This window comes from Henckelia pumila, chromosome 1 (assembly GCF_033568475.1).
Source record: "Henckelia pumila isolate YLH828 chromosome 1, ASM3356847v2, whole genome shotgun sequence".
NCBI lineage: Eukaryota > Viridiplantae > Streptophyta > Magnoliopsida > Lamiales > Gesneriaceae > Henckelia > Henckelia pumila.
Window position 1 is genome coordinate 161112802 of NC_133120.1, and position 72089 is coordinate 161184890.

The following is a 72089-nucleotide window of genomic DNA, read 5'->3' on the forward strand; positions in this document are numbered from 1 at the left end:
TTGATTTAAACTAATCAACCCTCTATATAAACTGATAGCATCAAGGAACTGAATTAAAAAAATTACATTGTCAAAATAAAGTGGCCGAAGTAAACTGTTCAAAAATCTACTGGATAGTTAACTGCTCGAATGCACGACTGCATAGTTACATCATTTTACCATTCTTGACTCGGCTGCTAAACTACTTCTACATTTATCTTCTCTCATTTTGCCTCAATATCACTTAGAATGCCACTGCCAGTAAACTGAAGTTCATACTCAGAGAATAATCAGGTTGTCGGCTAGTTTACCTCAGCGAATAAGGATATCCGTACACTGACATTTCTGCAAGAGACCGCCGCATATTCAGAGTGTACTTTTTGCAGAGAATGTTGACATGACAAATTCAAAAAGTGCAACAGAAAGATTTCAGTGTATATTTAAATTTATAACCGTTGGCACCCAAGTCTATAAATAGGAATCTTGATCAGTTGAGGAAGGCTCTCCTGAACATTTTGAATACTCGCGCATTATCTGTTATTAGAAGCAAGCTTTCAAAATTTTTCGAGCTAAACTAATCAAGAAACTCGAAGCACGTTCTTATTCGATCATCTAAGGATCAATTTGTGGACTTATAATTGAGTTGTAATACTCTTAAATCTCATTCAGTCTAGGACTGATTTTGTATTGTAACTAGGAGTTCTATGATAGGCAATTGTGTATAAGTCCTAGTCTTGGAGTGGAGTTTTGCAAGTTGATTGTAAAATTCAAAATCTTCTAGTGTTATCCTTCCAAGGAGGAAGAAGAGGTGACGTAGGAGTTTTGAAATATCCGAACATCCAGAAACAATTGTTGTGTCATACTTACAGTTTACCTCTTTCACTTCAGTTTTGCACTTACTTTCACACTTACTGTTCAGAATCTGTTCGTTGACATATTTTCGCACATTAATTCACTTGTTTGTCAACTTACATCGACATCATATAGTAAGAATTTATTCACTAAACCGACTGAGTTCAAATTGCTTTAGTTGAGAAATTTTTGAGGTGCATTAAAACACCCCCCCCCCCCCCTCCCCCTCTACACTCAATCGATCCTATCAGTTGGCATAGTATCGAAAAATGATTACGTGTCATCAAAAAATACTAACACGATGACAGACATTGTTGGCATGTCCGATTTCACATCAATACTCTGAAATAAATTGAACGACTAAAATTTTATGCAATTGTGATCAGTTGTATTGTGTATGTAAAGTTCAAATCAATTATCAACCCCTATTATCAATATAAAAAAATAAAAATCGTGTTTGGCAGCTCAGTAATAAATCCCAACAGGGTAATTTGAGCTCGCAAGCAGTAGAAAACTAGAATCGAGAAGAAGTAGATCCAAATTATCTCAACATTGATATTAGAAATAGAAAAAATTGTTTTTTTTTCCTTCTATATATTTGTCTCTTTTGTAATTTTAGTCATCTATGTTGTTAAATTTAAATTTCAATTTGCTATCTTTGTTTTTTTTTTTTTGACAATCTTAGTTAATTTCCGACTTGAAGCTAACATAAAACTAGTACTGTGATGATGTGTATAATATCACATCAGCACTCTTAATGAAAAATGACTAAAATTGTGAAAAAGTAAAACATACGGGATTAAAATAAAAATTGGAGAAATTGTTTATTTTTTTGGTCCTGTATGTTTGTCATTTTGCGATTTGGGTCCTCTATATTTTCATATTTCAGTTTTAGTCTGTTATCTTTACTTTTTGACAATTTTATTCTTTTTTACAATGTGACGCTGATGTGGAGCTGACGCGTATAGTGGCACATAAGCATTTTCGAAGAAAAATGATCGAAATTGCCAAAAATCGGAACATGCAGGACTAAAACGAAAATATGAAAACATAGAGGACCAAAATCATAAAATAACAAACATGCATGACCAAATTAAAGTTTTCCCTAAAAATTTTAATATAGAGGACCAAAATGATCATTTTCCTTTAAAATATACAAACTTTTTAGGCGGGATTCTTTTATTTGGGAAAAAAGAGTTTTGTCACGATCAAGTCTCGAACCCAAATTTCTTTTCCAATTTTATTTTAATGTCAGGTGAATTATAAGTTCACGTCGCTTTAAATTTTGTTTTTAAAGATTAGAACACACTTTTTTTAATATAAAGAAACAAATAATTTATGGGACCTTAAGAGCATCATACTTCCTAACACGTTAGGTTGGTAAGTTCATCATCACCGCTCCGAGTATCTTTAAATGTGATCATAATCGAATTGGTGTTAAACGATTATTATTTTTCTTTATTTAATATTATATTATGCTATGTAGAATTTAGGCATTCACTGATTCACAACGAAATTTAGAAATCTGTCGACCATACCGTTTTACACATTTTTCATATTAAATTAAATTATAGGGCTAATTGCATTAATATCCCATGTGAAAAGTCTAAAAGTCATAAAACCCCCTAAGAAATATTAATTGGCTAATTCATCCCTCGGTTTTCTAAAATATAGCGCATTTCACCCCTATGTTATACAAACTCGGGCACATTTATACCGTTTCATAGGGGTTTTATGCTAATTTTTTTAAAACATAGAGTCTAACATGCTATTAATTTTACACATGGTGTTTTATGTTTTTTAGACTTTTCATATGGGGTATTGATGCAATTAGCCCTTAAATTATATGATACTCACACCAATGTGCAAGAACCATTATTCCTTGTCAATAGCATATAGTTGATTTGTTTGATTCGTAGATAAGATGATGAATGATTCGTACTAAAGATGATGAATCAAAATATTTGAATGATTTAATATTTTATGATAAGCCAAACGTACATAGAAAAAAAAAAACTAAAACGACATATAAATCAATATTTTATCCTGCGTATCTGACGATGTATATAAAAAAACAATATTTCACATCCCATCATGCTGATGTGCTTGTGACATCACCATGATTAATGGGTCCGCTGGCTCAAAAAAGTGGTGACAAGGAATATAGATCATCAATCGACATGTGGCCAATAAATTGGAAAAAGAAATGATGATTTTTTTTAATTAACCATATTAAAATATGAGTTAATAATGCATGTAGATATTATTGTGTTCAGAAAGGAAGGGGGTTGAGATTTGAAGTCGGTAGGGAGAAAGCTTCAATTTAGGGTAAAAATCATGTCAAAAAATTATAAAAATAAATAATTAATAGGGGGAAAGAAAGAAAAAAAAAACCAATATTTTGCATAATTCTTCAACATGCAATAATTTCAATTCTTATAAAGGACTACTAATGAAATGTTCTATGTATTATCTCCTACAGGTTTAAAATTGTTTTAGAATATTCTTAATGAAGAACCTTTTTTTATACGCAGATGAAAATGAAGTTCCAATGTATTCTGAAAAATGATCATTTCCAATTCAAACACTTGCACTGGAAGGACACACGAAAGCCAAATATCCAATCATTTTCTACTACGAAGGTTTATTCATGAAATCTTCCATGTTTTATTTTCTACAAATCAGACACTTTTTTTAGTCACATGAAGTATCCAAGCCAATGAAGATAATGTTCACTATACCGGAAGAAGACAAGATAAGGTGATGCATGCATCTATAATCCATATGTGTCATTGATGCTTTCACATGCACGGAACATATAATCATACCAAATATATATTTCCCTCTTTAATTAACTCAATTTCCAATTCGCACAAACAAAACAATTCATGAAGGTATCGTGTATGGGATAGGTACGATAAGTTAAATAATACATAGATATATATATATATAATGTAATAAAAAATAAATAAATAATGATAGTGAATATAGTATTTGATTTGATTGATAAATTATAGTTTATTTGATTTGATTGATTAAATTTTATATAAAAATGATAAATTTTCATTTTGTTCTTTTTAAAAATAAATAAAAAATGAATAATATTATTTATAAGGGGTAATATAGTAATTTAAAATCAATGATTTGAATGATGTAAAATAATTAATGAATAGATACATAAGATTAATAAGATGAGTTATACACAGATTAATAATATAGGCTACCAAACGAAGCTCATTGTTTATCTCATCATAATAATCAAACAGTAATCAAACATGTAGAAAATAGAATACTGTTTTCTTTTTTGGGTGATGCTACATGTACATGGATAGTTACACATTGGGTTACACGTTATACTTAAAATTACAAAAGTATCCTTAATGTATTTTGGAAAGATATTTTTCAAATAAAATGAAGGGGTAATTTTGTAATATCATGTGCAGTGTGTAACCCAATGTGTACATGTAGCATTTCCCTTGTGTAACCCAATGTGTACATGTAGCATTTCCCTTATTTTTTTTTAGCAATTAGAGTGTGATGTGTAGGTCTACATCTCATACTTCAATACCAAAAGTTTAACATGCATGTTATTAGAGCTTTCAAACGAAGCTAGTCGCGACGTTGGAAAACATGATCAAATTGATAAAATTGATTGTGCTGTTGAAACAAAATTCTCGAATTGATGAAATCGATAGATAAGATTTAGAGTACTCTTATAAACTTCAACCAATCGTGTCAAACGTTGTAATTGTATTTAAATATTATTATTTAATTTTAAAAAAATTGCATTTTTATTATTAATTTATTTCTGCTTATTTACAATTTTAATTTTCAATTTATACCAAATGCCCGTCTTAATTCATTGTTTTTGTTGTTATTAGTATTAATAATGTTGTTGTTGTTTTGCAATTTTAGTTTTTTTTATCAAGTGTGTTGATGTGGCAAAACACAAATCAGTTTGGGCTACTGTTCGGTTAAAAAGATTTGAATTCACTATTAGCATTAGCTAATTATAGCTTTTGGTAAATCGACAAGCTACGGTCCTACAGAAATGATGGACTAAGACTGAGATTTAAAAAGATAAATCATCAAAGTCAAAAAAAAATAATAATAAACAAAAACAAAAATATAGGACTAAAAACACATTTTTTTTCCAAAATAATTATAATCGTATATAATATGGGCTAATTTCATTAATATCCACTGTGAAAAGTCTAAAAGTCATAAAATCCCATAAGAAATATTAATTGGCTAATTCATCCCTCAGTTTTCTAAAATATAGCGCATTTCACCCCTATGTTATACAAACTCGGGCACATTTATACCCTTTCATAGGGGTTTTTATGTTAATTTTTTTCAAACATAAGGTCTAACATGCTATTAATTTTACACAAGGTGTTTTATATCTTTTAGACTTTTTATAGGGGGTGTTGATGCAATTAGCCCTATAATTATATATCAAAATATAAGTAGAACTTTTGTCAAAAAAATAAAACTAGAACTGAAAATAAGTTCGGTTGCTAAGTTATTTTTTAATATTATTTTTTGTTTATTTTCAACATCGACGACAAAAATCTTAAGATTGTTTTAGCTAGTACATTGACTTTTAATTTTTTGATTATTTTGGTTCAATTATTGACGTGAAAGCTTGAATATTCAACATTTTTCAAAGTTCCAAGATCATTTTCTGATGTCACGTTAACATTTTTTAAAATCAAGTCATTATTTTTCGATGTCATTTAGCAATTATATCAAAATAGCCAAAAATTAAAAGTCGGTATATCAAAATAAAATTTTAAAAACTTAATATATTAAAACCAAAATTAAACAAGTTATTGAATAAAAAATATTTTTCCTTACTTTTATTATATAATTATACTTATAACATGTAAAATTATATATAGTTTTTGAAAATATGATGTTTTATTATTTTGGAGATGTTGGGAGGATTGATGTTGGTATGGTGATGGTGATGATTGAGTGGGCTTGGCTTAGCACGCCATTTATCTTTTGAGAGCAACAAGAAAATTTGAATGATGAATCCCACCGCACGCCCCTCCTCACTTCCCAACCAAGATTGCACTTGTTAATTTTATTTCTCTATAATGCCAATAATAATAATAATATATATAAATAAATAAATAATCCCCCTAAATTTTCGGATTTTGTCACCCACCGATCAAGATAGAAATGTTTTTAGGAAATAATACAATTATATGAAAAGGGTATCTTGGTCATATCACAATCTAATTTCTTGTACCATTATTAATTAAAACTAATCAAATATACATGTATGTATATAAGTATATTATATGGATTCTCTCTAGCTTGTCCTTGTAATTCAAATGCGCGCTTATACATACATTATTGGAAGCGTAAATAATTTATTTATGATATGATCGTATGTTGTTTCTTTTGAGTTTGGTATGGGATTTCGAGCTGATCCTTCCAAACACTTCAATCATCATATTTTGTATTCTTTTCCTTTAATTGTGACACTTATAATATATCATGTTGTGACACAAGATGGTTTTATTACCTTCATTGATCGTGCCCACTCCATCCACATGCCACCATCAATATTTCTCCTGTCCACATGTCGAATTTTGATTCGTATTCAGACATTAGCTGAGTCTCGAACTCGAAAATTCTCCAATTTGAGATACAATTATCTCTCCATTTTAGGAAAAAATTACATGCTCAATCTGATTTAATTACAAGGATCAACAATCTTCAATATAGAGATTTTTTGTTTGTAGCATTAATGCCGTTATGATGACTTATATATCGTACTTGTAAGAAACAAAATATATACTATATATATATACTAATTAAATCCCTTAACTTTATTACAACTTTTCTTGGATATTATTTACGAAACCCCATGAAGATTTTAGTGCATGTTTGCTTCTTTCCAGCAATTAACTCACACATTCCCATACAATTTTACAGTATATGCTTTTATACCAAACTCAACCCATGCCACTGTTCATACTATATAATAATATTAAAATATTATAATTAAATTTTGAATTTTTTTTTTGTTTCATCCTTCACCCCATATATTACCCCCTCCACCTTCTGTTTGATCTTCATCCGGAGCTTCACTCTTCCCCTCTCTCTGTATACATATATTGTAAGAAAAATATCAAAAAAGAAAGAAATTTTAAGGTAAGAAAAATGAGTGATATCTCTTTATCTGATGGATTGAGCATGAATGCTAATGGGAATGGGAATGGGAATGGGAATGCGATGAGGAAGAGTTGCTGGTATGAAGAGGAGATTGAAGAGAACTTGAGGTGGTGCTTCGCGCTCAAGAGGTAAATTTTTACGAAAAAATGTTAACATGTAATTAATCGTGTGTGTAATCGAACGTGTACATGTAACATGTGACTCGATTTTTATGTAATTTTCAGGATGGAAACAGATTTTTATTTTAATTCGGTGAAAAATTTATTTTTTCCAGAAATATATGCAAAATTTTGATGGTAGATAATATTAAATTTTAATATAATCAATATTCTATGCGTTGCAAATTTTTATTAGTTTTTTTTTTTTTGTCTATATAAATTGGTGTGTGAATTTTTATATTTTTAAAAGTGAGGAAGCATCATGAGTACAACTAGTGTTTCTATTATTTTGTCCATGAAAAGTTGGGACAAGTAGTGAAGATCAAACTGTGGAGGCAAAGATTATTTATTAATTAATTTTTTGTCTAATTGTTGATTTAAGTCCACTTATTTTATTAATATTTTGTTATTTTTTTGAACTTTTTTGTTGGGATGCAGTATCTTGCATACAGGAGCCTCACAGTACCAGGATATTCAACTCTTGGATACCAAACCCTTTGGAAAGGTGCATGAATAAGAATTTTCAAATTTCACAGAAAATCTAAAAAATTAATTAATTGCTTATAAATTTTAATTTTATTAAAAAAAAATTAAAAATAAATTATATTTAATGGTTTTAAATTTCGCTGCATGCAGGCTCTGGTTCTTGATGGAAAGCTTCAAAGTGCAGAGATAGATGAGTTCATCTACCATGAATCTCTTGTCCATCCCCCACTGTTGCATCACACAAAGTATATATATTAATCTCTCAAAATTTCATATTATAATCCACTTAATTTTGTTTCTTTTTCATCAAAATAATTCAATATTTTGACAATTTTATTAATGTTTTATAGTCCAAAAACCATATTTATCATGGGTGGAGGTGAAGGTTCTACTGCAAGAGAAATCCTCAGGCACAAAACTGTGGAAAAGGTCATCATGTGTGACATCGACCAGGTGACATATTTCTAAATTTTATTTTGTATAAAAAAAATTTAATCTTCCCTTTTTATATTTCTTGAAATTTAATCAGATATTATATAATTTTTTTGTTTTTTTTTTGGCAGGAAGTGGTGGATTTTTGCAAGTCATATTTAGTTGTTAACAAAGAAGCTTTTTATGATCCTAGACTCGAACTCATCATCAATGATGCCAGGTTCATATATAATAATAATCAAAAATTCAAAATTAATGTTTTCCATAAATATATAATATTTATAGTTAATTAAAAAAAAATTAATTCCTAATTTGTAAAATGAAGGGCTGAGCTTGAGAGAAGAGAGGAGGTGTATGATGTGATAATCGGAGACTTGGCCGATCCGATCGAAGGCGGTCCATGTTACCAACTCTACACCAAATCCTTCTACGAATCCGTGATCAAGCCAAGGCTTGGTAAAGGTGGCATCTTTGTCACACAGGTGCGTCCGTCCGAGCGTTTCGATCGAATATTAATTCGACTAATATATACATAGTAATTAGATAGCTTATTATTATGATGTTTAAAAAGTACGAACTTGAATGATATTTAATTTCAGGCTGGACCAGCAGGGATTTTCAGCCACACAGAAGTGTTTTCTTGCATCTTCAACACTTTGAGCCGAGTTTTCAAGTGCAAGTGAAAATGCATGCATATATGCAGGGATTTAATTCATTATTAATTTGTTTGTTTTTTTTTTAATAAATTAACCGATTTATTTATTTTCAGATGTTGTACCTTACTCAGCTCATATTCCTTCCTATGCTGATACTTGGGGATGGGTCATGGTACCATCAACTTTGGCTCTTGATTTATTTTATCTATATATATATAATTGCCTTTATATATGCATGCATGACTACTTTTTTTGTGAAAAATCATAATTAATTAAATTACCAAACATATACAGGCATCTGAGCATCCATTCACCCTAACTGCTGATGAACTAGACCTTAGAATCAAGCAGAGAATTCAAGGGGAGTATCGATATCTCGACGGCAAAACGTTCATTTCTTCCTCCACCTTGAGCAAAGCTGTTCGGAAATCGTTAGTACCTATTATTTTTTTTTTTTTTTTTCTCTCTCTCGTAGACTTGTCTTGGCTTGTGTTTGGATTGAAGGATTTTGAAATACTTCGTGTCGTTCGAAATAATCGAAACCATTTTTATTTGGCTCAATTGAACCATGTCATGACATGTATTTGATTTTATCTACGGCAGGCTAGACAATGAGACTCATGTCTACACGGAAGGAAGTGCTAGGTTTATTTATGGGCATGGGAAACAAAATTGAAGCTCACTAACACGAGGTCGGAGGAGGAGAAGAAGAAGAAGACGACGACGAATGAGTGAATGGTTGTTTGATCACTCTAATTTTCTTGTTGCTTTATGTACTTTACTTTAAAGAGATGATATCGCCTAATATGAATGGAAGCTTTGTTCGTTGTCACGTTATTTTGCCATTATTCTATTTTTGTTGTGAATTTCCAAGTCTTTCAAATTCAAAAAAATTTTGGAAAATTTTCGTAAATTAATTCAAAGATGAATCTCACATTTGAGATTTTATACTGTGTTCACGAATTTCAATCTTACCCTGGCTATTCTAATCTTTAGATATAATTGATCCTCGCGAGGTAAATTATTAATTATAAAAAAGGTGTACAATGTATCCGAGCATCAAGAACAAATTCCAAATCATGTCCTTTTATTTTTCTTATACATGATGGAGTATTTTGTTTTCAAATTTGTTTTAAGATTTAATATAACTTATTTTGGAGGGGGGGATTTGTTATTAGTAGGTCGAGATGTCGTCTATAATTTAAAATTTTGATGTCATTATAAATAAAAAAAATTAATACTCGATGAAATTTGTGCATAGAACAAATATCTAGAGTGCTTTCATTGGAAACGAAAATATCTCAATCATTATTGGGCCTTCAAACTCCAAAGCCTCATGTTTCTGGGCTTTGATAACCACCCATGCATATCTTTTCTGCAAGTAAAACCAGGCTTTTATATGAAATTGAAATCTTTTTAAATATATGGTATAATTTTAAATATAAATTATTTTATAAAAAATACAAAATATTATATTCTACCAATGAAAAATACCCCCCTCAAATTTTACTTTGATGTATTAGTTGTGGGGGCTAGTGTGATAGCTAGCCACCCGATCCCTTTTTTTTCATTTAAAAATTTTTATGTAGAAAATAATTAATATTATTTTGTTATTCGCAAATCTCATCTTCTAAATTAATACCTAATTTTTTTCATATTTTAAATCTCTAATCTATTATTATTTCTTGCATTAATCAGCTATCTAACCCAATAACAGTTTTTTAAATTTTTAATTCTAAAATATATAAATTGTTATCACTATTTTGTATACTACTGGTAATAATTTTATCCTTGAAAATTTTATGTTACTCTTGTTTCCCAATAGTTATTTTCATCTAACTCTAAAAAAAATAGTTATTTTCATCCCATTTGTTTGTATACACTTTACTACAATAAAATATTGTTTTGATTTTTTAATATAAATTTATACAATTTTCTTGATTGATAATTTTTTAAAATTTTACATATGTTATGAATTATAATTCAATAAATATTTTACCGTATTAAAATAAATGCTCAGTTTTCTTTTATTATTTTAATATTGTATTTTTCATTTGGCTTTTGTTGTTCTTATTCAAGAAATGGTATTTGAAGATATTTTTGTTCTTCGGAAATACGGAAAAGTACGTACTAGAATTTTTTGGGTATAATTGTATGCTTGAATGGAATAGAGTTGTAATGAAAATCAATTTTGAAATGGAATAAGAATATAAATGGAATGATATATCTATTTCATTTAAATTATTGGTAACAGAAAAAAAAAATTGGAATAGAATAAAATTATTTTTAATTATCAAATAATGTTTTCATTAAAATCCAAAATAGTAGTTATTCAAAAATATTTATTATAGTTTAAAAAACTATTTAATATAATTATTATTTAAAAACAATAAAAAAATATAACTATTTATAGTCTTTTAATCATTAAAATTATCTTTATAGTAAAACTAATATAACTATTAATTTTAATTTAGTAATTATTATTATTAGTATTTTATTTATTAAAATAAGTGTCTTTTAATAAATATTATGGTAGTTTTTATTTAACAATTATTTTATTATATTATATATTTTTATAATATACGTGATTATTAAGTGATTGTTTTATTTATTTAGATATTAACTAATATTATCATCATTATTCAATTATTATTAAGTAATTTTTTGAACTAATATTTATTTTTCTTAACTTTTCATTACACTAAATGAAGACTGAATTTTTTTAATTAATTTTATTATAAATATATTTTAATATATTGTAAATTTTACATTCTTATTTACTATGATTCGATGTAAAACAAAAAAAAAAACAAAAGAAAAAATTTGTTGGAATTTTTTTTAAAAAATATTCATGATAAATGTTAGTGTCTTAGTTTATGTTTCACATTGATTGATTAAATAACATGTGAGTCCTTAATATAGACAAGAACAAATATCTCCTTTAGAGGTGAGTTAAGTCCAAGTTAATTTCTAACATAGTATCAGAGCCCGGATTCCACCGTTATGTGTTAGACGACCCATAGTTGGTCTCACTCATCCCATAATTGGCCACCCATTAATATATGTTTGGTTCTTTTTTCGTGTCCCACATCAGTTGGCTAATAACCTGAGAGTCTTTTACATAGACGACAAACCTCTCCTCTTGAGCTAGTTTTTTAGGTGAGTTAAGTGCAAATCAATTTCTAACATTAATAAATTCTGGAAAAACAGGAAATAATAATAATAATAATAATAATAATCATCATCATCATCATCGTCATCCCTCATACGAAGGTCTAGCTATGTCCCTGCTGGCTCAGGGGCAGACCTATATGGGGGGCTGGGCTGGGCTGGGTTGGGTTGGCCTCCAGCCCAGTCTAACCCCGGCCTACCTAATACTTATATAAGTCATATATTTTATATTTTTAGTTTAATATTAGTGGGCTTTATTTTTTTTTTTTTTTTACTTTTTTCCAATTGCTATCCATATAGACGATGTTTTTATATTTTATGTCTCAATTTAATATTAGTGGATTTTGATTTTTTTTTTTAAGCCAATATTCTTTAGTTTTCAAATTATCCATTTAAGTTAAATTTTTGTTGGGTTTTATATTTTTAATTTGGACTTGTCTATGTTTATTAAAAAGTATGGATAAACTTCTATAATTTTATAATATTAAAATCTATAATTAAATGATTATATCACTCATTATATAATCATGTACTAGGATTTCATATGCATATATAATTATTTTTTTAAAAAAAAATGATTATTTAATTATTCGAAATAAAAATAGATATTATCAATTAAATTAATTTTCTTATGAATAAATTAGTTGATGTTTTTTTCTCTAAATTTTACTATTTCAACAATGGATATGTTATTATTTTCATTAATATGATTTTATATTAAGATGGAATTTATTTTAAAAAGTATTATGTTATGAAAATTATATATAAACAATATTAAAAAAATTATATTCAATTTTTCATTAATGAAGATTTTGACATAAAATTTAGCTCCCAGTAATGAAATCCTGGTTCCACCCTTGTGCTGGCCGTATGGTATTAGTTTTTCTTATCTGACTATAAAGTGTTCGTTATATCAATAACAAAATCAACCTTGTTATTATACTGAAACTTATACGGTGAAATCGAGATTAGGTTTTTATTTATTTTTTTATACGAAGTAATCTAAATACCTACTATATTTAGTGTTTGCCACTTTAATATGATATACTACAAAGTAATCCAAAACATGAAAATGCATTCTATATGCAACCGTGAAATCGAAACCGAAACTGTTTTTCAAAATTCAAAACCGTTCTTCGGTTGCGGTTCCAAAACTTCAATCAGATCCGTGGACTTATGGCTCGGTCGGTCGTATTTTATTATGAATAGGTTTATTGTGAGACGGTCAAATATTTTTATTCGTAATACATGTCAATTATGTCCATACAATAAAATGTAATATTTTATAAAATAAAAAAATAATACATTTTTATGAGTGACCCAAATTTTTATGAATAGCTCGAATATGAGATCAATCTTACAATTTGAGTCACGAAACTGTCTCACATGATTTTATGTTTTCTCTTTACACAATCACTCCTACAAATCCGAGAAACTCAAAAAATAAACTCATCAGGATGTCATAAAATAATGTTTAAAGATTATTCCACGAAATAGGATGGAAACTACTAGGAGACAATAGAGCTGGTAGCCCTAAAGTCAATCTACTTGTTTTCCACGCTTTAAACATGTAAATTACTAATTTGTTAGGTAGCAAAATGTAAAGTAAAGTGGCGCACGTTTTTTATATGTTTCTGTTTTTTTTTTTTTTGCAATGATATTATGTTGCAATGATCAAGGCCGCAAATAAATAAATAAATACAAATTTTGATTTCAATAAATATATATTTATTTGTCGACAACGTGTAACTCATCTGCCACCAAAGTTTCAGTGTGAGATGAGATATCAAATTTGAGATCTAATTATAATAAAAATAATCTCCTCCAACTCAAAAAATAAAATATATATAAAAAAAATGTACGAGTCTCAGAGACTCGGAGTCTGTAGTTAAATTCATGGGATAATGAAGTTATAATTTAAGTTTAAAAATGGTAAATCTCGATTAAGTATTCGTTTTCGAGTTAATATCTACATTAATTCGCACTGTTTGTTTATGTTTTCGAATGAAAACAAATTATTTTAAATAAAAAAATCATGCATGTTATATATAATATATAGATATATATATATATATCTTATTATTATTATCATCTTACTATATTATTATAGTAGAGAGTCTTTAATTAACTAAATTTAAATTAATTGGTGAAGTTTGAAATGAAATTACGATTACATCTAATACAAAACCAAAATTATTAGACAAATTATCATTTATATGATCTCTTTTTTCAACATTTAAATTTTATCTTATTCACTAAAATGACATTTCGTTATTTTTTATTGTATTTTTAAATTTTTAGATTATATAGTTATCACTTTTAAATATCTAATTCATCATGTGACTTCTAAAAATAACATGAAAATCAATCGGCATAGAAAATTTTATGTATATGCACGCATCGCGTGCAAAAGATACTAGTTATTATTATTATTATTATTATTATTATTATTATTATTATTATTATTATTATTATAGTAGTAGTAGTAGAGAGTCTTTAATTACCAACTTTCAATTAATTGGTAAAGTTTGAGATGAAACTACGATTATATCCTAACTTAATTCTCAACAAAAACAAAATAATCATACAAATTAGTTATTTTATATGATCATCTCTTTTAAAAGCCATTAAATTTTATCTTATTTACCAAAATGACAATCGCTATCTTTGTTTTGTATTTTAAAATTTTTAGATTAAATAGTTATCACTCTTAAAACTTTTGAATGTCTAATTCATCATATGAGTTCTAAAAATAACATGAAAATTAATTAATATAAAAAAATTATGTATATATAAGCATTGCGTGCATGTTAAAGAAATATCTTAATTAAAACTAATTTGGTGAAGCCAAAGATGAAATATCTTAAACACCCTTCAAAAAGCCAAAATAAAAATTAAAATCTTTATCTATATTTTAAACTTCATTTGTCCATGATTTTCTCTATTTTTGTGCTTTCATTTTATTTTCGAATTTAAATTGATTTGAAATAAAAATATAATATATGTGTACAATAACTAATATTCATATTTAATCATACACGCAACGCGTGCATGTGCAAGCATGACTAGTAAATAATAAATAAATAAATAAACAAACAATAAATTTAAAAAAAAATCAAAAACTCTTATGAGACGGTCGCACGGGTCAATTTTGTGATATGAGTCTCTATTTGGGTCATCCATGAAAAAATATTATTTTTTATGTCAAAAGTATTACTTGTTATTGTAAATATGGGTAGGATCGTCTCACGGATAAATATCAGTGAGACCGTCTTACAAAATACCTACTCAAAATAAAGTAGGTTTCTTGTGACATTATATATATATATATATATATATATATATATATATATATATGTGTGTGTGTGTGTGTGTGTGTATGTATATGAGTTTACTTTTAATATATTGAAAGTAAACTCATGAAAAATAATAATTTTATAATTTTATTTGGATCGTGTCGACCTGTCTTTTCAAACTAGATCACATTATCTTGTAAAGTATAAAACTTGGCCACGACTTTTTGTCATGCTCCGTATTTTTTATAACACCGAGTTCTTGATAATGAGCAGCTAATTACTATATGTAGAAACTAAGGATAAAATAATATTTTTATGTATCTTAAAAAATGAAAACACGAGATATTTATATACACTATAAAAGCCTAAAAAAGATAGAGATTATAATCAATAAAATATTACAAGATAAAAAAAATCATAATATACAAAATATTCACAATAGTCGATGAGGATTTAGCCCAATGGCTAAGGTTGAGGTCATGAGACCAATTGGTTTCAGATTCGATCTTCACTAGTTGTAGGTAGTTTTTTAAATTTATTTAGGTATATTCAAAAAATTTCTTTGTAATATTTATGCTCGAGATAAGCATGTCTCGATTTCATGCTCAAGTCTCGTATGTAATGCGGGTGGTTAATTCATATATTTTTAATCTAGATCAAGATTGTACTTGTACTCTCAAAAAAAATATTTACAATATATTCCTATAGGCCCCCTCAAGATGGTGATCTCATATAGACACCAGTCTTGGAACATAGGAGACGAAGATGAGAACCAGTTAGCGGCTTGGTTGAGGCATCAGCCGGCTGGTCAGAGGACGAGACATGAGGAACACGAACTTTTTTGCTCTGAACCAGCTTACGTACAAAATGATAATCCAGAGAAATGTGCTTCATGCAAGAACGAAACATAGGATTCGTACATAAATAGGTAGCACCGATGTTGTTATAGTAGATAGAGACCGGAGAAGGTGCACAATAAACACCTAGTTCAGCAAGGAGAGATCCGACCCATTGCACCTTCGCAACGATAGAGGCGACGACACGATATTTAGATTCAGTAGAAGAGAGAGCAACAGAGCCCTGATTTTTAGAGCTCTATGAGACTGGATTGGGACCCAAAATCATAATATAAGCACTAGTGGATGTGCGATTATCCACATCACTGGCTCAGTCTGTATCACAATAGACATTTAAGGAAAGAGAACTATGGCATTGTAGAATATGACCATAGGAAAGCATACCATTTAGGTAGCGCAAAAGACATTTGACAAAATCTATTGAATAGATGAGGGAGAGTGCATTAAGTGTGACAGTTTGTTAATATAAAATGTAATATCTGGGCGAGTAAAACAAAATATACTACAGACTACCAATCGTTTGACGATACAAAGTGGCATCCATAGGGGGTGGAGCCATCGGACAGGTGTGGCACGGGGGACGTGGCCAGCGGCTGGGGGTGGGCCTTTTGTAGTCGAGTTTGGGGTACCCGACCCGATCCGATTGGGTTTTTTTGTGGAATGTTGAAAAAAATGTTTTATAAAACAAGAAAAAAAAAGTTCCAATTTTCAGGTACCCGCTGTAAGGCAAAACTACCTTACAATTTTTGGTACCTGATATTTCAGATCGGATTCGGGTAGCTAAATTTACCACCCAACATATCAGGTACCCGACCCGACACTACCCGAACCCAATACTACCCAACCCAACGCCCATTGTAACAAACGACGATTGTGCCGGATTGGAGTCACTCATTTTAACATTGATGAAGATGTCAAGCAGATACTTTTTCTGACAGAGACGGAGGCTGCATAGGAATCCACTTCAACACCAAGAAAGTAAGACAAGGAGTCCAGATCCTTGACAGAGAACAGACGTCTTAATTGATCAACGAAGTCTTGTATGGCACCTTAATTCTTTCCTGTGAGAATCAAATTATCAACATAAATAAGAAGATACATAGTAACACCGCGAGAACAAAAAATAAAAAGGTATGTGTCAGCACGAGAGGCAATGAAGCCAATACTGGCTAAAAATTGTCGAAGGGTTGTGTACCAAGCGCGGGGAGCTTGCTTAAGATCAGAAATTGCTTTACTCAGTTTACAGAAATAGGATTGAACATTAGGATCAACAAATCCAGGTGAAGGCGCCATATACACACAGTCATTTAGCTGAACCTACAGAAAAATATTTGTTTACATTCATCTGACGAAGAGGCCACCCACTCATAGAAAACCGCAAGGGAAAAAATGTGTACTATAGTAGGTTTCACCACAGGACTGAAAGTGTCAGAGTAGTCAAGTCTGGACGCTGATGAAATCCCTTCGCAACAACGTGAACTTTATAGCGGTCACGTAGTAACCCGTATTCATAATTAATGATTAAGTGATAATTAATCAAGTGATCATGTTTAAATTAAATAAAACATGATTAAGGGATTTTCAAAAGGGTCTAAGAAGTTTAAAAATGGATCCAAAACACTTGAAAATGGTCGGAAGAGTCCAAGATCTCGGAGAGATCGGAAGGTCCGAACTAAAGGGATCGGACGGTCCGAAGGGATAGAGTTCGGAGGCCCTGATCCAGTTCGGATGAGCAGGGTTTGGACGATCTGATCTCCATCGAATAAGATAAGATAAGGAATGAAATTTGATTGGCTAGGTGTGAGAGTTCGGACGCTCCGAAATAAGGGTTCGGACGATCCGAACTGGGTCAAGCCAGGTGTCCGAGTTGGTGATGTCACTGAAGACATAATATTGGGATCGGACGATCCAAAGTACATCTTTGGATGGTCCGAAGTGTTGGCAGTGACACATGTCATACATGCAGAGTTTGGACAATCCAAAGGTGGGATCGGACCGTCCGAACTCGCTCTATAAATAGGGGTGTCGAGGCTAAGATTTGAGTGCAACGATTTCCTCTCTTCTCTCCATTCTAGTAGTCTTTTAGGGACTTATAGGCATCCTATCGAAATTCGGAAGTGGCAAGGCACTACGGGGATAGTAGTGGAGTTGTGCTTAAGTTTTGGGACTATCGCCATCAGCACTATAACGACAGACGCAGGTATAACTTTGGACTCCTAAAATTATTAGGGAGTATGATATAGCTTAGTTAAGGCTTTTAGAGCTTAAATAGTGATGTATGGGTATTTTGCTTTGTATACTCGTAGAGTTGGATGATAGGCTTAGAACCTAGACGGAACTTCTAGGACTGCCTTATTAAGGTACGTAAATACTGACTGAGTTTTTCAGTGGGTATGCATGCTTATATGCTGCATTTATGTGTCATTATTGCATGAATTAATTATGCGGCATTTGTATATCATGTTGTGTTTGTACATCATTTGAAATGAGCCAGTAGGGTCGCTCAGTCCTGTTTGGACGTTTGATGTCGAGGGACCCACTGACCGACGGGTCTAGGCGACACTGACATCGAGGGATCCCAGGTCCACGTCCAGTTTGGATTAAGTGGTCGTGCATAGTAGTTTGATTCTCCATTGTGAAGAACTCATATCCTAGGCGCCAGTCTGATCAGTTTCGATACAGTTATCCCAAATACGGATACCCTAACATTACATCATGCATGCATCATGTTCGTATGTTTACCCGTACTAGAGTATTGGGCTTTAGAGTCAGTGTATTCTATTTTCTGGGCACCCCATTTGACGGGGCAGTTGCAGGTGCAGGCAGTGTGCCCAGAGACTCACAATAGTCAATGATCTGAAAGAGACAGTAGGATAAGATGTAGGATTTATTATTATTTATTCGATTGGGTTGTATCTATCGAATTTTTTTAACTGGTTTTATTCCGTCAGTCCAACATTTATTTAGGTTTTCCGTAGCATATCTCTGATTATGTTAAATTGCATGCTTAATTAAGCTCTGATATTTTATTAATAGTGGATCCGGGTTGGGTCGCTATAGGCCAACAGAAACGTCAGGTTTTCATTTAATCCAAAACACCCATTTGCAGCCAACCACATTCTAAAATGGGACATATGATACAAGATTCCAGGTGCCATTGCGAAGAAGAGCATCAAACTCCTCAGACATGGCGGCAAACCAGTGGGAATCATTGAAAGCTATAATGTACGAAGTTAGATCCGACGGAGTGGTTTCAGTGACAATTGTGAGACCAAAGTGAGGGTTGGTCTTGAAGATATTGTTGCGTGTAATCATAGGATGAGAGAAAGGACGAGAATTCGAGGGAACGGGTGGGGTTGGGGCGGCCGGTTCGGTGGTTGGTTCAAGAGGCCGAGGGTGCGTGTGGTTGGGCTTTGCTGGTTCATTTACGGGTGCATGTCAGATAGAGCATGTGGGCGGGACAGTGCACGGCTTAGGAGAACAAAGAGGTGAAAAATCGCCAGACAAGGAATCCTCCATAAGAACACCTGTCACGCCCCAAAACTGGACCTAAGTGACATCAACATTATTTAACATTTTCACATTAAAAAACAGGCCTCGAAGTTCAAAAATTTCAAAAACAAGTCTTTTTCTTCATAAACTGAAATTACAAAGTTTTTCCATAAACTGAATTTAAATTTTCTTTAAAATTCTTAACAAAATACAAACTAAATAGAAACAAATTCTAATGTAGCGACTAAATAATAAAATCTAAAACGAAATTTCAAATATCAGACATCACGAACAGTCTTCACCAGCCCCAAAAATGGTTTTGTTCTTTCTCTTCTAATTTTTTCACAGTATTTTCTAAGATGGTGTGGGTAAGTGTGTGATATGGATGTCACTCAGTAAATGGGAAAAATATCCTAGACTTTAAATCATTTTATCAGAAAACATACATATTCATACAAAACCAAAGTAGAACTGAAATAATATATTCAACAGAGTTACATAATCAAATTATGCACCTGTCTACTCATGATTTTCGTGGCTAACTGATATCAACCCCTTATAGGTTTATCCTTTAAAGGGTGAGGAATCAGAACAGAACATAGTGTTCAGAGTACATATTCCTACCACTAGTTCACAAGTATCAGTGCATCAGCATCACAAATTTCAAAGATTCAGACTTTGAAAACAGATATAAATTCCGGAACAGAACTAAAAACGTAATATTAAATTTAAAATCAAAACGCACTTATCGTAGATAGCTAAACAGATTTTGGTTGTTCTTGAGATAGCTCCTGCTCAACTGACCACTTCTCCTAGCTTAACTGAATACTCAAATGCTGCTCAACTAACTGCTCTCACTTTAATTTTGTGTGTTTTGATGCAGAATTTTTGTATTCTTTTCTCATGAATCTGTATGTTATTTATAGAGAAAATTCTTACTATTAGACTCCTCATTTAATGTCATTATTTTCCATGAATTTGAGTTAATGCATCAGATAAAAATCTTAAGCAGCAGCTGTATCTCGACTAAATTTTGTCTGCTGAACTTAGATCATCTAAATTTGAGCTCCATTGAACTTCGGCAACTGAATATGGTCCTCAACTGAAGTTCGGACCTCGACTAAATTTCAATCCTCAACTGAAATTCGAATCTCAACTGAATTTATTCCGTGACTGAAATTTTGAGTTCTCACAACACCACCAAGAAGCACTCCAAGTGAGGAATTAGCACCAGAGCCACCACTAACAAATGAAAACTTAGACTCAACAGAGACAATATGATGCAAGACAAATATTTTTCTAGAGAAAGACTCAAGACAGAGATAGGCACTTTGGGTAAGGGAGTAACCAAGGAATACAGAGGGATAAGAGCGATGGGAAAGCTTATGTGGAGCATAAGGGCGAAGCCACGTATAGCACAGGAAGCCAAAGATGCGGAGCTTGGAGAGATTAGGGGGAGCAACGAAAAGACATGATTCAAAGTAGTCCTTGTAGGAAAGGTTGCGTTTAGGTAACCGATTAATGATATAGACTGTAGTGGCGAAGGCAAATAATCAGAAATAGGTAGGGACCGATGCATGGTGAAGAAGGGGAAGGCCGGTCTCGGCAACGTGACTGTGACGACGTTAAGAGTAGTCATTATGCCCAAGGGTGTGAGGAGGGGTGTTCAGGTGAGAAATACCTCGCAAAAAAAGAAATTCTTTGAGTGCTAGGAATTCACCACCATTATCTGTGTATAAGGTGAGAATGCGACAATTAAACCTTTTTTCAACGAGAGATTTAAAATATCGAAAGACAAAAAGAACATCTGATTTTTGTTTTAAAGGATAAAGCCATATATATTTATTCTAGTAGTCAACGAATATAACATAACATTTATAACTATCACATGAGAGAACTGGTGAAGTCCAAACATTAGAGAAAACTAAAAGGAAAATTATGAATAAATAGATGAGTTGTAAAGGGTAGTTTATGACTTTTATTGCACCGGATATAATTACAATTAAATTGACGCAGCAGAGAACTCAAATAGGAAAATGACTTAGACACAAATAACTAATGTAAGACTCAATCAGACGGGTGACCCAGGTGACTGTGCCAAACAGGAAACAACACGACAGAGGACGAGAGTGCCAGTGGTGGAGAAGGTGTGGATGAATACCAAGAGTAGACACAGTCCTTAAGTGGGCCCTGATGGAGAATGGTCCCGATGTGAGTATCCTTCACCTCAAAGGAAGAGGAAGAGAAAACAACAATAACACCATTAGATTTGCAGAATTGAGAAATCGATAAAAGTCACTTATTAATCGAGGGAACACAAAGGGTGTGCAGGAACTTCATGGAGTACGGGGTAGAGGGTGATAAGAGACAACATGTGTGAGTGATGGGGAGACCAACACCATCACCAAAAACAATATCATCAGAGCCAACATATAGGGTGTGTATGGAGAGATTGGCAAGATTAGAGGTCACATAATTAGTGGCACCAAAATCAAGGATCCAGTCATATGGAGAGGATTGTGTAAGCGAGTAGGCAGTGGCATGGGAATCAGGCTAGCCAGTAGGAGTCGTAGGTGCAGAAGCAGGAGCTGGAAGATATTGGAAATCTGGAAATGATGAGCAGAGTGGCCTGAAGACTACAGAGCTAGCAGCGCTACGGGAGCTGGGCATGCTGATCGTATGCCAATTAATGGAAACGTGGCGGTGACCGATAGGGTTAGGTGTCAGGATGACAGTTGGCGGCTAGATGCGGGGTAGAAGTTAGGCAATTCCCGGTACTAAGAACCACTAGATCGGGGAAAGGAGAGCGTTGTTGCCGGAAGATTGACTGGAGCATCCCGGCGAGCAGAGATATGGGCTTCATGGTTGAGGAGTTTCTCATGTAATTCCTCAAACGAGATCGCAATGTCTCGTGCCTGAATGGCATTAGTGAGTTCCTTATATTCATCATCCACACCTTGAAGAACTTTTATGGTGAAGTCCTCAATATCAAGAGCATTCATGAGAGCTAGTTCATCAGTTTTAGATTTGATGAACTGTATGAACTCGGTGATGGACTGAGAGCCCTTGACTGGATTTTAAAGTTCATTCTTTTGATTGAGTTATGCGTGCACGAGAGAGGTTGCCATATGTGAGAGCAAGAGTGTTCCAGACGGCAACAGATATGATCAAAGAAGGAGACAACGATCCAATGATGATATTCAGTATCAATTGGTACTGGCGGATCCAGACGATGTAGGCAGGATTCAACATTTGAGTGGTGGAGATAGTGGTTGTGGCTTTGGTTGTGATTGATTTGGTCGGACAAGGATAAGACCATCTATAAAGCCAATGAGATCATGATCAGTGAGAACGGTCATGAACTACAGACGCCAAGAAAGATAGTTGGAAGAGGTGATCTTCAAGGACACGTGGGCGGCAAGGAGATCGTTGGAATAACGGTGTCGATGGCAGCCATAGAGCCTATCGAAAAAAAAAAATTCTAATGGTCGAGGGGCGGCGACGGCTGGTGGAGTCTATGGCTAGGTTTTAGTGGCGTAGGTCATGGGCTCTTGATACCATATAGAAAGCAATGAGAGAATAATATTTTGATATATCTCAAAGAATGAATACACGATATGTTTATATACACCATAAAAATATAAGAAAGATAAAGAATATAAGAAATAAAAAAATTACAAAATAAAAGAAAAATTAATATGCAAAATATTCACAATATATTCCAATACTATATACTGACTTTTATTTTTACACCAATTCACCGATTGAAATTTCGTTATTATTTAGATCATGTTGAAAATATGTTGTTATTATTATTATTATTATTATTATTATTATTATTATTATTATTATTATTATTATTATTATTATTATTTAAAGTCGAATGTTGAATGTTGAATGTTGAATATTGAGTTGTAAAATGTTGAAAATTAGTGTGTGATGATGTAGATGATGATGTATTAATATTTGGACTAATCTCCAAATGAGATCTATAAATAGGTCTCTTCATTTGTGTAGAAAAATACAATTGAGTTGAGAAAAATATATTATAAAGTGTAAAGTTTGATATAGTTTGAGTTTTGGAGTTTTTACTTTTTACCATAAATTTTTACTTTTTTACAACACGTTATCAGCACGATCGCTTGAAGGTTCTCAATAATTTCCGAGGCTCCAAAACACAAAGAGAAGAAAAAAAATATTCAACAAGTAAGTATATTTATTTTATTGTTTATATATTTTTTATGTATATATATTAATATATAATTTCATGTTATTATATAAAAGGTTGTCTAAGACACTGACCTTATAATAACGTGATATGATATATATTTATTATAAATATATACTAACATTTATTTTATTGTTTATATATTTTTTATGTATATATATTAATATATAATTTCATGTTATTATATAAAAGGTTGTCTAAGACACTGACCTTATAATAACGTGATATGATATATATTTATTATAAATATATACTAACTATATTAATATATAATTTCATGTTATTATATAAAAGGCTGTCTATGACACTGACTTTATAATAACGTGATATGATATATATTTATTATAAATATATACTAACTGTATTAATATATAATTTCATGTTATTATATAAATGGTTGTCTATGACACTGACCTTATAATAACGTGATATGATATATATTTATTATGTATATATACTAACTGTATTAATATATAATTTCATGTTATTATATAAAAGGTTGTTTATAACACTGATCTTATAATAACGTGATATGATATATATTATTGTGTATTATATACTAATCATATTCGTATAATCTCATATTATTATATAAAATGATGTCTATGGCACCGAACTTATAATAATGTGATATGATATACATAACTATTTAATTTTGATTATCATTATCATTATATGCATCACATGATTATCACGAATTTTTATTCAACACATACTCGATTTTTTTTCTTACCCCCAACGGTCACAAACGATAACAAAACGGCTAGTTTTTGCCTATAAATATGTTCACTCAAACTCATTTTCAATCATACCAAAATTCACTCTTTCTCTCAAAATATTTTCTTCTCGATTTTTTTTTTCGAAGATGATGACATTTCTAAGGCTATTTTTCATAACGATTATGATCATCATGCTTACGAGTCTTGTACTCATCGGTGATTATCCACCGCACACTTTTCATCTATTTCTAAACATATGTGTACTCGTCGTTTATCCATTATTTTGTATTGTCATATTAATGGAAATTAACTAATAAAATGCATTGTTATTTTTCTAGTACCACCATGTCAAATTTGGCAAAGATTGAATTCGTTGCGCTCGATATCACTGGAAAGAATTATATGCCATGGACTCTCGATGTAAAGATGCATCTTGAGTTATTGGGTCTAAGTGATATCATCAAAGAAAATAATATATCATCCTCACAAGAAATAAGCAAAGTCTATGATTTTTTTTACGTAAACATCTTGATGAAGGATTAAAATGTGAGTATCTCACAGAAAAAGATCCAATGATTTTATGGAAAGGGCTGAAAGAAAGATTTGAGCATATAAGGGAAGTTATACTCCCGACCGCCCGTGATGAATGGAATACGTTGAGATTCCAAGACTTTAAAAAATTCAGTGATTAAAATTCTGCGATGTATCGAATAGTCTCGCAATTGAAATTTTGTGGGCATGTTGTTACTGAAATGGAAATGCTTGAAAAAAACATTTTCCACATTCCACGCATCAAATATAACTCTACAACAATAGTATATAGTGCGTGGATTTTCGAGATATTCTGAATTAATCGCATGTCTTCTTATGGCGGAAAAGAACAACGAATTGTTAGTAAGAAATCATCAATCCCAACCCACTGGATCAACGGCATTTCCAGAAACAAATGTCGTAATTAAAAATGAAAACCAAAATCAAAGCCTCAAAGGCATAGACCAGATTTTGGTCGTGGACGAGGTCGAGGACGTGGGCGTGGGTGTAGACGTGGACGTGGACGTAAAAATGATCACGGTCGTGGTCGCGGTCGTGGATATAAAAATAATCGAGATAGTTACTTCAATAACTCATCTCAAAAAAACTTCACGAACCACCCACCAAAAAGGCAACATGAAAATACGAGTGAAAATGAAAATCACTCAAAAAGATCTGAGAGTGTTTGTTACAGATGTGACACTTCAGGACATTGGTCACATATTTGTCGAACCCCTGAGCACCTATGTAAGCTCTATAAAGAATCGACAAAGGGAAAAGGAAAAGAGACCAATTTTGTTGAAAACAGTAACCATTCAAGTGGTTCAACTCATTTCGATGCTGCTGATTTTTCAAATGATTTCGAAGACATTGATTAATATATTGGTGGGAATAGAATGTAACATACTGTATTTTTCATGTATTATGAAACATGTTATATTTTTCATATAATGTCATTAATTTTATTTATTGCATATTTTCTTTTGAAGTTCAAAATGGAAAATGGTATGAGCAAATCTAAAGAAGGAAATAATCCCATGGAAGTTTGCATACACGATAGTGGTACAACCCACACTATTCTCCGAGATAAAAGATATTTTTTGGAATTAAAACCAACAAAAACAATGGTGAATACAATATCAGGTCCTGTAGACTTGATTGAAGGTTGTGGAAAAGCACATTTTTTGTTACCTAATGGTACAAAATTTTTGATAAATGATGCTTTATATTAACCAGAATCAAAAAGAAATTTGTTAAGTTTTAATGACATATATTCTCATGGGTATGATATTGAGACGATAACTGATGGAAATAAAAAATATATGTGTTTTACCACATATAAATCAGGAAATAAATATGTGGTTGAAAAATTATCAATTCTTCCTACTGGATTGCATTATACACATATAAGTTCAATCGAATCAAATATGGTGGTTAATAGTTCTTCAATATTAACCAATTGACATGATCAATTGGGACATCCTTGTTCAATAATGATGCAAAAAATTATTGAAAATACGCATGATCATCCATTGAAAGACCAGAAGATCTTTCAGAATAATAAGTTTCAATATAAAGCATGTTCTCTTGGAAAACTTATTATAAGACCATCGCCAGCTAAAATCCAAACAGAATCACCCATATTTCTTGAACGTATTCAGGGTGATATTTGTGGGCCAATTCATCCACCATGTGGACCATTTCGATATTTTATGGTATTGATCGATGCCTTTAGCAGATGGTCACATGTATGCTTATTGTCAACTCGGAATGTGGCATTTGCAAGATTAATGGCTCAAATAATAAAATTGTGGAATCAATTTCCAGATTATACAATCAAGAAAATAAGACTTGATAATGCTGGAGAATTTACTTCCCAAACTTTCAATGACTATTGTATGTCAATGGAAATTACTGTTGAACATCATATTGTTCATGTTCAAACAAAGAATGGATTAGCTGAATCATTGATTAAACTTATACAACTGATTGCTAAACCAATTATTATGAGAACAAAACTTCCTATTTCTATATGGGGACATGCAATTTTACATGCTGCGAAATTAATTCGCATCAGACCAAGTACATATCATAAATTCTCCCAATTGCAGTTTGCATTTGGTAAAGAACCAAATATTTCTCATTTGAGAATTTTTGGATGTATGGTATATGTGTCTATTGCAGCACCTCAACTATCAAAAATGGGTCCTCAAATAAAAATCGGTATTTATATCGGTTATGATAGCCCATCAATCATTCGATATCTTGAGCCTCAGACAGGCGATGTGTTTACAGCACGCTTTGCTGATTGTCATTTTAATGAAGAAATCTTCTCAATGTTAGGGGGAGAAAAGAAACACATCGAAAAAGAAATCACATGGTATGTACCATCATTGTTACATTTGGATCCAAGGACCAAAAAATGTGAGAAAGATGTACAAAAAATTGTGTACTTGCAAAGAATTGCAAATCAAATGCCAAATGCATTTGCAGACACAAAAGGGGTAACAAAATCATATATACATGTTGTAAATGCCCCTGCTCGAATTGAATTCCAAAGAAACAAATTGAAGACACTCATGATGTCATAAAACGCTTGAAGCGTAGAAGGCCAGTCCGTTCCAAGGATAAAAATCCTCTGAAAAGAAAAGGCATAGAGAAACACGATGATCATAAAATAGAAAATGGTGTTCCAGAAGAAACACCTGATGATGAAAATGTTCTGTCAGAACCACAAACTGACAAGAATCGTGAAATCTCTATCAATTATATTAATACTGGAAAAATATGGAACCGAAAAGATGTAGAAGATATTGATGAGATATTTTCTTATAATGTGGCTTGTGACATCATAAATGAAAATGAGGATCATGAACCAAAATCTTTTGGTGAATGTAAAACTCGTCATGATTGGGCCAAATGGAAAGATGTCATCCATGTTAAATTGGATTCACTAAATAAACGTAATATTTTTGGACCTATAGTCCTCACACCTGAAGGTGTAAAACCTGTTGGATACAAATGGGTTTTTATTCGAAAGAGAAATGAGAAAAATGAAATAGTCAGATATAAAGCTAGACTTGTTGCAAAAGGTTTTTCTCAAAGGCCTGGAATTGATTATGAAGAAAAGTATTCTCCTGTTATGGATGCAATTACGTTTCAATATTTGATTAGTTTGGCAGTATCTGAAAATTTGGAAATGTGTCTTATGGATGTTGTTACAGCTTACTTATACGGATCACTTGATAGTGATATATACATGAAAATCCCTGAAGGATTTAAGATTCCTGAAACACAAAGTTCAAAATCCGGAGAATTTTATTCTGTAAAATTGCAAAGATCATTATATGGGTTGAATCAATCCGACCGGATGTGGTTTAATCGGCTAAGTGAGCACTTGATGAAAAAGGGATATGTAAATGATCCAATATGCCCTTGTGTTTTCATCAAGAAAACAACATCCGGATGTGTAATTATTGCTGTATATGTTGATGATTTAAACATCATTGGAACGAATAAAGAAATTCAAGAAGTTATGATGTACTTGAAGGAAGAATTCGAAATGAAGGATCTTGAAAAAATCAAGTATTGTCTGGGTTTGCAAATCGAACAAAAAGAATGTGGAATTTTTGTTCACCAGACAAATTATACATAAAAGATCCTTAAATGTTTTAATATGGATAAATCAAATCCATTAAGTACTCCAATGGTTGTAAGATCATTAAACATAGAAAAGGATCCATTACGTCCATGTGAAGATGATGAAGTTATTCTTGGTCCAGAAGTACCATATCTAAGTGTTATTGGTGCCCTTATATATCTTGCAAATTGCACTAGACCTGATATATCTTTTGCTGTAAATTTATTAGAAAGATTCAGTTCATATCCAACAAAGAGGCACTGGAATGGAATTAAACATATATTCCGTTATCTACGAGGAACGACAGATTTGGGACTTTTGTACTCAAAAGACACCAATCAAAGTATCATTGGTTATGCTGATGCTGGATATTTATCTGATCCACATAAGGCACGTTCCCAAATCGGATATGTATTTACTCGTGGAGGCACCGCAATTTCTTGGCGTTCACAAAAACAAACACTCGTAACAACTTCATCAAATCACGCTGAGATTATTGCGCTACATGAAGCAAGCCGTGAATGTGTTTGGCTAAAATCAATGACACGACATATCCAAATTTCTTGTGGATTATCAGTAGACAAGAAGCATGTAACGCTGTATGAAGATAATGATGCATGTATTGCTCAAATGAAAGAAGGATACATCAAAAGTGGCTGAATCAAACATATTCCTCCAAAGTTCTTTGCCTACACTCAAGAACTTGAGAAGAAAAAAAATATTGATATTTGTTACATTCAATCAAGTGAGAACTCATCAGATCTCTTTACAAAGGCACTTCCTACGACAATATTCAGAAAACATATATATAACATTGGGATGCGCAATCTACGGAATATGTGAAGAATCACTTGTGTTAACATGAGGGGGAGTTTACGTGGCTGCATTTTTTTTTCTTGCTGTGGTTTTTATCCCACTGGATTTTTTCTAGTAAGGTTTTTAACGAGACAGTACAAAAACACGTAATAAAGACAGTCATCATATCACGATCATCATCATAAGGGGGAGTGTTGAAAATATGTTGTTATTATTATTATTATTTAAAGTTGAATGTTGAATGTTGAATATTGAGTTGTAAAATATTGAAAATTAGTGTGTAATGATGTAGATGATGATGTATTAATATTTGGACTAATCTACAAATGAGATCTATAAATAGGTCTCTCCATTTGTGTAGAAAAATACAATTGAGTTGAGAGAAAAATATTATAAAGTGTAGAATTTGATATAGTTTGAGTTTTGAAGTTTTTACTTTTTACCATAAATTTTTACTTTTACACAACAGCTCAAACAATACTTCGAATTTATTGGCCCTTCGTAATATTTGAAAAAGCTCCATCTTGGTCAAATTTAATGCGTGAAGTTAGAAAATAGAAACCAAATCATATCTGAATGAAAACGCATATCCAATTCCACTCGATTAGCTTTGGGCTGCGTTTGATAGGAGATATTAAAGTAGGATTAGGAAATAATAATCTGTTTGACTCGGTTTTTAAATAAAGCGTGATAACCTCGGGCCCGGTAAAAGGGCACTGTAAAAGCTTGAATTAGGCAGAAAAGAATCCATCTTTTGAGGAGGTATTCTCAATCCACATCTCTACAGTACACGAGACAATCATTTTTCATTCCTAAATTACCCTTCGCCCTAGAAAACCCAACTTACACACGATCGTGTTTTCTTTCTTCAGAAATGTCCGCCGCTCTTGGGTTCCATTCACCATGAGAAGAACTGCAGGGAATATTCTTCGTCAAATAATTGTCTAAAATCAACACTTCACAGGTTAGCTTCTGTAATTACCATAGGTTTTTTATTTTTATTTTGCTCATTACATCTTTATCATCGTTCACATTAGTTGTGCCAGCGATGATTAAAGAATTTTGAATTTAAAGCTTTGTTCGTGTTGTTACCGCCACATTGATTGTTTTTTGTTGTGTTCAAATTTATGAATAAAAAAAATTGAAGACGGTGAAACTTTTATGAAATGGATATCTAATTCAATACTATATGTGAATAAATATTTTTTTAACAAAAGTATACTTTTCACAGTTTATGGATATAGATCCGCGAGTCTGTCTCAAGAAAGCCCAATGTTTTAAAAAATACAAAACGTGACGTCGAGATTAAGTTTAAAGTTTTACAATTTAAACGTGTTTGATACACGTTAAAACCAATATATAGGCTAAATAATATAAATATAATACATTTAATATTAACACATAATTTTTCAAATTTTTAAAAGCATTTAAATATCAAAATTATAATTTTTTACAGTGTATATAGCTATATCACATCAAAAATTTTAAATATTGCCTAAAACACAAAAATTTTGAAGAGAAAATTTTGATAAAGATATAACCAGGTGTATTTTTTTTATTTTGAAGAAAATTGTTTTTATTTTGAAATTTTTTAATCGATAAAAATTATTAAGAATAAATAAATCATTTTTTTTAAAAAAAAAGCACGTTGAATATTGATTAAACACATTTGATGACGTTTAATAAGGTCAACTTTAGTTTACCTTTTTCGTTTTTTTTCGGAATCTTAGCGTTTTTTATTACGTTTCATGTTATCCCGTTTAATTTTGTTTTTAGAATACTGAGAAAGACACACTCATTTATCAAATGTTAATAATTACCTAAATACCAAAATCACAAAATCTCATATGAGCTCCAATCAATTTTGTGATAAAGATCTTCTACTCGACCTAATTCATGAAAAATTATTAATTTTTGGGTATTAATATGTAATATCGAACGTTTGTCTTTTTACCAAAAATAATAGCTGGTGATGATGGTGCAACTAAAATATTTTAAACCTCATAATAGCCCAAACATCATGGTTCGATTGCTCTATCCAACAAAGACAATTATCAAATCTGAACATAATATATTACTGATATTGATAAATATGTATTGAATAAAAGTCTAATACGAGACAATCTAAGAATCTATGTCAAAAAACCATATTAATCCGATTCATACAAAAAATAAAAATAATAATTTATTGGATAAGATTCTTGAAAATATATTATTTGGTATGTCAAAAATATTACAATATATTAATCGATTAAAGAAATATACGGATCATTTCACTTACCGAGTCGCCCACTTTTATACTTTATATATATATATATATATATATATATATATATATATAGTAATGATACCCTGCACACCCTTACCCTGCACACCTATGGGCACCTGCCTACGTGGCGCGCCCACAACCACACAATTGTTTTTTACAAAAATTGGCTGACCAATCATGAACCGCCACGTATGCGGTACTCATGTTACCCTGCACACCTAGGGTGCAGGGTATCATTTCTATATATATATATATATATTTTGAGGCAGACTTTATTATATTTTATAATATATAATATAACTATATTTTTATAATATATATATTATTGAAAACGATTGGATGATTAAGCCAAACGTGTAGGACCCACGCTGAGTCACCCCATCAAAATCGAACTCGGCTTCTGATGATCCTATCCACCATTTTTGCCCCCCGTCTCACTTCTTCCCTCCTATAAATAACCTCAATCTCCCCAATTAAAATCCTCTGTCTCTCATCAAAATCTCCATCGCCATTAGCGATTTCTCCTAAAAATTCACAAGACCCATATTCCAAATTCTGTTAAATCCCCATTTTCAGGAACCATTTTCATCCATTTCCATGGATTCTTGCCTGAACTCGGTCCTTGGCTCAGTTTCCCCTAATTTCGATTGCCTTCTTTTCGGTATATATCAAACTCTTGCTCAAGTTTAATTATTTGCGATAATTAATTAATCGATTGAAAACATAGGAAAAGTAAAAGAGAAATGGAAATGAAATGTTATTTTCTAATTTTTTCGATCAGATTTGGATGACACCCTCTATTCTTCCAACACCGGAATTGGCAAAGCTCTGAAGCAAAACGTTCAAGGTTTAATCATATTTCGGTGTAAACTTATAAATTTCGATTCTTTTTTTTTCTCCTGAAAAAAAAATAGCTGCTAAAATATGATTTGTGTTCACTAATTTCGCAGATTTTCTTGTGGAAAAATGTGGGTTCCCAGAATCTGAAGTGGTGAATGTTAACAGACAATTCTTCAGAACTTATGGAAGCTCATTAGCTGCCCTCCGAGTAATTCATCTCAAATTCTTGATCCTAATTTCTTGAACTTTTTTCGATTGATCGAATTAATTTAATTTAATTTTCTCTGTTTCTGCGCAGGCTTCAGGTTATGATATCAATCCAGATGAATATCACAGGTATCACAAGAATTCATTTCTGGCCTTATTCAATAAAGAAATCAAAAACTTTGCCTATATTTAATTTTTTTTTGACAAAATTTAATATTTCTCCGCAGTTACGTGCACGGAAGATTGCCGTATGATTCGATCAAGCCGAACATTCGGCTACGAAACATTTTGAAAACAATCAAACAGCGAAAAATGGTGAATAATCTTTTATATGTATATATAAAGTTGTTGAAAATTATGACAAAGCAGAAATTTAATTTTTTTTAAAAAAAACGAAAACATTTTCCAGATTTTCACGAATTCGGACAGAGTTCACGCGATGAACGCATTGGATCGCCTAGGAATAAGGGATTACTTCGAAAAGATAATCTGTTTCGAGACGATGAACCCGGATATATTGAAATCGAGGCGGCCCGATGAATTCCCGGTGGTGCTGAAGCCTTCAATGCAGGCTTTTAGGATAGCCATTGATGCAGCAGGAATAGAACCAAAGCGGACGGTACACACTCGTTGCGTGCGATATTTTTGTGATGTTTAGTGGGTTTTTTTAATTCTATTTATAAGCCACCTTAAATTTTGGGTTTTTTCTTACAAATTTTTTTCAGTTGTTTTTCGATGACAACGTGAAGAATGTTGCTGCTGGCATGGCTGTGGGTTTTCGTACTGTTTTGGTGAGTTTGTGAGAATTTTCCCCCTTCGATGGTTTATATTTTGCCATGTGTAAAAATTAAAACAATCATAACATTTGTATTTTTTTATAACTTGATTTGATTGAAAAAGAAATGTTACCAATTAGGTCTACGTGCCACATGATCCATGAGTCTATTTTAATATCTATATAGTTAGGGGAAAAAAATAGGGTTTTTAGGAAAAAAAAACAAACAAAATAGGGTTTTTAAAAAATAACAAATTATACAAACACGTAACATGAGTGACGAAACACCAGCTTATTTATCATAAGGCTGACTCATAATTCGAAAAATTATAATATTTGATTTGTTGGATTTATAGGTTGGACAAGCAATAAAGAGCAAAGAGGCGGATTATGCATTGGAAACAATAACCAATATGGTTCAAGTGATTCCAGAAATATGGGAAAAAGAAGAGAGCGACAAAAGAATTGTGTGCCCTAGAAGTGAAATGGACTTGGTTCTTGCTCCCACGACCGTGGGGGCATAATAGTCTTTCCGCACCCCTCGTTGTTCGTGAACATAGCCACTTGATTTCTATGTGTACAATTTGTAAATATACATGATAATAAGTTGGTAAATGTATGTAATTTGTCCATGGTGACATTGTGTTTGCACATAAATAACATTCACTTGTAATTGTTTTAACAAAATGTGAATCATGTGTGTTTGTTTGTTCATTGAATCCGTTTCGTTTCGGATTTTTTCAGAGTATTTTAAGTTAATTATATTATTTTGAGATGGAGAAATAAAAATCTTTGATCAGTATTCTTCAAGATTTTGAAGTCCTTATTTCTTTCCCCTAATGTTAAAATTGGCATTAAACAAGATACTCTATTCATCAAAACATAAAATTCAGTTTGATAAATTAACAGATTGATAATTAATGAACTATTTGAAATGTTTTAATTGCTAAATGATCGAACTAAAAAGTCAAGTGTTGAATCCGATATTTTGGTGATAACAAACAACAACTCATTGTATAGGAATGTGCTGCCAACCATTGTATTTCAGGAATCTACTACAACTTCTACCGGAAGCTTGTCAACCGCCTTTGCCCTCGACCGGCTGAAGTCACAAGCCTATCGACTGGCTATCAAAACCAGCAGAGGATAAATCTATCTACCGGAAGCTTGTCAACCGCCTTTATCTCTCGACCGGTTGAAGTCACAAGCTTATCGACTGGTTATTCAAACCAGCAGAGGACAAATATCTCTACCGGTAGAATGCCAACTGCCTATCTAGATATCTCGAGACAAGTACCTGTGACAAGATGTTCTTTGCAGGATCCTTTATTAAAAGCAGAACCGGCGTTTCAGAAGATTTGTTGACTCCTGCAAATCAAGACAACAGGTTGTACCAAAATGGCAAAAACACAGAATGACTGCAGATAAAGCATTCGACCGTTTATTCCAGTTTTGGACCCTGGAAGTTGTCTGCAGTGTACGATCCTCATGCAGAATCATCAATGCATTTATGAGCATTAAATGTGCATTCAATGCAGCATCAGAACGTTCAAAATAAAGACGTTGATGATTGACCTATATAAAGGGAAGATTGCTCAAAAAGAGAACAACAACAAGAACAACAACAAGTGATACGAGACAACGAAGAGAGACAAGCAACTCAGAAAAATTTCAATCACTTGACTAATATCAAAAGTCCTCATCTGATATACTTGAGCACACTTACAAGATCATTCATCTGCTGCTCAAATAAACCCTCGCCTACAGTTCACATATCTGATCGTCAAGGATCATCCTAGGGTTTTCAAGCCTCTCGACCGCTCTGCAGTCTGAGAAGCTCAACTCAACTATACTCAGTGTTGAAGAGACTTGAAGCTGCTCTGAAAGCTTCCACCAGTCTGATAAGAACTGAGAATCTTATCTGTGTAAATCTAGGAGTTTCGGATTAGGCATTGGATAAGTCCTAAGTCTGAAGTGGGTGTATTACAAGACGTTGTAATAACCAAAGTCTTCTAGTGAATTCCTTCCTAAGTGGAAGAAGGGGAGACGTAGAAGGATTAAGCCTTCGAACTTCCATAAAATCGTGCTTTAGCATTTACTGCCATTTATCTTACATCCTGCTCATACACTGCATTATAAACTTTGCATCACTAAAACCTCTGAACTATTTCCGCACTATTTAAGTTGTTCAAAACGTTTTAGAAGTTGAGAAAACTGATTAAGTGAACTAAACCTCACTTGATCATTTTAAAGAAGAAGAAGAAAAGTTTCAGAGTGTATTCACCCCCCCTCTACCCTCTGAACCGATCCCAACAAGTGGTATCAAAGCGGGTTCCTTTCTCAACTGCTGATCTGAAGTTTTCAAATCATGACTTCTTTCAACAGAATTCCTATGTTTTCTAAAGAAGAGTATGATGATTGGAAAATTCGCATGCAGGCACATCTTGCAGCACAGGATGATGACATGCTATATGTCATAACAGACGGTCCTATCAAAATTATGAAGGTCAACCCAGCTCTAGCCGATGGTGCAGGACAAATGATTGAGAAACCAAGAGCTGAGTGGACCACTGAGGACAAAAAGAAGGCCAATCTTGACAATGTGGCCCGGGACATCCTATACAAAACACTGGACAAGAATATGTTCAGCAAAATCAAGTCATGTTCCACAGCAAAGGAGATTTGGGAGAAGCTCACTCAGCTGTGTGAAGGGAATGACCAGACAAAGGAAAACAAGCTCACTCTGGCCATTCAAAAATATGACAACGCCAAAATGAAGCCAGGGGAAACCATGGCTGAATTTGATGAACGGTTCAGTAGTATCATCTGTGATCTTATTGCTTTAGGTAAAACTTATACTAACCATGAAATTGCTGTGAAGGTTATGAGAGCTCTGCCCAAAGAATGGGAGATCAAGACAGTGGCCATGAGAGAGTCAAAAGACTTGAGCAAGGTTGAACTGCATGATCTCTTTGCAGATCTCAAAGCCTATGAGTTCGAGCTCAACATGAGAACAGAAGATGAACCATCTACTTCTCAACCAACCAAGGCCTTAACCTCAACCGTGATATGTCCACCGGTCGAGGTAGCTCCAAAGAGATCAGCTGAGCAAATCAGCAATGAAGCCATGACACTATTTGTCAAGAAATTTGGTAAATTTATGCGTAAAAACAATTCTAAATTTAAAAATTATCATAAATCGGACCATACAAACGATGGTCCTACTTGTTTTAACTGTGGAAAGCCAGGCCACTTCATTGCAGACTGCACCAAGCCTAAGAACAATGATCAGAAGCAATTCTCCGAAAGAAGAAGGGGTAAGGAGGATAAAAGGACGTTTAGAAAAGGAAGAGACCAAAGGGTTCTAGTAGCAGACGAAAGCAAAAGCAAGTGGGCTGAGTCTGACTCTGACAACTCCAATACCGGAAGCTCTTCAGATGACAGCGATGATGAAAAAGTGGAATGCCTTATGGCCGACATCGAAGAAGAAGCTGAGGAGGTATTTGACTTTGGCTCACCTGAATTTACTCACAGTGATTTAGTTACTTCTTTACACGAAATGGCTAATGAATACAAAGCATTATCCAAGGAGTTCGAGGAAGTAAAGGCAGAAAGAGCTGACCTAAAAGATAAGTCAAGCAAATCAAGCTGCATGCAGCAAAAAGAGCTTGATGGTCTTAAGGTCAAGCTAAGTCTGCTGGCTACTGAGAACGACACCTTGAAAAGAGTATTCCAAGCTACCTTGATTGAGAATAAAAAACTACTTGAAACCATTAAGGTTTGGAATAAATCTTCGGTAACCATTGACAAGATTCAAGAAATCCAAAGACCGGTACATGATAAAACCGGTCTAGGGTTTGGAACAAATGAACAGTCTATGGAATCCTGTATTCAGTCAAGCCTGGACAAAGGCAATCTTAACAAAATAAGATTTGTCAGGTCCAGCACGATATATGAACACGATAAGTGCAGCTTTGACAAAAATCAGAAAGTATCGAACGAACGAAGCTCTAAGCATAGAGGGTTGGGATATGTGGATCCCCAGACCTCTAATCAAAGAGGAACTTGGATCAAACCAAAACCTAATGAAAGAAGAAAGGGAAACCAATCTAATTTCAAAAGGCCATGGAATGAGTCTAACTACTCTAAGAAAAGATGGTCAAAGGAGAAGCCTTACCAGTACTTTAATTGCAGGCCAGTTCAAAAGAGGTACAGGCTAACTGATGAAAATAAAAAAGGCAAGCAGCACACAGCAACCTCACAAGCACACACATTTACTGCCTATCGACCGCACAGATTTCTGGACACACACACGGGCAAACCTGTAAGGGTGTTCCAGGTGTGGGTCCCGAAAGGGCTAATCCGACCTGGACCCTACTAGATATGGGTACCAAAAGTTCTTCACTCTTTGCAGGTACTAAAAGTCCAAACGGGCGAGAAAACCACTTCTATCAAGGACACTACCTGGTATTTAGATAGCGGTTGCTCACGACACATGACAGGGAATCCAGAACTTCTAACAGAAGTGGTGTTGTGCAAAGGACCAAAGATCAGCTTTGGAGACAACTCCAAAGGTAAAACCGTGGGTAAGGGTAAGATCATCCATGGTAACATCATTATTAAAGATGTGTTACTTGTTGACAAACTATGCTATAATTTGATAAGTATTAGTCAACTATGTGACAATGATCATTCGGTCGAGTTTCACAAACACACTTGCCTCATAAAAAATGACAAAGGTGAGACTCTTATGACCGGTGTACGAGACCTAAACACCTACAAGGTAAACTGGTCTTGCTCACATATTTCTTCACCTACTTGTCTTACTGCTCATCATGATAAACATTGGTTGTGGCATAAGCGGTTAAATCATCTAAATTTTAAGTCCATTTTTAACTTGAGGAAGCATGATTTGGTTTCTGGTCTGCCCGAAGGAGATTTTATAAAAGACAAAGTTTGTCCTGCTTGTCAACTAGGAAAGCAGGTGAGAGCAACTTTTAAAAATAAAGGGTGTATGTCTTCTTCCAAATGTTTAGACTTACTTCACATGGACCTATTTGGTCCTATACCAGTAAGAAGCATAGGGGGAATGAGATATGCTCTTGTTGTTATAGATGACTTTTCTCGATTTACTTGGGTCATCTTTCTCTCTTCAAAAGATCAAACTGCACCTCACCTGATTAAGCTTTTTAAACGCTTGCAAAATGAACAATCTACTGTGATAGATAGAATCAGGAGTGATAGAGGGACTGAATTTTTAAACACCACTCTTATGACTTATCTAGATGATCAGGGAATCAAGCATGAGTTGTCAGCTGCTAGATCCCCACAGCAAAATGGGGTGGCTGAAAGAAGGAACCGTACTTTAAAAGAAGCAGCCAGAACTATGATTGCTGATTCAAATGTTTCTCAAAGACTTTGGGCAGAAGCAGTTAACACAGCTTGCTATACTCAAAACAGATCTATGATTAATAAACGATTTAACAAAACTCCATATGAGATCTGGAATGGCACAAAACCTGATATTTCTTATTTCAAAATTTTTGGGTGCAAATGCTTTATCCACAACAATGGCAAAAACCATTTGACAGCCTTCGATGCCAAAGCAGACGAAGGAACTTTTATTGGTTACTCAGCCGTTAGCAGAGCTTATCGAGTGTTCAATCAAAGATCACTAACGGTCGAGGAAACCATTCATGTTGTTTTTGATGAATCTACTCTATGTACAGAACAAACTCAAGGGAGCATAAATGATCTGAGTCACAGACTGGAAAACACAAATCTACAGGAAGAGAGTGACAGTGATCTATATCCTCCAAAGAAGGATGATCCAGTTCCCTCTACCGGGTGTGATCAAACAAGGCCAGAAGTGGATCCACCGGTTGATAACAATCCTCCAGCCAATGATGATCCAGTAAACGAGGACGTTCATCAACCAATTGATGACAACCCTTTAGGGAATTATTTTAGGTGGAACAAAGATCATCCACCTGGGTTGGTCATAGGTGACCCTTCTGCTCCTCGAAAAACGCGTGGTCAAATGATTAATGAATTCTTGCATGCCGCTTTCATATCTCAGGTAGAACCCAAGAAAATAGATGAAGCTCTATCAGATGCCAGCTGGATTGAAGCTATGCAAGAAGAGTTGAATCAATTCACCCGCAACAATGTTTGGCATCTAGTTCCTCGACCGAAAAATCAAAATGTGATTGGAACTAGATGGGTGTTTCGTAACAAGCTCGATGAACATGGCACTGTTGTGCGTAACAAAGCTCGACTTGTTGCTCAAGGATTCAGACAAGAAGAAGGCATAGACTTTGAGGAATCTTTCGCGCCAGTTGCAAGACTAGAAGCAATCCGCATCTTTCTTGCTCATGCAGCCTTCAAGAATTTTAAAGTTTATCAAATGGATGTGAAGTCTGCATTCCTCAATGGTCTACTTCAAGAAGAGGTGTACGTTGAACAACCACCAGGTTTTGTCAATCCTACTCATCCTCAATATATCTATAAACTTGACAAAGCTCTCTATGGATTAAAACAAGCACCGCGTGCTTGGTATGACACTTTGCTAAAATTTTTACTGGAACATGATTTCCAAATTGGAACGGTCGATAAGACCCTGTTTAAATTTGTAAAAGGTGATCATGTGTTACTAGTACAAATTTATGTTGATGACATTATATTTGGGTCAACTAACCCCAAGTTGTGCTCAAAGTTCTCTAAACTGATGAAGGAGAAGTTTGAAATGAGCATGATGGGCGAGCTAAACTTCTTTCTTGGACTTCAAGTAAAGCAACTTGAAACTGGAATATTCATCAATCAGTCCAAGTATGCCAAGGAATTGGTAAAGAAGTTTGGAATGGAACAATGCTCAACTGTATCTACCCCCATGAGTACATCAATTAAGCTTGATAAAGATGAAGGGGGAATTCCGGTCGAGGTAACCATGTATCGAGGCCTTATTGGTTCACTGCTCTATTTGACTGCCAGTCGACCGGATATCATGTATTCAGTTTGTTTATGTGCTAGATTTCAAGCCGCACCTAAGCAATCTCATTTCATTGCTACCAAACGAATACTTAAATATATTAAAGGAACTACTAATGTGGGTCTTTGGTATCCCAAAGATTCAAATCTTAATCTTATTGGCTATTCAGATGCAGATTATGCAGGTTGTAGAATTGATCGCAAAAGTACAAGTGGCACATGTCAATTCCTTGGAGATAGACTAATTTCGTGGTCAAGTAAGAAGCAGACATCAATTGCTACCTCGACCGCCGAAGCAGAATACCTTGCTGCTGGCAGCTGTTGTGCTCAAATACTCTGGATTCAACAGCAGCTTAATGATTATGGGATTCGGTCGAGTGAAGCTCCAATCTACTGTGACAATACAAGTGCCATAGCCATCACTCACAATCCAGTGATGCACTCTCGGACAAAGCACATTGATGTCAGGCATCACTTTATCCGAGATCATGTCTTAAAGAAAGAAATCAGGCTGGAATACATCTCTACCGATCAGCAAGCAGCAGACATATTCACCAAGCCTCTACCGGACGCTAAGTTTTCATATTTTCGAAATATTCTTGGCTTAGTAGATTTAAGTTAGTATGCATGTGTTTAGGGGGAATGATTGTCAATATGACATTAATAGATTAGCTGTTACGTTGCCATTAATATTGGCATATCATCCGCCTTTAACTAGTCTCTGACAGGCTTCGTACTAGCAGCTTGGTGCTTTGAACCAAATGACATTAATTGGGCGCCGTGATTATGCTCTTCAAAACTTTTTGAATTTCAAAAATACTTTTCATGACATCACCCTATGGCCCATAGGTTCCTATATATACTTCTTTACACTCGTATATCAATCTTTCACCTTTGCTAAAAACTTTCATATTGTATTAAACGCTCCATCGAATTACTCTCAAGCTTTTGCTTACTCTTTGCTCGAGTTCTTATCTACAGATATCATGTCGATCCAGAAGACTTGCCTCGCCATCAACTTTGATTCCGTTGTTAAGGCAAACAACGCAGGAATAACTGAGGTCTTCACCATGCTTGAAGCCTCTGGACTGAAGAAATTTCTGGAATGCAGCGCCATCTGCGATTTGCCTGTTCTGAAGGAGTTCTTCGCAACCGCTCAAATCGAGCATGGGACTATCAAATGCTTGATCAAGACAGAGGTCTACTCCTTCAATCAGAAGTTCTTCGCCAGCACATTTGATCTGCCCTCCAGGGGTTTGACAAAATGCACAGATCTTCCAGATGGTAACTGCTCTTATTGGTTGAAGGAGTTCTCAACTACTGATGCTCCGATCAAACTGCCGGCCCAGAAGACATCTCTCAAAGCTCCATTCAGGCTACTGACTAATATCGTGGCCAAGAATCTTCTGGCCAAGGCTGGATCTTACGACAAGGTGACGCTGGAAAAATTTCAATACATGGCTTGTATTGCCTCCAAGATCAACATAAACTGGTCAGACATTCTGTTCAATATTCTATGTGAAATGATCAGGGGCAAAGGGCAATCCGAGGGATTTGCTTTGCAAATCTGCCACATCTTGGGCGTCCTTGGAGTGGACTTTTCCAAGACTGAGCCTCTGCATCCCACCAAATGGCTCAACAAGTCTACGATTCTCAAATTCCTGAACAAGAAAGAGACTGCGGTCGACACCTTGCCCTCAACCGCAAAGGTTATTGCTATCCCTCAACCGCTTTCAACGGTTTCGGTCGTGGCCAAACCAGTCCATACCAAAAAGTCTGCCAAGCGTCAACTGATCATCGAATCTGACTCTGAAGATGAATCACGTGAGAATGTTCCACTGATTCAAGCTTTCAGCAGGTCATCCCCTTCGGTCTCCAAAGCAGCTGTATCATCCACGCCTGCAGGCGAGAAGAAGAGGCAGCACAAGAAGCTAAAGTCTCTTTCTGGACTTGCTCCTACCCTGCCAACGGTCGAGACTACTACCGTTGTTGCTTCTACTGCTCCTCGTCCTACAAAAGGTGTGATAATCCGGGAAGGTGCCTCATCAGCTCCTGAGGTCACTCTAGCTGATCCCAAAGACAAAGGGAAAGGTGTGATGATCTACACACCCAAGGCTCAACCAGCAGCTACGATAGAACTCAATATGATCATCTCTCACGTGCTCCGTACTGTCAAGCGTCATCTACAACGTTTTGACAGATGGCATCACTCCCGCACTCACTTGACACTCGCTCAAATATTTCCTAAATGGAAATCTCTAAACGTCATTGAGCAGAAGATGCTTCTATTTGCTGATACTGAAGACATCGTGGAGGCTCTGGGAAGAAGACATCTCATAGACTTGAAGCTTCGAGGAAGCCTGCTATCACTGCTAATTAATGAGCGTGTCAAGAATTTCAAATCCAAGAGTCCTACCGCTGCCGATGACTTTGTGATTTTGACTGGACTACAGGATAGTCTACGTCAAATCACTCAACTACTTCAGCACTTCCAAGCTCTCAACAATGTCAAAACACCAGCTTCAGCAGCCTGTTTGCAAGCTTATGTGCTGGAAGCACAAGTGATGATGAAAACCTTTCTCACTCAAGATCAGGGTGAAGAAGACGTCTATGCTCTCCCTTCTTCAGATGGGATTCTGACCGATCTCATCACTGCTGACCTCTTTCAATCATATGCTCTAAGATCGAGTGTAGCAGCATCTTCATCGGTCGACCCCTCCTCAACCGCAGTCCAAGCAGTTACTCAACCGGAAGCAGTTGTGATTGCTCACTCCTCTCCCGTGACGACCGCTCACACTTCTCCCGGTCATTCACAAGATGTTTTAGAAGTGGTTGCACAAGAGATACCTGTCACCTCTGTGACAGAGGCTCCTTGCAGTAGTGAAGCAACAGTGTCCCCAACGGAGATATCAAGCACTATTGTATCACCTGCATCTCCAGAACAGCAAGTGACTGATGCTGATCCAGCACTTCAACCGTCTCCATCTACTGAAAAGTTTATGGAAGATCTCATTATGGATGAACCAAGTGCTGATCCTGGTACTCCACCAACCATATTGGCTGCAGTCGAAACTATTACATCTCCAACTGTACCATTATTGGAAGGTCCATCGGGTAGCTCTCCAGCAAGTTCACCCGCACCACATCATCGTGAGTCTAGCCCGGTTTCACCAAGAAATGACTCAGAAGGGCAAATGATTCAGACTGATGATTCTTTAATTGAAGCCATGGCCGCAGCTCTAGATCATACCTTGATAAATCGGCTTCATGAGCTCATGCAAACGGTTAGGTCCTTCTCTCAAGACATAACAAACTCATCCTTATCGGTCGATAATTCACGCCAGACGATGATTCGGCATTTCGAGACCGTGTCTCGAGACCTTGCTCGTCTGTCCACAGAGATCACTAATCATCATCGCACTCAAATCAACACGCTCTCTACCGTCTCCGAACAAGTTATCCGATCCGAAAATCGCCTTCATAAGCAGTTGAATGATCGGATGGACACTATGCAAGCCACTCTACTTGCTCAAATCGATGCAAAAATAGACACTATGCAAGCCTGCCTTGGCACTCAACTCACTGAGGTCATCCTTCGGCTCAACCAAGGTGATGCCAAAAAGGGGGAAGAAGAGCAACGTAGAGCAGCAGAGGCAAGAAGACGTGAAGAAGAGTCCAGAAGAAAAGAAGAAGCCGACAGAAGAAGAAGAGAAGGCGATAGGTCAGGAGGAGCCAGTTGGTTCAAAAGATGAACAACTTATCTCTTCTTTACTTATCACAGCCGCATTTTTTTTTTCTGTAGGTGTAATAAAAATGTTTATTGTACTTAATGAAATTCATTCTCTCAATGAAGTTCATTTTAATGCTTTCATATTGTTCTTGGAGCACTTAAGTTTTGTCATCACCAAAAAGGGGGAAATTGTTGAATCCGATATTTTGGTGATAACAAACAACAACTCATTGTATAGGAATGTGCTGCCAACCATTGTATTTCAGGAATCTACTACAACTTCTACCGAAAGCTTGTCAACCGCCTTTGCCCTCGACCGGCTGAAGTCACAAGCCTATCGACTGGCTATCAAAACCAGCAGAGGATAAATCTATCTACCGGAAGCTTGTCAACCGCCTTTATCTCTCGACCGGTTGAAGTCACAAGCTTATCGACTGGTTATTCAAACCAGCAGAGGACAAATATCTCTACCGGTAGAATGCCAACTGCCTATCTAGATATCTCGAGACAAGTACCTGTGACAAGATGTTCTTTGCAGGATCCTTTATTAAAAGCAGAACCGGCGTTTCAGAAGATTTGTTGACTCCTGCAAATCAAGACAACAGGTTGTACCAAAATGGCAAAAACACAGAATGACTGCAGATAAAGCATTCGACCGTTTATTCCAGTTTTGGACCCTGGAAGTTGTCTGCAGTGTACGATCCTCATGCAGAATCATCAATGCATTTATGAGCATTAAATGTGCATTCAATGCAGCATCAGAACGTTCAAAATAAAGACGTTGATGATTGACCTATATAAAGGGAAGATTGCTCAAAAAGAGAACAACAACAAGAACAACAACAAGTGATACGAGACAACGAAGAGAGACAAGCAACTCAGAAAAATTTCAATCACTTGACTAATATCAAAAGTCCTCATCTGATATACTTGAGCACACTTACAAGATCATTCATCTGCTGCTCAAATAAACCCTCGCCTACAGTTCACATATCTGATCGTCAAGGATCATCCTAGGGTTTTCAAGCCTCTCGACCGCTCTGCAGTCTGAGAAGCTCAACTCAACTATACTCAGTGTTGAAGAGACTTGAAGCTGCTCTGAAAGCTTCCACCAGTCTGATAAGAACTGAGAATCTTATCTGTGTAAATCTAGGAGTTTCGGATTAGGCATTGGATAAGTCCTAAGTCTGAAGTGGGTGTATTACAAGACGTTGTAATAACCAAAGTCTTCTAGTGAATTCCTTCCTAAGTGGAAGAAGGGGAGACGTAGAAGGATTAAGCCTTCGAACTTCCATAAAATCGTGCTTTAGCATTTACTGCCATTTATCTTACATCCTGCTCATACACTGCATTATAAACTTTGCATCACTAAAACCTCTGAACTATTTCCGCACTATTTAAGTTGTTCAAAACGTTTTAGAAGTTGAGAAAACTGATTAAGTGAACTAAACCTCACTTGATCATTTTAAAGAAGAAGAAGAAAAGTTTCAGAGTGTATTCACCCCCCCTCTACCCTCTGAACCGATCCCAACATCAAGTTTTTCTTTTAACTTAAATTTTTTTTAAGCTGGATAATTAGTATAATTAAAATCAATTAGGTAAACATTTTTATTTTCAAGGTTATTTTATTGATTGAATTTAAAAAGGATGTGCTTGTTCAAAAATTATATAAATAATTATCTACTCAGATTATACATCAAAAAATATATTAATATATTGATACAAATATAATAAAGCAATTAAATATTTGTCACGGGAGCCCGGAGATATTGTTTTGGATGGTTAAAGCAAACATAATCACCTTTATAGTTTTTCGAAATCTAGTATTGATCTGTTAATCAAAATAGATGATGCAAAGACATATATCTTGAAATCTCATTTATTGTCCCGATTTGTCTGATCTGATGGCCTAAAGCTTTTTTACTTGATTTAGAAATTTATGATAAATTTGTGGGTTTTTTTTCACTCTTGTCATTAGATATTTTTTAACAGTATATATTATTTATTTATACAATGATATTTTATTAATATATAATTATAATAGATAGTAAAATAATATCATTTTATTATATATTTAAAAATATTTTGAACATATATTATATTTGAGTATAATTTATTAATTTATCTATATTTTTATTAATTGGTTATTCTAAAATTGTTAAAAAAATGGTAAGATACTTATTTATTATAATTTTTATATAAATATAAATTTATGTTTATACGTTAATTAATAAAATAAATTTGAAAAATAAAATGTGCAATTAGTTGAATTTAAATAAAAAAAATAACTTGAATTAAAAATATTATTAAATGGTACTTAAAATTAAGTGGATCATGTAAATATTATGTAATAAATATAATAATTCATATATCAAATTATTCATAATTCGTATATAAAATGATATTATTAGTTCATCAAATATGTTATGACACACTTCCATGCCATTGAATTGGCTCGTTTCTTATTAGCTTGGAAACCAACAAGACAAACTTCGAAACTCATTTAACAAATCTTTTATCAACAGCTTATCTAATTAATTAAGAAATCTTCTAATCTTTGTAGAAATGGAATTCCACTCGATTAGTTGTTCACATCTCTTTCAAATCGATGAATATTTGAAACACATGATTTATGAGGACCATAAATTTTGAAGGCATGTTTAGTGAATCCAAATGACATCACAAAAAGAGAAATGCTACATGTACACATTGATTTACACATTAAGTTACACATTACACATGAAATTACAAAATTATCCCACCACTTGATTTGAAAAAAATCTTTTCAAAATACATTAAAGATATTTATGTAATTTTAAGTGCAATGTGTAATCCAACGTGTAACCCTCCATGTACACGTAGCATCACCCCAAAAACAATGGTGGTAGATTTATTAGCTTTTCTCATGTTTATCATAGTGCGAACAAAGTAGCTCATTGTTTAGCACATTTTGTTTTATCTCTTGCACCATCAATTTTTCGAGATGAAGGTGATTTCCCATTCTGCAGGATGTGTCTCCAAAAGATTTATAATGAACATATTTTCTTTCGAAAAAAAATAAAGATATTGAGTTCTGAAAGTTGATATTTGTATATCATACTTTTTCATCTATGACAGATGATATTTAGATATAAGAACAAGTAGAATTTTGAAGAATGTAACGACTCTTTATAGATAGTCGATTAGATAATCATATTATGCAGTTGATATTATATATTTTAAAAAATCATGATTTTTAAAGTTATCATGGCTTATTCTATGCTGCATCGAATGAAATTCACCCGATGCTGCATCTACCGTCCAAACAGCCCGGGCCCCACATAATTATGTGGGGCCCGGACTTCTATTCATGGGGCCCGGCCCCCATGAACAGCCCAGATCCACCGGGTGAAATTCACCCGGTGGATCATAGCACTTCCCAGTTATCAGATAAATCGTGGATTCGAGACAGTTGAAATGTATTCTTAATTATTACTTGATTTAAGTCGTAATAATAATCTACACACATTTGCATAAAAAGTGCACCCTAGCTACGAAGATAAGTCTAAGAAATTCTTTATCAAGTAACCTTTATAATTGCTCTTTGGATTCTGTCAACTCCGCCGGAGCTTATGAATTTATCTCCATTCCGGGAAGTAACTCGAATCTTTAATTATTCTAAAAACGTGTTTCATGAAAAGGTGCACAAACACAAATTAGTGAATTTTTTTTTTTTTGCGTAATTATGCACTTAGAGTGGGAATCAAATTAAGATAAGGACATTCACTTTTGTCATCTTTCTTACATTAACAAAATTTCGAATTTGAGAATTTTGTTTTATTCTATTCACAAATGGACATGATGTTATACACTATTTTTTTTTACATATATATGAATTGGCACAAATCAAGTATGTATGACCTGTCTTCAAAATAAATTATATATTTTTAAGATTTTTTTTAAAAAAATATTGGTCGCAAATTAAATATTGAATTGGCACAAGAAAAACATATTATACCAAATTACAATAAATTATTAATATATATAATATATACATTGTAATTTAATTTTTATTTTATAGATAGTTGAAAGGTGATGCTTTCCGAAGAAATCACGTTCCAATTATTAAAATATATTTAAATCGTGACGTGTTGATTATTTTGTAGGAAAATGTGATGGAACATTGTTTTCCCTTTTTATAATTTGTGACAAATGACCTTCAAGTTTTGTGCTCCATCTCTAATAATTAATTATAAGTGTGAAACCAGCTTTCTTGGATATGACAGATGTCTATGTCAATGGTTGTGTCACAATAAATTATTTAATCATCACGAGATTTTAATATAAATAAGAATAGCTTTTGTTTCCCTTTATTGATTATTATGAGAAGGCAAACTCGTTGTAATTAAGTTTGGTCAATAAAATTAAGAGTTTTTTTTTTTGAATCTATAAAATTTACAGTTAGATTTTATATATCATTTTTTTATCGGACAAATATGTTACATAGAGTTTTTTTTATATTTTTATTTGGATAACATGTTTTAAAAGTTATTATATTATTTCAAAATTTATCCAATACACAATAAAAGATATAAAACAAGGAGTTAATCGGCGTAAAAAAATTTATTATGAAATCTATTTGAATTTTAACTTTGGACGGAATATGAATAATTATTTTAGACTTAACTGCCATTTCTAATTTAATTAAAAAAAATGACATATTCAAAATTGTTGTTTTTTTTATAATTATCAAATTTGATTATTTTGGCAACTCTAGGTATTGTACACAATTTTTCTTTTATGGTCGCATTTTGAACTTATTTGAATTGAATTTCATTATTTGGTCGCATATTGTATTTTGTTCAATGTTAAAAAAAATAAATAGATGTCAATTTTGTATCATATCTTATAAGATCGTCGGGTAAATCATTTTCATATTTACAATAAAAATAATATTTTTGACATAAAAAGTATTTTTTTTTATGATTGACCCGAATAAGATATTCGTATCATAAAATTGACCCGTGAGACCGTCTTACAGGAATTTTTATGTTAAATCAAAGGCTTTTTTTTTTTAACGATCATGAAATTCACCGTCTCTGTCTTTCATTAAGTTTTTATTAAATTCCAGGCTAACACAGCAGAAGCCACCGGCCGGATATCCGTTTGAAATCGTGATCAGTCAATCATAGAAAGATCCAGAAGTGGTGATGATCTTCCGGTTCCATGTCTGGGGCCGAACTGTGGGATAATAATTCTCCTGATATTTGCTCCTTGTTGCAACATGCATGCATGATCTACTCTGATTAATTAAATTTTAATTTCTAAAAAAAACAAATTATATATATATGTAATTCTTTGATTTCGAATTGTCGATCCATTTCTGGCATGCTAATCGGCCAGCCGAACGTCGTGTCTATTTATTTACTGTGTTAAAGAGGACAATAATTAAGTTCATTTTCCGTGTCCCTCAAGTCGAAAAATATTTACCATATTTTAGAATTGTTATTATTGGATTTGTCTTAAAGTCAATGGCGGACCCAGGATTTTTAGTCTACTCGGGCTAAAATTCTAAGTTTTTGCATCCTTTAATATTTTGAATTAAACTACCCGGACTATCACCAAATTAAACCAAAATTATTCAAAAATTTTATATACAAAATTTAAAAAGGGTGAGCTTGAACTTGGGTCCGCATGACTAGTTAGTGGGCTTAAGTTGAATGGTTTGGCCAATCACTCCTCTTGAACTTCTCACTAATGGCCCAAACTTTTTTTAACCAACGGCTATATTGGTTATCGGTGGTTAGTGGAAAATGGACGCAATACACACTCTCTGATACACACGAAGAGCAGAGGGCGGACCGTCACCCATGTATACTGTCACTCGGGCTAAAAGTCCGGGTGGCCCCAAAAAAATTAAAATTTTTTATACATTAAATTTGAAAAATTTTGGATTAATTTGATATTAATCCGGATGAATTCGATTCAAAATTTTAAACAATTTTAGAGTTTAAAATTTTAGTTCGAGTAGTTTACGAATTCTGGTTCCACCTGAGAGGGCAAGAAATCTCCAAGAGAAAGCTTGTGAAGGAATTGATACAAGAAAGAAGGGAGATTCATTGAGAAGATTACAGAGGGTGGCGTAGCAACAGAGAAAGAATTCAATGAGTGAATTAGATGATCTTTGAGTAAGATTTTTGTTTTACGGTTTGAACAAAAATCTGTATCTGTACATTGAATTCTTGTTGGGTTGTTTGAATCAATTAAAAAAGTGGTCGATTCTTCCATGGATGCAGGTTTTTTGACCGAACCACGTAATTGCTTTGTGTTTAATTAATCTTTCTTATGGTGTGTCTGTGAATTCCATTGACAAAAGAATTCTTGGATCATTTAGTTTGATTGATAGTACGTCAGATTGTAGCTGGAAAATTGTAGGTTGAGCTGAATTAAATTAACAAGCGGCGTCGTCCCTGAGAACACAAGCCACGATGGGATTAATGAAGTTCGATATTGAAAAAATTACCGACAAAAATGATTTTTTTTAATGGAGAATTAAGATGAGGGCTATCTTGTTTCAACAAGGTCCGATGGAGCATTTGAGTGTAAAATAGGAGAAACCTGGAGATGTCAAAGATAAGGACAGAGAGACTATGGCTCACAGTGCAATTGTCCTATGCCTTGGAGATAAACCATTTAGAGAAGTGGCTAAAGAAAAAACGATAGCAGCTCTATAGACTAAGTTGGAAAGTCTGTATATGACTAAGTCTCTAACTAATCGTCTATACATGAAACAAATGTTATACTCTTTCAAGATCCAACCAAGAAAAGACCTTCAAGATCAAATTGATGAATTCATAAAAATACTAAATGATCTTGAAATTTTAGATGCGAAACTGGAGGAAGAGGATAAGGCACTGATTCTAATGAATGCACTTCCAAATACATATGAAAACTTTAGAGATGCTATATTATACGGTAGGGATCAAACTATAACACTTTAAGAAGTTCAAGTTGCTATACAATCTAAGGAACTACAAAGGAAATTGCAGACTGTGACTGAATCAGAAGGGAAATATTAACAGCTTGGGGTACACCAGAAGAAATGACTAATAAAGGTCATAGAGAGAGTTCAAGATCCAAGATTCAAGAAAAGTTTAAGTGCTTCCACTGTCACAAAGAAGGACATTTCAAAAAGGATTATCCTGATAGAAAAAGAAAGCCCAGAGAGAAACCTATGGAAGAACCAGAGGCTGCAGTAGCTTCATAAGGGTATGATTCTGCAAAAGTGTTAGCCATAACAAACACTGACTCAAGTAATGAATGGATATTGAACTCATGATGTTCATTTCATATATGCCCTATAAAATCTTGGTTTGAAACACTGACTGAAACTGAAGGAGTAGTCCTACTTGGAAATAACAAGGCATGCAAAGTCAAGGGTATGATATTATCAGACTGAGGGTGCACGATGGTACAGATAAGCTTTTTCAGGAAGTTAGATATGTGTCAGAGTTAAAAGAGAAATCTTATTTCCCTTGGAGCTCTATATTCAAAGGGATACACTTTTAAATCTGGAAACATCACTCTAAAGGTAATGAAGGGATCATTGGTTGTTATGAAGGCTACAAAACAGAACACATTATATGTTCTAAACGGTAACACTGTGCTTAGTGGCTCTGCCGTGGACCAAGAAAATAAGGACCGGTAAAAATTGTGGCATTTAAGTTTAGGACACATGAGTGAAAAAGCTCTACAATAATTTTCAAAACAAAATATGTTGTGTGGAGACTAAGTGACTGAATTGGATTTATGTGAGCATTATATTCTGGGCAAAGCAAAAAGGATCAAGTTTGAAACAGCCAAGCATACTTCATCCAAGCCACTACAGTATATACACTCTGACCTTTAGGGTCCATCTAGGACTGAAACACATAAAAATACTTCATGACTTTGATAGATGGCTATTCAAGAAGAGTTTGGATTTATGTCTTGAAGTCAGAGGATGAAACATTGAAGAAATTCAAGGAATGTATCCAAGTAACTGAGAATAATATGGATATCAAAGTGAAGAATCGTATAACCGATAATGGTCTTGAATATCTATCTGAAGAATTCAAGGAATTTTGTGTTGCAAATGGAATTACTAGACATAGAACAACTCTTGGAACTCCACAACAGAATGATTTTGCAGAAAGAATGAATCGCACATTGCTTGAAAGGTTAAGGAACATGATACTATATGCTGGTTTACCTAAAACATTCTGGGTAGAAACATTGCCTACTATTTTTTTTATCTAATTAACAGGAGTCATTCAAGTGCAATAAAGTTTAAAACTCCCATGGAACTGTGGAATGGAAAACTCCCCTGAATATTCATACTTAAGAATCTATGGATGTTTGGAATATGCACGTTTCAAACAAGATAAGTTAGATGTCAAAGCCCTAAGATGTATCTTCATAGGATATCCAGAGGGAGTGAAAGGTTATAAAGTTTGGAACCTTGAACAAACTGGACCTAGGTTCTTCCAAAACAAGAATCATAACCTTTGATGAATCAAGGAAAGGGTATATGTGGAAATTAGGAAGTGATAATCAAGCCACCATCAGGTCACAAACTAAGGTAGAGCCTGTGAGTAAAACCTCTCAATCTCATATTGATTTCCCTAGTCCAAACACTGAATATGAATCTGGGAAAAATGAAGATATGGTAGTAAGTGAACTCAGCTCATGAAGTAACCCGTACCTCGTTTTACGATAATAAATGATAAAACATGATTAAAGAATCATAATCCTAATTGGTTAGGTGTTTAATTGGATCTGAAATGTGGAGTATCTCCTTCGGAACAACCGATGAGTTCCAAACTTTCGAAGTGTGTTCGGAAGCAACGAACTAGAGATGCACAGATCGGAAGCATAGGGTCAATTCGGATCTTCCGAAGTGGAGATCAGAGCTTCCAAAGGTTAGGTTGTAGTAGCCCGTAACCAATTAAAGAGATTAAGAAACTAATCGCATTTGCTAAACTTGAGTTCGGACGATCCGAAGTGGAGGATCGGAGGCTCCGAACGGGATCTGACGATCCGAAGGCAAGTTCGGACGCTCCGATCGTTCTACCGACAGACGTCATGGATGATGTCATTGTGCTGACGTAAGCAATGATGCATTATCGGGTTCGGACGACCCGAAATCAAGATCAGACGGCCCGATCGTGTTCGGACGCTCCGAAGCATGGTTCGAACGGCCCGAACTCCATCTATAAATAGGAGGGCCGAGTTTCACTTTCAGTCGCACCATTCACCTCTTCTCTCTCGATTCCTTGGTCTTCCAACTTAGATCTAGGGCATTCTAGGCGTCCCGTCGGGAATCCGAAAGTGGCGTAACGATCCAGGCGTCGCAGCGAAGATGTGGTCTAGTTTTGAGGCAACGACAGCAAAGGGCTAACGACGGACGAAGGTATAGCTTTTGCTTCCTAAAAATATTTAGGAGTATGCAATAGCCTAGTTAAGGCTTTTAGAGCACTATAATGATATTAGTATCATTTGGCAGTGTAGTGCGAACTATAGGCGTGGACTTAGGGCTGATAGCACTTGCCTAGTATTTGAGGTACGAAAATACTGTTCGATATATCCTGACTGAGTATGCATGTATTATGTGACTGCATGATTTATATGACATGATATTATGCTGCATTCATTTGCATATTGAGCTATCTCTTTTGAGATGTCTGTTAGTAGGGATCCTATCCTGTTAGTGGATGGACTTCCATTGATTTGGGTTCGGCGTATCCACTAGTATTTCGGTATGTGAGCCACCTCCTGAAGCGACGGCACAGCGTGCTACATACCAGAGCCCGGTTTGTCTCTGTTATTTGATCCTTGACCTCGAGTTTATAGGGAGTTCACTTTGCATGCATGTTTACTCATACTCTCGTACTAAGCGTTTTATGCTCACATCTCATACTCTGTATTTTTTGGACACCCTATTCCATGGGGCAGGTTTGCGATTGGACGAGGCGGGTGGATCCAAGAGGGGCTAGGCAGTGGTTGGCCAGCTGGAGCTTCATCTAGGTTTTTATTCTGTTGTATTTGGATTAATAAAACGTTCGATCTGGTTGTATATCTATTTGGGTATTTACAGATTCCTTTCCTTGTGATTGTATTATTGTTTCTGGTTTCCGTAGTTTAATTCTGATTTCTGTTTAATTAAGTTAATTGCATGCTTAAGTTCTGCTTAGTAGGTGATCCAGTAAGGGTCACTACATTTATGGTATCAGAGCATGCATAGTATTCTTGGGATTTAGATTCTGCGTATGATAACCGTGAGGTACTTTTATAGATGGTGAACTATGATGACCAGAGTAGCCATGGTAGTGGAGGTGGACGCTGGGGAGATGATGATCGTGAGCGTCGTCGGGAACGCCATCATCGTCGTCATGATGATCAGCGTTTCAGTGTGCGCCAATTCTTACAGATGGGTCCGAAGACCTTGGTTGGAGGCGAGTCTCCGAAGGATGCGGAGAACTGGCTCTATCATATGGAGACGACTTTTCAGACGTTTCGTTATACTGAGGAGCAGAAGATGGAGACGCTGGGATATCTTCTGTATGGGCGAGCCCGTAGGTGGTGGAGGTTTACTTCTGCACCCTTTGTTGCGGCGAGAGGAGTGGCCACCTGGGCCGAGTTCCGCACATCTATTCAAAAGCTGTATTTTTCTCCTGCACTCCGACAGACAAAGGCAGGTGAGTTACTGAGCTTGCGGCAGGGAACGATGTCTATCGAGGAGTATCAGCAAAAGTTCTTTGATCTGTTGTCTTATTGCCCTGAGATTGCTGACAGCTCAGAGATGAAGTACAATTTGTTCCTTCAGGGCCTTAACCCTGAGATTCATGACCGTGTGGCGGTCAGTGACGACATGTCCTACGAGGGTTTGGTGAGCCGTTGTCACCAGGCGGAGGATAGCATTCGGCGGAACAGGTCTTTTTCTCAGTCTAGGCTTGCGAGTTCTTTGGGTCCCCGTGCGCAGTCTTTTAAGAAGTTCGGATCTACTTCTTCTTCCTCTAGTTCCGCTGGTGTTCGTTTTGGGAAGAAGGAGAAGTGCGACCATTGCGGGAAGAACCATCCGTCAGACAAGTTCCGTAGAGCTTCTGGAGCTTGTTTCCGTTGTGGAGAGGTGGGTCATCTCCGGATGGATTGCCCACTATCTGGGGGAGGAGGTTCTGGTTCAGGATCTGGTTCTAAGGCTACCGTTCAGCAGAGGTTGCAGGGACAGTCTGCTGGGAGTTCTCATTTGAGGCCGCGGGCTTCTGGCCAGTTGTTTGCCTTGAGGCATGATCAGGCAGTTGAGGAGAATGAGAAGGTCATCACAGGTACATTTTTGTTATATGGTATACCTGCTCTTGTACTTATTGAAACTGGTACATCTCATTCCTTCATTTCTGCACGTTTTGTTAAGATGCATAAGTTACTTTGCATTGCACTAGACGTAATAGTTTCTTTTTCTACTCCGACGGGCCAATCTGCTTTGGCTAAGCGTCTAGTGATGAGTTGCTCTTTAGAGTTCGAGGGTAACATTCTGATAGCGAATCTCATGGTTCTGGCAATGGACGATTTCGATTGTATTTTGGGGATAGACATGCTGACTACCTATCGAGCTTCAGTGGACTGCTATCAGAGATTAGTTCGCTTTCATCCTGATGGGAATGATAGCTGGTTTTTCTATGGAGAGGGAGCGCGACTGTTGCGTAATTTTGTGTCCGCAAGTGCACGGTGTCAAGTTTTAATATATGATGAGTAGAGTATCGTTCCCACGAGTATTGAAAATTTATATTCACACCAAGTCCTGTAATTAAAATAATCTCAACTTTGTTTAGAAAATCAAAGTTTTAAATTTAATAAACTAAAATAAAATAAAGAATCTAGAATTTAAAGGATGGCTTTGGGTACACGATCTGAGACGGGTTTTAGATACAAGATATCACTCGATTTTCATTCATGCAAATTATATCAATTGATTATATCATCTATTCCAATTTATAGGCCAAGAACCCTTAATTGTTATTTACTGCCTCTCCCGAGTGCCGAGTAAATGTTATTATTCTAATGCTAATTTCGATATCCCTATCAGAAATCAAATAACAAAACAATTTAATCAAGTTATATGATTTTCTTTCAGTGACCTCAAAGGAACTTGTAAGTCTCCCGAACTCTACAAAAATCCTAGGTTGTGTTTTCCTATGATCCTATTCAAAATCTCCTCTCCCGAAGGCTAGATTTCAAATAAATATAACAATTCAATTAGTGATCAAGTCATTGAAAGACAATCAAATCAAGAATACACAAATAAATTCTTAAGAACAAATAATATTAGGCAAAATAATAGTCAAAACATGAAACTCCAATCAAGATCCTTCAATCTCTAGAAACAACTAATAAGTTTATAATGAAATAATCAAACACATAGACATATCCAAAAATCTCATCATAAATCAAGACAAATAATAAAAATCACATAGTAGAGTTGATCTCCATCCCCAGATGAATTTTCTTTGTAAGGTGATTTGATTATCCCTTGTATTTCGCTCCCACGTCTCAAATCCATGTCTCAAGCCTACTTGAATGCGTAGTTGTGTGGTTCTGTTGTTTGGGTGCCGCTTCTTCTCCTCTCAATTCTCTCCAAAGTGTGCGTCTTTTGTGCGGCTTCTCTTGTGCGGCTCCTCCTCCCTAATTGTGCCTAAATATATCCTTTTATATGCCCCTAAAATCGTCCAAAAAAGCCCAAATAAAACCCAAAGTTTCCTTCCAAAAAAAATCACAAAATCTGTCTTCGCGACGGCACGCCCGCGTCTATTCACGCGTGCTCGCGCATGGCTCTCTGGTCTGAAATTCTGCATCGCGCGACAATTTTCAAAAAATCATATCTCACAATCTAACCGTTGGATTGAGATGAAATTTTGACAGTAGTTTCGAAACATCTCAAATTTTATTATGAACGGTGAAGATTGGATTTGGATTATTCAAATATTACCAGTAATTTTCTGAAGTTGCTGCTCATAATTCGTCTTTTCATTTCTTCTTGCTACTTTTCTTCCAATCCTTGAAACTCACAAAAATAACAACCAATACGCATAAAATTCACTCGATACATCACAAAATCCAAGTCAAATCATATATAAATTAAGTGCATAAATTGCACTTATCAGCGACCCCCGATGCCTTTGGTATCAGCTTTGAGAGTCTGTCGAGCTCTAGAGTCTGGCGGGGAAGACTACCTTATCTATGCAGTTGATCTGTCCGCTGAGAGCGTTGGGATAGAGAGTATTTCGGTTGTAGATGAATTCCCAGATGTATTTCCAGATGAGATTCCGATTTTCCTCCTGCTAGGGAAGTCGAGTTTGGCATAGAGTTGATGTCGGGTACTTTGCCTATTTCTCGAGCACCGTATCATCTGGCTCCATCAGAGATGCGAGAGTTGAAGAATCAGTTATAGGTTCTTTTGGAAAAGGGGTACATTCGTCCTAGTGTATCTTCTTGGGGAGCTCCTGTTCTTTTTGTGAAGAAGAACGATGGGTCTATGCGGTTGTGCATTGACTATCGGCAGTTGAACGGAGTTACTATGAAGAACAAGTATCATTTGCCTCGTATTGATGACTTGTTTGATCAGCTGCAGGGTACTTCGGTTTACTCCAAGATTGGCTTGAGATCTGGGTATCATCATATGAGAGTCCGAGATCAGGACGTAGCCAAGACTGCATTCCGTACTCGCTATGGGCATTACGAGTTTCTAGTAATGTCATTTGGTTTGAAAAATGCGCCAGCTATATTTATGGATTTGATGAACCGTGTCTTCAGGGAGTATTTGGACAAGTTTGTCGTGGTCTTCATTGACGACATTCTGGTGTATTCGCGTGATGCGGGCGAGCATGTTTCACACTTGCGGTTGGTACTTCAGACTCTTCGGGATGAGCAGTTGTACGCCAAACTGAGTAAGTGAGTTCTGGATGGATAGAGTGGTCTTTCTTGGCTATATCATATCCAGGGAGGGGATTTCTGTTGATCCGAGCAAGATTGAGGTTGTGCTTAATTGGTCACGCCCGACGACAGTTGCTGAGATCCGTAGTTTTTTGGGTTTAGCGGGATATTAACGTCAATTCATTTTGAACTTATCACAGCTAGCTCGACCTTTGACGCAGCTTACCCGCAAGGGTGTTGATTTCGAGTGATCCTTAGAGTGTGAGGAAAATTTTTGTGAGCTTCGACGACGGTTAACTTTTGCGCCAGTGTTGGCATTGCCGTCAGGATCTGGAGGGTATGTGGTTTACACGGATGCTTCTCTTCAGGGGTTAGATTGTGTCCTGACTCAGAATGGGCAAGTGATCGCGTACGCTTCTAGACAGTTGAAGCTGCACGAAGACAATTATCCAGTTCATGACTTAGAATTGGCAGCCATTGTGTTCGCTTTGAAGATCTGGCGTCATTATCTGTATGGAGAGACATTTGAGATCTTTACCGACCACAAGAGTCTCAAGTATTTGTTCACTCAGGCAGATTGTACATGAGGCATAGACGTTGGATGGATTTGCTTAAGGACTATGATTGCGAGATTAAGTACCATTCGGGAGCTGCTAATCTCAATGCTGATGCTTTGAGTCGCTAGGTGCGACTATCCGCACTTCAGACTTGTTCTATGTCTAGTGCGATCGGTGACTGTTGTTCTTCAGGGTATAATTTCAAGCACAAGAAAGGTATACAGAGTATCCAGATGTTTGCGATACTATCTGAGCCAACTTTTTATTCGCGGATTCGGTATGCCCAGATGTCTGATTCAAAGACCCAGCGCTTGGCTCGTCTAGCCAACGAGGGTAGTACGTCTTGATTTCACTATCAGTCATATGGCTTTCTGTGTTTGTCTGGTAGGCTTGTGATTCCGAAAGATGTAGAGTTGCGAGAGGAGATTTTGTCTCAGGCACATCGCACTAATTTGAGTATTCATCCTGGTAGCAACAAAATGTACAAGGATCTACGTACTCGGTTCTGGTGAAAGGAAATGAAACGCAGCGTGTATCAGTATGTTTCGAGATGCTTGGTCTGTCAACAGGTCAAGGCAGAGCACCGACGACCTAGAGGTTTGCTTCACAGCCTGCCTATTCCTGAGTGGAAATGGGAGTTTATCACGATGGATTTTGTGACCCATTTGCCGGTATCCTCGAGGAATTGTGATGCTATCTGGGTTTTGGTGGATCGACTCACCAAGTCAGCTCATTTCATTTCCTATAGCCGAGAGTACAATGTAGATCGTATGGCGCGGTTGTACATTCAGGAGATCGTTCGACTTCATGGAGTGCCTGTGAGCATTGTCAGCAATCGAGACCCCAAGTTTACTTCTAGATTCTGGAGGAGTGTTCAGCGTGCGATGGGCACTACTCTCAGTTTGAGTACTGCCTATCATCCGGAGACAGATGGTCAGTCAGAGCGCACTATCCGTACTTTGGAGGATATGCTTTGAGCGTGCACTATGGACTTTGGTTCAGCCTGGCAGGATCATTTGCCATTGATTGAGTTCGCGTACAACAACAGCTATCATACTAGCATTGGGATGGCTCATTTTGAGGTGTTGTACAGGCGATGTTGTCGGACTCCACTCTTCTGGAAAGAAGTGGGGGAGAGACAGGCTGAGGGACCGGAGTTAGTTCAACAGACAGCAGATGTTGTTGATCAGATCAAGAAATGGATTAAGATTGCACAGGATCATCAGGCCAGCTATGCTAATACTAAGCGTAGGCCTCCGCAGTTTGATGTTGGGGAGAAAGTGTTTCTGAGAGTTTCATCTTTCCGCAGGGTTCTCAGATTCGGCCTCAAGGGCAAGTTGTCTCCCAGATTTATCGGTTCATTTGAGATCTTAAAGAGCATTGGCGATTTGGCTTATCGTCTAGCCTTGCCACCGCATCTGTCCAGTATTCACGACGTGTTCCACGTATCTCTGTTACGACGGTATGTGGTGGATCAGTCTCATATTCTATAGCCGTCTAAAGTTCAGGTAGATAAGGATTTGACTTATGTTGAAAGACCTATTCGTATCCTGGATCATAAGGATAAGATCTTGCGAAATAAAGTTATTCCTATGGTTTTAGTTCAGTGGCAGTGTCGAGGCACTGAAGAAGCTACTTGGGAGCTTGAGAGCATGATGCATTCAGAACATCCTGAGTTGTTTTGATTTCAGTTTCGAGTTGTATTAAGTTATGAACTCTGTAAATTCTGTATTCGAATAAGATGTTTTGCTGGTTGTTTTACATTCAGTACTTAAGATTTGATTTCGAGGACGAAATATCTTAAGTGGGGGAGAACGTAGTAGCCCGTAACCAATTAAAGAGATTAAGAAACTAATCGCATTTGCTAAACTTGAGTTCGGAAGATTCGAAGTGGAGGATCGGAGGCTCCGAACGAAATCGGACGATCCGAAGGCAAGTTCGGACGCTCCGATCATTCTGCCAACAGATTTCATGGATGACGTCATTGTGCTGATGTAAGCAATGACGCATTATCGGGTTCGGACGACCCGAAGTCAAGATCGGATGGCCCGATCGTGTTCGGACGCTCCGAAGCATGGTTCGGAAAGCCCGAACTCCGTCTATAAATAGGAGGGCCGAGTTTCACTTTCAGTCGCACCATTCACCTCTTCTTTCTCGATTCCTTGGTCTTCCAGCTTAGATCTAGGGCATTCTAGGCGTCTCGTCGGGAATTCGGAAGTGGCGTAGCGATCCAGGCGTCGCAGCGGAGCTGTGGTCTAGTTTTGAGGCAACGACAGCAAAGGGCTAACGACGGACGAAGGTATAGCTTTTGCTTCCTAAAAATATTTAGGAGTATTCAATAGCCTAGTTAAGGCTTTTAGAGCACTATAATGATATTAGTATCATTTGGCAGTGTAGTGCGGACTATAGGCGTGGACTTAGGGCTGATAGCACTTGCCTAGTATTTGAGGTACAAAAGTACTGTTCGAGATATCCTGACTGAGTATGCATGTATTATGTGACTGCATGATTTATATGACATGATATTATGATGCATTCATTTGCATATTGAGCTATCTCTTTTGAGATGTCTGTTAGTAGGGTTCTAACCTATCCTGTTAGTGGATGGACTTTCATCGATTTGGGTCCGGCGTATACACTAGTATTTCGATATGTGAGCCACCTTCTGAAGCGACGGCACAGCGTGCTATATACCAGGGCCCGGTTTGTCTCTGTTATTTGATCTTTGACCTCGAGTTTATAGGGAGTTCACTTTGCATGCATGTTTACTCATACTCTCGTACTGAGTGTTTTATGCTCACGTCTCGTACTCTATATTTTCTGGACACCCTATTCCATGGGGCAGGTTTGCGATTGGACGAGGCGGGTGGATCCAAGAGGAGCTAGGCAGTGGTTGGCCAGCTGAAGCTTCGTTTAGGTTTTTATTCTGTTGTATTTGGATTAATACAGCGTTTGATCTGGTTGTATATCTATTTGGGTATTTGCATATTCCTTTCCTTGGAATTGTATTATTGTTTCTGGTTTTCGCAGTTTAATTTTGATTTCTATTTAATTAAGTTAATTTTATGCCTAAGTTCTGCTTAGTAGGTGATCCAGGTAAGGGTCACTACATAGGTCATGCGCTCTAAGTGATGTGTCACCAGCGTTTGGACGCACAATCACATGCATGGGATCGGAGCTTCTGAAGTGGAGATCGGAGCTTCCGATCAGAGCAGTTTGGAACGTGGCATGCATGCAGAGATCGAAGATTCCGATCGGGAGATCGAAGCTTCCGATCGTCGTCCATAAATAGGCCATCCGAGGGCCTCATCGAGGGTCGGGCAGTAGCGAGGAGCTTCCGGAGAAGCTGCAGAGCGGTGCTCAGGAGTTGGGGCCTTCAACAACAAATGGCTAACGATGGACGCAGATATAGTCCAAGATCCCTAATAGTAATATGGATTAACTATTAGCTTAGTTAAGACTTTTAGACCAGCTTAAGTGATATGATAATTATTGGCTTGTAGGCGTGGACCCTAGACTGATATTGCTAGGACTGCCCTAGAAGGTACGTAAGGTACTGACTCAAATTTTCAACAAGTATGCATGCTTATATATTACATTTTATATGTCATGATCTATGTTTTACTATTTTGTATATTATGTTGCATGTGCATATTCATGTTGAGCCGAATCTCCTTCGAGATAGCCATTTGAGTAGGGTCGCTCAGCCCTACGTTCTTGTTTTATTATCGAACACTGAAAGATTCCGAGATGATGGAGACTGACGCTACGATGATCCTCCATGAGTGGGACATCTTAAGAGTTACAAGGAAGAAATTGTAAATTTGGTTTCATTTATTTGTCTATGTTCGATTTTGATCTTTTATGTTATTCAATTTCAAAATTTGTCTATCCTATATGTTTTTTCTTCCCCCGAATTTGGTCATTTTTCGATGTAAAGTTGATACATTGTTAACTTAGTATCGACATGATGTCAGTGTAGAACTTAAGTTAGAGATATCATATAAGTGCGCTCGGAAAAAAAAATTACAATTTCGGGAATAACAGACCAAAATTATATAAATACAAATATATAAAACCAAATTTATAATTTTCCAAGTTTATAATATTTAAAAATTTTAAATATCTTGTGATTCAATAAATAATATAAGATAATGCTTGGATGGAAGGATTTGTCGCTGTGGATTTCGAATACATTCCTTGCTAATCCATGTAGATGCAATGTTAATTATGACATATTTGAAATACCTAATATGGATGTCATTTAAATCTTTCCTTTAAATAATTCTCCAAATCCAATCCTTCATTCCAAATCAACTCCTCTCATCTAAAAGCAACCTAAAAGAATTTGTATATTTAAAACATCAACATTATTTCTTTAAATATATGGTTTTCCTTCAATAGTAAAGCGTAATTTTATATGTGTGAAAATGTTAAAAATATATCCAATTTGGTGGGAAAATCAATGTTAGGGGTAGGATTGGGTCACGACCCATCACGTAACCCTTCTATCCAATCTCCGTCCCAAAAAAAATTGTACAGGACCCGAATATTCGTGATTCCGTCGAGTAGAGAGAGGATATCTCGATAATTTTTTCATGTTCAAGATTTTGTTTAAAAAGCCAAAACCAAAAATGTTTTTTTATTTTTTTTAAAAAAATACTATTTAGAAACATATATTTCTAAATTTAAAAAATCTTTAAACATATAATATTAAAATATTTTGGATAATGATTTAAAGTTTGTCAAGAAAAAACATCATATTGTGCATCAGATAATTATTAATAAAAAATTCGGATACAAATATCAGGTAAATTTTGTTAAATAGATTGTCAAATTGCATCTTTTTTTCTACATATTTGTTCTATTTAAATAATTATAAATATGAATTAATTAAATTATTGATTAATTTTTTTAAAAAACATGCACAGTAATAAAAGGTCATTAATTCTAATATTTGATCATTCCTACAATAAATAATTATGATAATTAAGTATAACACCCCAAATATTGAAGATATTGATCATTAGGATACCAAGGTGCATGCTCATATTCTCAACACTATAAAAACTATATATATATATATATATATATATATATATATATATATATATATATATATAAATAGAATTTCTTTCAAGTGCCCACCTACCATGCTCACCACCATGCCCACCAATGATGTGGCACTATTCTATTGGACCTACAATATATCACATCTTTATCACATCCAATAGAATAGTGCCACATCATTAATGGGCATGGTGGTGGGCATAGTAGGTGGGCACTTGTGTGTGAGAGTAGGGAAAGGTTACTTGTGCAATTTAACAAACATGCTATATATATAATTAGTTGATATATATTTATATACGTACATGTTTATATATAGGTGAATGTATGTGAGTGTAAGATTACTTGTGCAAGTAAACAAGATTGCTAAGTGTCAATATTGAGCTCAAAATGACCCTAGCTAGTTCTGTAGTAGCCCAGTTTCAATTTACAAGATTAATGGTTAATTATGTTTAGATCTAATAAATATTTTATTAACAAGTCAAGATCAAGAACTCATGGCATGAGAATGAGCAAGGGTTGATGGATTTGACCATGAGCTCGGGTCGGTCATGCGTAGCTCGGGTCGGTCATGGTTGATCAACAAGGGCTCGGGCATGGAGCTAGGGCTCGGTCATGTGTATGTGTTTGGCTTGGGTATGGAGCTTGGTTTGAGCTCGGGTCTTTACTTTGGGGCTCGGGTCGGTCATGATGAAAACCAAGATAGGGTTCGAACATGAGGGGCTCGGCCAAGGAAGAACATGGCTCGGGTCGGTCATGAGTGGCTCGGGTCGGGGCTTAGGGTGCTCAAGCAAGTGATGTGCAAGGCCAAGGTAGTGTTCGGTCATGGGAAGAGCACATGGTGAAGCCCTCATTTGTAAATCACCAAGTTGAAAAGAAATACAAAAATATTATCAAAGCTCTCTTGTGTTCTCATTTAAACACAAGCGCACACTTGCGCTACAAAAGTTGATTGTAGTACTAACAAGGGGCGAAGTTTATGAGCTAATGTCCCACGTGACCTTAGAAGAGCTAAGTTCGTGACAACTAGTACTTGATCAGAATTACTTTCAACAACTAAATCAATCATAAAAAAACAATTTTAATTATAAAAAAAAAACAAAAAAAAAAAGAACAAAAGCACTGAAGATTACCTTCTCCTCGTCTCCACCTTTGTCAGGGTGATGTTTCAACACCCCGTCTTGAAAGCTTTGTTCAGTTCATCCTGGGATGCGCTCTTTGTCACCCCAAGTATCTCATAGTAATCAGCATCAATATCACATTTTCTCTGCTCCATTATCTCAGAATAACACTTTCAGAAGTCCTTGATATCAAAGAAATTGATTCTTGAGCAAGAATTCCGACCTTTAATTTTCCAGAGAGAAATTGCTCGGTGCATGTGTGCATTTCTGCTAACAGAAAAGGTGGAAAGTTGGTCAGGTGTCCACTATTTGAAATTTTGACTTAACATTGGAAAAAAAATTTATTTCTACAAATCCAATAATATCTTAAATTCCAAAACAATATTTAAAATTGTAAACTTTCTGGTACACCGATAGTTCATATTTTGTATTTACAAGCTTTCCGGGGCGGCGAACGAGGAGATAGGAAGTTTGGCCAGGTTTCGATACATGTTTTTGGTCTAGTTGGCGCAGTTGGAAGTTGCTTGGGAGGATCTGTGCTGGTTGGTAGACTTTCTGGGTGCGACACAGATGGGAATGCATGCTACGAAAAATAGGGCATCTGGAACAAAAAAAGAAAGAAAACCGCTTTTCGAACAAAGAGGATAGGATAAATATTTTGGGAGTCGATTATAAGATTTTTTGGGGATAGAGGGACTTGAACCCTCGCGATTTTAAAAGTCGACGGATTTTCCTCTTACTATAAATTTCATTGTTGCCGCGATCAAGTTTTGAATGACTTTCTAGTATATATATGTGTGTGTGAGTGAGTAAACCCGGATTATTACTCTTACTAAGTATAACGTCCCGTATTTTTAACATTTAATAAAAGAGTTGCAGAAACAAAGGAGAAAAATTTTTCAAAACTTTTTAAACTATGCAGGGAGTGCATCGCCCTAGTAAATCAACAAAATAAAAAATATGATATACGGATGCAACCCTACATTTAAGTCCGTCTAAGATACGGCACGTCAAAACCTACTACTAACATTTAAATAGGATGGGAAAATGTGAGTTACTATAAATAAACTACTACATCAAATACATTTAAAATAATCGAGGAACTTCCATAACAAATATCAAACTAAAATGAACATTTAAAAGACGAAATATTTGAAATCCCAACTCATCTTTAAAATACTGACAATGAAAGTAATTAAACCATTACTTTTAAAAATCGTAAATAAAATATTGTAACAACATAACATAAATAAACATATGTAAATATTTTTCTTTTTAAATACATCAGAGCTTTTGAACTATTGTGTCATGCAATGTCTTCGCCTCTTAGACTCTTCAGCCGTGCTACCAAAGCTTTTTAAATCAAAACTGCTAAACCATCTGCACCATTCAAGTATAGTGAGTCTAAAGGACTCAGCAAGATTAAAATATGCATATCGATATCATTATTGCTTCAAAATACTTTAAACTTAAAATAGCTTGAACATACATAACATGATACCTTGAACTTGAGGAACTTTAACGTAAACATCATGAAACTTTAAACTTAAAATCTTGAACGTGAACTTCAAAACTCTTAAAAGATGCAAAGAACTTAAACATGGACATCAACTTACTTAACTTTAAATCTTGAAAATAGACTTCATGCATATTCTCAAAACTTTACCATTCCATTCTTAAATAAACAATTACACTTAACATTTAATGAAAATCATGCAACTTGGACAAACATTAGACCTTGAACATAAATCATGAAAATAAACCCTGACCCTAAACCATGAACATAACATATCATGACATAAACATAAACATGAACGTGAGCATGATATTAATCTTAATTGATGAATTATGTGAGGTTGTGGCTACCGTCTGATAGGCCTGAAATTATCTTTTACTGTTGATCAACAAGTAATTGAAAGGTCCCTTCGGAACTTATCCCGAAGTGCCAGTCCCGTATCTTTCCATCACTAACTCATAATTGGAAAGGCCCCTCCGGAGCTTATCCTGAAGTTTCAGTCCCGTAGATTTGGAAAGGTCCCTCCGGCACCCATCCCGAAGTACCAATCCCGTATTGTCACCACAAAAACACTTAAGACAACAAAATCCTTTATGCTTCATCATCATATCATTTCATCATCTTATCATCTTATCATATCATCTTACTTTCATCATAACTTATCATTCATCATATCATTATGAAATATCATTGTTTCATCTTAACTTCCGTCATAACTTTCATCCATAAACATAAAACTTTACTCGATAACTTCATGCATGCAATAGATGATTAAAAATCATACTTTCATATTGAACATAGGTTTCATGAATGAAAATTAAACATGTGCATGCATCACATAACATAATCGGTTCACGTAAGTCGTTCTTTTCGTTCTTGACGTAAAACTTGAAAGTTTTTGCATAGGAACTCTTAAACATACTTAAAACAACTTAATACATCATAAACATGCATTTAGAATTTAAAACACGCAAACAAAGTGTAAGGGGGCAGAAACATCCTCGCTCGAGCGGCACCAACTCTCGCTCGAGCGAGACCCATTCTGAAGTGACATTTTGCAGGTGATGAAACTCTATTTGTCAGTCACAATTTGGGAAAGTGATAAACATGAAAGTTCTATATTTTGATCTTTGATTTCTAATGCCGAAAACCTCACTTCAATTGGAGTTTTCAGTAAAAAGTTATGCTCATTCTTCCGAGATATGTCACTGTCGGAAATTCAAAACATTTGACACACTTCGGGGCATTTTTGACCAATCTTCCAAAGTGATTTTCACAAAACTCAAAACATAAAAGATGTAGATAAATGAGGTATATTTCAAATAAAATTGGCCTCATATCATTTGGATTAGTAAACTAGTTTTAGTCATCAAAATGGTAACAAGTGCCGCTAATCCGGAACAATCTAACACATGTAACATTTCAAAACATTAACTCAAACTAACTCAATACTTCAAAATATGGTATTTTCTACTACTCTAGCTATATACTTTAAATAAAATATCCCTTGAAACTTCAAGAACACATAAAAACTTAAAAGAAACATGTATCTCTTGAATCAAATTCAAGAACATGACAAAAACGACGTACACTTCACGATTTCATCAATTCATAACTTGATACTCGTAATTTCATGTTTCTTCAAAATCATAAACCATTAAAACATGCACATCAACATACATTTTCATATTAAAATAATTATAATCTTGAATGGGTTTCAAAACCTTAAAATACTTTTTGAAAAACTTATCTTTGATCTTTGAAGAACGAAATCAACATGGACTTGTAGAGATCTATCCTTACTCAAACGGAATCAAGACATTCTAAAAAGGTAACCGAATGAAGATGAAATCCAAGAGGTTGTTAAGTTGTTCCTAAGATCAAAATAACACTTTTATATGATGAGAATACACCAAGAATCAAAGAAAAAATATAAGAAGAAAGGGAATAGAAAATATGTGCAGAAATGTCTTACAAGATGGCTTCGATCTAGGCTGAAACATCCACCAAAAATAAAGATTCATAGCTCAATTCGAAGGTACGGATGTAAGGAAGATGACCCTTCAAACAGAATGAAGTTTGGACACCGGATTAAGAAGATATGAGTCATCTATGGCAGCTGCACATAGGGAGGCGAGGTGAAGGATGTAGAATCAGAAAGAAGGAGAAAGAAAATGGAGGAAAAGAATGGGGAATGAACCGTGTGATTGGGGTGACAAATGACAAAAGGATTGATTGGTATGGGGTAGGAGAAGACAAAACCTTTAATTGAGATGGGGTAGGGGGAGAAAATAATAAGAGGCGATGGTTGGAAATACTACATCAAACGTAGTTTGTTCAACGCACATCAAACTCGACTAATAAGATTTTTTATCCTCTCGATGATTAGAATAAAACTATAGCAATATTATACTCAAAATACTCGTGAAATTATTTTTTACGATATTGTTAATAGGCTAGTCTCATTTTTATCAGTCCAAGATTAACTAAATCGTGAAAATATTTAGATATTTTGTAAGAAATAAATATATATTAGGCATATATCTAACATCAATTAATTTAAATCATGAATTTACACTTCATAAATGAAATGCACAAAACCATTAAAATCATTTAACAAAATAAATAAACATATATTTTAATACATGAAATATCAACTTTTTAAATCATTCACACAACACATAAATATATTTAGTTGATAATAAAATTTAAATCATAAATAATAAAATACAATAACTTAAAATTCATTTAAAATTCTTTTAATAAATCATTAATAAATTTATGGATTTTCCGGATATTACACTAAGTCCCCAAAGACTTAGCCTCTTCTTTCCTTTTATTTACTGTAAATTCCAGATACAGGAGAAAAGGAGACACACCCGGAGAAAAATTATGCATGAGTTTAAAATGCTAGATTATTATGTGTTTGTTTGTGTAATATATGTCGTATGGCCACTTTAAGCTTGCAAAGTCGACGCAGCTCTATGTATTTAAATAAATTATAATAAAGTTTCCGCTACTGATCATCGTTATAATAAGGTTAGATTATGGTGGGGCCCACATTAAGTCCATACATAATTGTTATATGAGCTGAAACCCAATAACATTCAGTTCAATCTATTAATAAAATTATTAATAAAATATATTATAATATTATTTCGGGACGGGTCGAAAATCCCGTCTGAAAAAAGTTTTATTCCCGATCCCTCTCCCAATATCAATCGGGACGGGAAAAATCAAGAAAATTCTGGTCGAAAAAATTTCGGATTGAGATTTTTTCGAGACGAGAACGAGATGGAATTCGTAAAGGATCGGGATTTCGGGAAATTTTTCCAGCCTACTCAATGTCCTGACTATACTTAGAGAAGTATAACATTACCATGACCCAATTTGGCGATTCGGTTCCTCATATCATCTATGAGTGCATAGTTGTGTCTGATGAAAGTCTAAACCAAATTTTTAGAGTGTTTTCTGAAACGTTGGAGGATCAATTAAGTTGAGGCCAGACCTAATTACAATAGGCCTAGATATGAGCCATTCGATAACATGAGCTAGGGATCAGCTGTCAGCATACTCCTTTTTTTTTTTTCTTTTTTTGTTTTTTTTAATGAACAAAAAGATTTTCATTAATCCTGCAATTCATCAATTACAACTTTCTTATAGCCAAGAAATAAATTAATCCATCAACTTTCCAAACTACAATAGTCGAGCAAGAAAAAGAAAATTTAGACAGACTATGGGCAACAACAATGAGTAATTGTCGTCGAATACGATCAGGGCCGTTCCTTTAGTGAGTCAAAAGAGTCCATTGACTCAGGCCCAATAAATTTGGGAGCCCACAATTTTTTTAAAAAATCTAGTAGTATAGATAGAACTATTATAGCTCAATCAAAATTTATTTATCCAACTTTTTTCAAAGCTAAACGGAAGTCGGCGATTCGGTAGAAAAAACTAGATATTCAAATTTCACGACAGAAATTATATTTCTTTCGAAGGTTTTTTTTTCAATTCTCTCGTGCTTTATATTTTTCTTTTTTTTTTTGTTTATTTGATTAATTCATAACTAGATTTAGATATAGAGATATTTTAATGGATTAATGTATAATTATTTGAATGAAACGTTTGAATTATTGTACGTAAATTGCTTGATGAAATGTTTGAATTAGTTTTATGGTAACAATGATTATATTTTTCATAAAAAAATATGATAATTGAAAACTGTGAATTTGATTGTCCATATATACCATATAGTCACTCATATTCCAAAAGAAGTCATTGGCAAGATTTAATATGAAAAAATTTCTTTTCTTTCTTTCTCGGTAATACACTGTCACAAAGGAAATTGAAGAATAGTTGTGGTATTTTAGTTCAACTTCTGATTAATTCTCTAATCACATGATATAAATTATGGTTAGGAAATCTGATGTGAGCTGGAAATTATGATTTATTTTTTCTAAATTTCAATGAAGAAGAGGTGTATATAATTTCTCTGTGTGATTTATTTATTAAAATTTTCATTGAATTGTTAAATTCTTAGGTTTATGATGCCTCCTAAGTACATGTCGGAGTTTCAAAAAAGAAAAAGAACGCTAAATATTAAAGAACAAATTCGAAGTCAAGCTGGAGATATCAACAAGTACTTTGTTTCATACAAAAAAAAATAGTTTGAATTAGTATTGTTTAGTTATTTATATTCTCTTAAATGTGTTGATTTAAATTGAAAAGATTAACATGGAACTAAAAAACGTTAACACATATTATGCTTAAATAAATCATTTAAGGGCCTTTTTAAAAAAAGATCTACTCAGGCCTAAAAACCTTTAGGATCGGCCCTGAATACGATGAATCCCAAGTATACCATGAGCCAAAAGGAGATTGAATTTGGAAGATCACTGATCACTCGTGGCCAAAATATTTAGTAGTGGCAGTCACTACTCTGATTGCATTTGCCTCCAATGAGTCTACAAATGCCTAAATATGGGATATTTCATTTTGAATATAGAAGATCAGCCCATGCAAAATGGCAGGTTCAAAAATTCATTTTTTTTTTCTTCGTCATTTGTATTCAACATAGTAAACAAGTGATCTGGCCATCTGCCGAAGATTTTGAAAGGATTTCTCTGAGTCAATAGATATAACATATATTTGTCATCCATTATGTTCTCGCGTTATATGTATGCTGTCGACAGACGTGAAAACTTACATTATCGTGTCCAAAGTTGTGTTGTTCACCGGCCCCTGCACGTTTTGGAATAAACATATGGAGCGTGGAAATATTAACGGATAACTCAATTGTGGGCGTCCAACACATAACGATGGTCTGAACTCTAATATCATGTTAAAATTTGGATTTGGTCATAACTCAACCCAAAAGCTAGCTCAAGGATGAGGGTCATCCAAGATCATATATCAGCTCTCAGGAATTCTATTAGTTTATCAAACTGATGTGAGACATATTTCAACATTTTCGTTCTGCAAATCACACCAATTTATCCAATTCACACTAAATAGGAAAACTATAAAAGTAGCCTCGTCGAATTCGTCTCAAAATCATGATCAAACTAGTATGAT

At 34.8% G+C, this 72089-nt stretch overlaps 2 protein-coding genes across 2 annotated transcripts; both read left to right on the forward strand.

Annotated features, from left to right (window-relative positions):
• Positions 1 to 6942: 6942 nt before the first annotated feature.
• Positions 6943 to 9615, forward strand: LOC140875425 (thermospermine synthase ACAULIS5-like). Its single transcript, XM_073279101.1, has 10 exons — positions 6943 to 7151; positions 7620 to 7686; positions 7818 to 7912; positions 8018 to 8120; positions 8231 to 8319; positions 8425 to 8581; positions 8699 to 8774; positions 8869 to 8927; positions 9050 to 9186; positions 9359 to 9615. The coding sequence occupies exons 1-10, from the start codon at positions 7012 to 7014 to the stop codon at positions 9429 to 9431; spliced, it is 996 nt and encodes a 331-aa protein (XP_073135202.1). The 5' UTR covers positions 6943 to 7011; the 3' UTR covers positions 9432 to 9615.
• A 22633-nt stretch (positions 9616 to 32248) lies between these two features.
• LOC140875117 (phosphate metabolism protein 8) lies at positions 32249 to 34228 on the forward strand. The gene is made up of 8 exons (XM_073278664.1): positions 32249 to 32435; positions 32556 to 32621; positions 32725 to 32822; positions 32913 to 32950; positions 33049 to 33136; positions 33231 to 33440; positions 33547 to 33612; positions 33953 to 34228. The coding sequence occupies exons 1-8, from the start codon at positions 32372 to 32374 to the stop codon at positions 34118 to 34120; spliced, it is 798 nt and encodes a 265-aa protein (XP_073134765.1). The 5' UTR covers positions 32249 to 32371; the 3' UTR covers positions 34121 to 34228.
• Positions 34229 to 72089: the final 37861 nt, after the last annotated feature.

Coding starts and splice junctions, on each gene's coding strand:
- LOC140875425 (XM_073279101.1), top strand. CDS start 7,012: ATGAGTGATATCTCTTTATCTGATGGATTGAGCATGAATGCTAATGGG. Junction 7,152..7,619: donor TGGTGCTTCGCGCTCAAGAG/GTAAATTTTTAC, acceptor GTTGGGATGCAG/TATCTTGCATACAGGAGCCT. Junction 8,582..8,698: donor GTGGCATCTTTGTCACACAG/GTGCGTCCGTCC, acceptor ATTTAATTTCAG/GCTGGACCAGCAGGGATTTT.
- LOC140875117 (XM_073278664.1), top strand. CDS start 32,372: ATGGATTCTTGCCTGAACTCGGTCCTTGGCTCAGTTTCCCCTAATTTC. Junction 33,137..33,230: donor CAATCAAACAGCGAAAAATG/GTGAATAATCTT, acceptor AACATTTTCCAG/ATTTTCACGAATTCGGACAG. Junction 33,441..33,546: donor GAATAGAACCAAAGCGGACG/GTACACACTCGT, acceptor AATTTTTTTCAG/TTGTTTTTCGATGACAACGT.